We start from the raw sequence: 72089 nt of genomic DNA, 5'->3' as shown, positions 1-72089 counted from the left end.
CAGTATACGACAGAATGAGGTAATTCTTGTGTCCATTTGTTTGCTTTTTATTAAGTTTAATGTCATCGCAACAGTCACGTTTAAATAAACACAGATGTCAAGACAGACACAAAGAGTGGGAAGAAAGATAAAAAAAAATGATAAGGAAGGAGTTTCATCAATCTGGCTGACACAAGAAGATGACATTGATATAGTCAGGTGTTATCATTCTATCCCTCAGTGGTAGGAGAAGTGTTGCACTATATATAGAAGACATCAGATTAAATCGCTTTTTGTGTTACATTGGGAATGCCATCGATATCTTACCTGAGAGAAGGTGGATGACGTAAGAAATCAGCCATTATGTGATAACATAAGTCCTGCCGTGAGTATAAGTAAGGCTAAGATGGAGAAACTACGTTACTGCTGTGTAATTGAACACAAGTTATCATCAATCAAACATGCCTTATGCATAAATTTCTCAGCTATAACGAAGACATATTTCAGTCAGTGTGACTGTCAGATCGACTGACAAAAATTGATGCAATATTTCGAAATTCCCATTAATGATACTTCAGTATCCTCCTTATCGTCGTGATAAAAAACATCTTCCTCCTCCTCCTCCTCCTCCTCCTCCTCCTCCTCATCATCATCATCATTATCATCATCATCATCATCATCATCATCATCATCATCAATCATCAATGAACACGGTATAAATTATAATTGATACGGTTAACGGCTAATGAATGATGTTGAGTACAACGGGTAGACCTCCCATTTCTAATAAACATAATGTGTTTGAAAGAATTTTCGAATTTTGATTCATTCGGATATTAGCGCTCTTCAGGTTACCACATGTACTTGATTTTCTTTTAAAATTATCAGATATGACTAATTTTGTTTAATTGCGGGGCTAGTGCACTGCCCCAGCAAGAGATTGGCATTTCATTCAAACACTTTCGATATTTCTAAGTCGTCTCCTAAGCTTCCAGTTTTTAGCATATATCATTAACAAGTCCTAGAAGGACGCAACAACTGTACAGTTTTATCCATTGTGTGGTTCCACTGCTTCTAACTCGTCATACTTATTCACCTGTGTGTCATTTGTACAATATTTCACATCGCCACATCGATATTGATATCAATTACCTTCAGCACCATATCTAAATAAGGATGCGCCATACTATGTCGGAATGGCCTGATATTGACTTCTCGGAATTGTGCTAAAACAAATCACAGGGTTGTTGTTCACCTAAAAGGATATAAGAATGGAAGTATCGGCTTGAAATAGTGTTTCAGGAAATAATTATACTACAATTTAAAGATATTTTGTCAATATAGTTTTATCTTTACATGAAAGAAAATGCTATTTTTCCAGTCGTTAACTAGTGCTGTGTAGTTATGTATGTGCAGTCATGTGATTCAACAGTGATATTTTGTATATAGATTATCACAATAACAGACCGAATATTACTAAAAAGTATCTGAATGCATATTCTTTCAGAAAAGAAAGCGTGACAATGGTGGAAACAAATAACCTGTGAATTGGAATCGACGCTCAGGTAGCATCATGAACCACGCTGTTCATGAGCTAGTAATAAATAATTTGTAAACCAAGAAACGTTACGCCTCAGTGATGTTATACAATGATAAATAAATAAACATGTAACCATTAGGTTACTGCGGTCTTCTGTGCTCTTATGATATGTAGGGAAGATTCATTAGTGATAACAGAGTTAATTTCTCGAAACAATATGGTGCCCCTGTTTAGCCTAATCATATAATCCCATCCGTGTCCAAAATATACAAAATTCATACACATGAAGAGCACTTTTCAGTACAAATTTAGAATTAGATACGGTAAATGTAGATACTTAATGGAAATGCATCATAAAGCTGTTTTGTCCTTCATGACCTCGTCATTGATATTTAGGGCCTTAGTTTTGAAACCTACATGGCTATAGAGGGGAATCAAACTTGATCGTACTGCCAACCTATCTACGAAGTAGAAACGATCACATAGGATTTGAAAAATATGTAATTTTCATATATCCGGTAATTTCCAGAGAACGTCAAGTACATTTTTAACCGTGCTACTGTTCAAGTTCAACAAATTTTAGTATCAAACTGTGTATATTGACGGTAAATATGTTGCTGGTATATTTAGAAAACTTTTTGCTGGTAATATCGTTACGCTATAACTTATCAAATGCAATTGTGTTTTACCAGCTCATAAACTGCAACATGGCGCAGGTATGCTTTGTAGGTAATATTTAAACAAACGGAGGAGATGGGGGTTGAGGGTAATATGTTGTAAACATTGTACGGGCTACTGTCTCCACTGCATGGTGGTAAAAGGCGATAAAACTTGCTGCCGCTGCTGATGCTGATGCTGATGATAATGATGATGATGAAGGTTTCTCGTCTCCGTAACTCTGCCCGTCGCCGGGCATTGTCCAATCGACGTGTGTCGATTCTCTGGCGACGTAAGGGGTGCTCCCCTCATTGGTTGGAGTCGTCTTGGGGTTTACTGTTCTGTTATTTGGAGACGACTCCATGGTCTACAGGTAGATATTGTGGTGATGTGTTTGGACTTCCGGTGGATGAGGGGGTCCTTGTCTTCTTTTCCAATTTAGTATGAAACATGAATGGTTTGATTAACCACCAAAGGGCAGAGGCGTGAGGTTCAATGAGGGAAATAGATAGTGTGTGTGTTGTGTACAATTAATACGTTTTACCAAATACAAAAAAAATATGTGCCTTCCTTAGAAACCTCCTGAAGATTAGTTTTCAAATAAGATTATTCTTACCATACAATGTCGCCATTACGCACTGAACGGTTATGTTATGCGAGCTGCGATTGGTCAAAATGTCATGATGAAACCAGTAACCATCCAATGGCTGGCTTCCCATTTCTAAAGAAAACACTCCGTAAATATTGTAAACACCTGTTACTATATATAGTCAAGTAATTTTATTACAGAGTATGTGTGACAAAATGTAAGCACAGACCGATAACAGGTGTGTTGAGAATGCTTTCATTGGGATTGTATCTGGTCGGCATAGGCAGACACCAGATGTGTTAATTATTCGGTCCCGGTATATCGATTTACAAATATATTACACACCTAGTAACAAACAACACCCGGGATAACACATAGCGACACCTTGTGAGAAGGGCAGACAACTCAGTATTTGTATGTCATTATTGAGCATTTGAATAAAGATTGAAGTCTGTTTTTTCTGTCTCATTTCCTTTTTATGCTCAAAATATTGTTTTTGCCGGATGCCGGATTACCAAATGACCCCGCCCATTTTACAAGGTATCGTAAATATGTTTACCTGCTTCTCTGTGATATTCTTACATCCAAGTCATTCATGATTGACGAAACAAATCCGCATAATGTCCCCGTAATTACCCACTACTGCTGATAATGAGGATGCTTGGCGAATGAAACAGCTTACATTATCCTGGTACAGTTCCTAGTGTCGTTTTGTTTGTTAGAATGCTTTAAACACAACACTTCAAAGCAGAAAGAATAAAATTCTGAAATTGTTTAGAAGCTAAAACCTAAAATCAGTAATTGATACTGACTGATATTACAAGTTGTTGCTGTTATAACAAAAAGGATTATGTCACTAATATAGAAAACAGGATTGAAACAGCACATGTAATTCGATCAGAGCCGAGAAAACCAGGTATTAATATATCGATTGATGTTCGAGACATCTCTTGTATTTTCAAGTATTATTATGTATATTCAATTTTTATTTTTTGAAAATTTACCAAATTGGTATATGAAATATTGCACTTCCAAATAAAGATACGTTTTACTGTATAGATATTGGATATTTGTCAGAATTTGATTGATGCCAAGAAAATAAATTTTATGCTAATATATTGGGTATCTTTGATAAATACGACTAATCTTTCTTTTGGAGCAGATATATGTATTGTTGTACGCTTTTGAATATTTGGTCTGTGGAAGAGCTTTAAATGTTGTTTATTTCCATGCTTACCTAAAAATATCAACATGGTACCTTTCTTACTAGCAATGGAGATTCACCAGAATTTAGTTGTGATTTCAAGCAAATCATTTGTCACGATACGGAAAAAATATCCCTAATTTTTTGCTGTTTTCTTGGTAACAGACAATAAAGAGTAAACAAAATCAACTTAAAATATATTACTACACAAGGTCTTGATTTATGTTCATATTTTCGGGTTATCGACTCGAAGAATAATGGATTTGTCGTTCGAAGTTTGCGGTAGATAAGAAATTGGTCAAGTGAGGAAATCGGAAGATGTATTTATTGATTGATAAATTTGTCAAATTTGTTGTTTTATCCAATCACTCCAGTCGCTGCAGAATCATCTCTGAAATAAAAATAAGGTCAAAATCAAATTTTATATATAATTATATTGATACGGACCACGGACTATCGTACACCATCAAATTATATATATATAAATATATTGAATACGGATCACGGACTATCGTACATCAAATTATATATATATATATATATATATATATATATAAATGTGTGTGTGTGTGTGTGTGTGTGTGTGTGTGTGTGTGTGTGTGTGTGTGTGTGTGTGTGTGTGTATTGAATAAGGATCACGGACTATCGTACACAATCAAATTATATATATAAATATATTGATACGGATCACGGACTATCGTACACAATCAAATTATATAAATAGATATATTGAATACGGATCATGGAATGTCGTACACCATCAAAATATATATATAACCCAATGTATTGAATACGGATCACGGAATGTCGTACAACATCAAATTATATATATATTTATGTGTGTGTATTGAATACGGATCACGGACTATCGTACATCAAATTATATATATAAATATATTGAATACGGATCACGGACTATCGTACATCAAATTATATATATATAGATGTAATGAATATGGATAACAGAATGTCGTACAACATCAACTGTATATGTAAATATATTGAATACGGATCATGGAATGTCGTACAACATCAAATTCTATATATAAAGGTATTGAATACGGATCACGGAATGTCGTACAACATCAAATTCTATATATAAAGGTATTGAATATGGATCATGGAATGTCGTACAACATCAAATTATATATACAAATGTATTGAATACGGATCACGGACTATCGTACTTTTAAAATAACTTACACCCGTTGACATATGTAGAATTCTTTCCACTCGCATTCCCCATCTGCCCATTCTCCCATTTTGTACCAGTTATTAAGTAAGCAATCCTCGCCCTGGTTGCCGTTGTTCGGATCTGGCGCATGCCAGTTAGTATATAGCATTGGCTCGATGTTCGACATCCAGATCCAATGACCTTCATGCATGATGTCAGATCCACCCAACCAATACTTCCGCCCTGTTAAATATGAACATATTAAAATTTAATTGATTAAAGCAAAATATATTTCAGCTACTAATGGTATTGTGCAAAAGTACCGGGTTATATAGGGTGACCATGGTAACAAATGAAAAACATTACATGTTGAGTGCATTAGGTTTTTTAGAGGCCGCAATGAAAACAAAATCAAAAGAAATCCTTTTGTGTATATATTCTATTAACACTATCATACGGGTCTTTTTCTTAATAAATATTTTATCTTCATGTATTTTTTTTTCAAAACAACGTTATATAAATAACGAGAAATCACCTCGTTGAACAATAATCAGAGTTGTTTTCCCGCAAAAAATAACAAAACATCATACATACTGTTATGTACTGACTGGTTACCAATGAACATATCCAGTTCACGTGTTTGTGGTTCTGCTAATTTACTGTCGAAAAGTTGGCAGATATCCTAAAAGTAAACCAGGACAACAATAAGACAAATAATTATGACAGAAAAAAAAAATGTATAGTATATTTTTTATGTTACACTCAATCCTACCATATTGATGATGAGTTCAGATATACACAAAAGTAGATACAGTGTTTGTACTGATGTTACTTTTGGTAAATTAACCATTCCAGTAATCTACTTTAATTTTAGACAATTTCCCAGATACTTATTGTTCTTTTACAGTAACTATCTCTTTCAAAGAATTAACAATGTATATATGTGTATTTTACATCAGATATGTATATGTTACTATTAAATACCATCAACATATTGACATATTTTTTTTCAATCACTTCCTGTCAAAATGACATTTGGATTTACTTAGATGAGTTTGCAAAAGATATACAGTATATGAGTACCGTTAAAAACAAATCTAAAATTTGATACAGTTTAGCTATTTCATCCATCAAGGACTCGTTAGTCATGGTAGAACCGAAATTTTTGATACTGATGGTGGCTGACGAAGTTTGAAATATGCCGTTGCTCTTTGTTTTACACGCCCATGATGCTATAATACAGTGACACCAGGCCATGCACAAATTCTTCTGATTCTCAGCAACAAACTAAAATCCTTATCGCCAAAACCCGCCATGCAAATCTTGGTAAATCCAAGTAAGTATTGACACGTTTTAAAAAGAAAGAGTTGTAAATACCAGACAAACTAACTAGCACCTAACACGTTCAAATTAATGTTGCACAATCTTGGACCTGTGTTACTGGACATTTGGCATGACAAGATTAAAAACGGACAAGTCAACAGTAAATTGCAGATGCATCTAAAAACCATTTCGATCTTGAAACGATGACAGTAGACGGAATAACAAACATAATTGTATTTGTTTTTGCTTGACGCTTGTCGCCTAAATAATCCATAAAATCTCATATTATGGTAGCACGTCATGTAAACAATGGGTTTCTTCTTGATTTGACAGGATGCGACAGCAAAAAGACCGGATGCCACAAATATCATTACTTTTGACGACGCATTACACTGGGATTGACAAGATAACAGAGTGTCAAATCATCACACGTGACAAGGCGAAATACAGGAAAAATATTATACCGGGATTTGACTAACTTGGAAGATGTTAGATGTTGACGTTTGTTGAATTGCTATACACGTCTTTATCAACCTAGTGGTCTATCCTAAATATCTGAATATGGCACATCCTGCCAGATAAAGCCGTTTAACCATCTGAATTAGTTTGCATTACCATAGCTTCCGTCCAGGTAACCTGGTTATGACTAAACAGGAAACATTCATTGTCATGTGCTATCCATCCATCCAAGCAAGCATTTGTACAACCTGGAATGATTTATACACAATTACTGACATAATAGGAAATAGGAAAATAGGAAAGTTTCATGATGTGTAACACTTTCAACTTAAGACAATCATTTAAATTTGTTATTCAAAGTTTGACAACTGCAACAAAAATCAACGGTTTAAAAAGAAAACCTTGCGTCTTACATAACAAAATTGATACAGTGTTTTATCTGTTTAAATCGCTCAGTCCTGTCGTTGTTGTGTAGTTAAGCAAGACACCATAATTGCTTTGTATGGCATGGTACGAGCCTCTCGTATGTTGTACATTCGGGTAGTCACCCGCTAGTAAAAATTCGTCTAAAATAGCCATCGATATCTTATAGTGTCGGGCGTATGAATAAGAAACAAACATAAATTCGACGTTTAAACACAGTTTTTGATGGTCCTTTCTGAAATCTAAATGTCTATTCTTGGCTAGTTTCGAAATGTAAGATGTTAAGGAAGAAACTACAGATTTTCTGTCAAAGACATTTCTTTCGATGGGGGTTTACTTTCAATTATTCCAAATAAGGAAGTAGTTCTTATCCCAACACATAACAACCTTGAACTTTGAGTATGGCTAATCAAGCATACATTGTAACATATTACATAAGTAGCCCTGTTTGTCGAAACAGTCTATAAACCATCTTTCCATTTCTAAACAGGCGATGCTACATTTAAATACAATGTAGAAGTGATTTATGATAACATCTTTGGAATATTCATATCCTACGTTCCCAAACAACTATGGTAGTAATGGACGATTCCCGCATTGTGCATCATGGCGGTAGTCGTCGATGAACCGGAAGACGATTGCTTTTCCAGAACACCTGGTCTTATTCTCCTTGTACTTTCCCAGGAGTCTCCGTGTAAATCTTGCTTTTGTTCATATTCCCCCAGTTTTATTGAATTTGAGTTTGAATTATGATTGAGTTGCCATGATATTTTCTTGATGTTTTTTTCAGAAATACGTAATTAAAATGAAAACTTAAACATGTCGAGAAACAACTCCGAAAAATGAGATGTTATTGATTTTTCATTAATTCATTTCTTTAATGTTTTCAGTATAATTGTGTATTTATCCCAAAACATATAGAGGGTAATGGGAATGATATGTTCTATACGTCAGCGTTAATTGACACCGGGAGGGGGACAGTGCTTATAGACGGCAGACTGACACTGCTAAAGGCTTAGCCGGGGAGTTTGACCTCAGGTCAATGGGGCTGTTACGGCTTCAGGCTTATTTTTTAATGTTATGTGTGGTAGGGGATGTCTGGTCTGTGAAGAAATGGCGTGTATGTGACTGTCTCCGAATACATAGCTGAGGTCTGCTAGCTTAGCGTTTCTCAGATGTTGATCTGTGTAGATATAGTAAGTGTTGTATAAAGGTTAAATAAACATGTTGATAGAATTTTTGCTGTTGTGATTTATTTCGACTGATTCTGCTGATTTTTATCCACTTGGTCACGTGACAATATTCGATGGCAGATGAGGGATTAAACACGGACTATTGAATACATGGGCAGCGGTGAAAATGTCTTAGGGAGGTTTTGATTTGAATACTCTAAAAGTGGTAATGAGAGACAAAGCCCGGGTTATGGCTAAGGACTTATTACGGAGCACCAGTATAGGGACTCTCATCTCAACACAATTACCGTCTCTTAATGAGGAAATCAAGAAACTGACGGATGACTGTGAAAGTTTTAGGAAGGCCATTAGTCAATGAAATCTGATTTCAATCAAATCAAACCAAAACGAGGCAATTATTGAATTAATTGATAAAACCAGTTTATTTTGATGGCAACTTGCCTCGGAAGGACTATTTGGTTCGAATTAGTGGCGGATACAAACCAATGGCCTGATGATGAAACGGCATTGTTTATGACCTCTAGCTTATGACAAAGTGCCCAAGGTTTTTTTCTACCTGATGTGGAGCTTGAAAAACGAAAAACCTGAACAGACTTAACAGCAGCTTTACTTCAACAGTTTTGGGCAGAAAATCGAACGGAATTATTTCGAACAGAACTCTGGTACGAAAAGGAGACCAGTCTCTCCCGGAATTGTCTCAGAGGGGGAAACGCTTAGGCAGAAAGACTTATCCTAACATCCCATCAGATCCTATTGACACTTTATGTTGTGATCGCTTCGTTGATGCTTTGACAGAGTCTCTGATATGCGCATTCGGATTTAGTAGACTCGTTCTAATAAGTCAATGGATAAAAATACTAAACCAACTGTTGAACTGGAAGCCATCTCTGTGGCGGAGAGACAAAACGACCGTCGATTGGGGCGGCATATCATTTTTTGTTTTTATGAAAACTCTCTGCTGTACTGTGGATATAGGTAACAATACCTTTACAATGGATGATCAAAGTGAAAGGTGTGCTACGACAGCCCTGAGTGGCATAAGAAGTTGTATCGCGGTGAACCAAACCAGTGAGATATCACTTGGGGAAGAGAAACTCGTGACCGCAACTAAATTAGTCAAATCGAATGCCTCGCTCTGTGGCATGTTTATGCCAACAAGTCAACTTATTAAAAAAACGGATTACTTCTCACAAAACCAGTCGTGAATATAGCAGACGATAATATGCCATTTTTTGGCCTTAATGTGTCTGATTCACAAGAAAAGTTGTATAAGAACACTATCGCAGCAATTTGCGAGGTCGTAGCAGTGGAATATACCATTTCAGAATTGTTCAACGAAGACGATAAAATAGCTATTCGGCACAGATATAAACACCATCTTAGAACTTTACAGTCATTTGGATTAAAGCTCGGTCCAAATAAATACAAGTTATTACGTAAAAGTGTATCATACCTTGATCACATAAACACAGAGTATGGCATTAGCACGAATCTCTAAGAAAAGGGAATTTCGCAACTGGCTGCTTCTACGTCACTCAGCGAGGTGTGGGGCTTCTTCGGCCTCCGCTCGTACTACAGAAAATTCATCAAAGGTTTTGCCGAAATTGCTCTACCTTTAAATGCCTTGACAGAGAAGGATTACGTATTTGAATGGACTAACATGTTCTGATGCATTACCTACGTTGAAAACAAAACCGAGAACAAATCAAGTTTTAACCTATCCAGACCCCTCTGGATCCACTTTCATCCTTGACACAGATGTCAGTAATAACGCTTTCCTTTGGCAGAAATAAGGCGCCCATGGGAAAGTGATTGCATACTACAGTTGTACAGTGAACAGGGATAGTGTGTGGCGTGTAAGGAACTTTTAGTCGTAGTTAGTGCAGAGAAACACGTTCATTGTTGTACAGACGTCATTTCACTATATCGATCATGGCTCATTGTGATGATTGACAAATTTTAAGGGTATTGAAGGATTGCTTGATGGATTCTAGTGGCATAGGACCACATTATCAATCATAGGAATGGATCAGAGCATCAAACTGCTGACAGTTAGTCGCGTAGATCATGCATTAATAGTGCCTTTTGTGATAACGTCGATCACAAATATGGCTACGAGGTACCGATGTATCCACAGCCTAATGGAATGAGTGAACGTTTCAAGCAAACGATTGAAAGCATTTTGGAGAAATTCAAATAAAATAGCCTTACGGACTGGGATAAGATCACGGAGAAGGAGAGATTAGTGGAGAACTGAAGTGTGGGGCTGTCTCCTTATAATTAACTGATGTCAATTAGCCGGTGTTTCTCAGGTGTTGATCCGGACTTATATAGTATGTGTTGTATAAAGTGTAACTAAGCCTGTAAATAGAACTTTAGCTGTTGTGATGTATTTCCACTGACTATGTTGATATATATCCACCCGGTTACGTTACACTGTGTACTAGATATCTGTTCCCGACATTTTCAATCCGTTCGACCAATTATCAGCAGGTTAATATTTAAACTGAAAGTAAACGGGGTCATTTTCGTTGTATTTACCAATATATGATAAGTACATGGTTGTAACGACAGATAAGGTATTTACCGGACACAGAGTCCTATCATTTTCCCAAGGAAGAGACACCAAAGGGCCTTACTTCAGTATGATAGTATCTTAAGTTATGGTGTTGGTGAAGTTACAGACTTACTTATGAATAATTACCAAACTTCACACTTAACAAGAAAAATCTGTATAATCAAAGTTCGGATAATTGTTCAACATATATCTATTGACATTTCAATTAACAATTAAATTAGAGTAATGATCGAATAGTGTCAAGACGTGTTCCGTGGTTATTTGGAAAATTATTTTATTCAATCCGCTAAAACATTCTTTTCACACTTTCGGTCTCTTCACATGAACGCTTTTTGTTACATGATAGAACAAAATGTTATGGAAGCTTACCATTTTTACATGTAGAAATACTGGAAGGAATGACGTAATATCATTAATTGAAAAAAATCGTATTTCACAGATTTCAAACGTTGTAACTATACTTGATATATTAAACGAACAGACAGTAGTGGACTACTTAATAACACAGGGTATCTAAATAGACACGTGTTTGTGTGTTACTCCAATGTTTAGGCTCAAAATATTCCATTATTTTTCTGGTGTGAATCTTCACTGTGATATTTAGTGTGTTTAAATAAAAATGGCGAAATTAATCAATAAAATTTAATGAGACGATGCCCACTTTGTTGTAAAAACACAACAGAATGCAAAGAAACATAAGAAATTCTTGAAGTAAAACAAATGTAACACTGGAATGTGAGGCAAAGGGAAACTTTATACTGCAAGGGAAATTAAGGTATATGTGTTAAATTCGCCACGTGTATATATAGCTATCTCATCACCTAACATATGATATTCGGAACAAAAATGTAGATACAAGTATTATCCTTTGGTGGTTTCATCTGTCATTAGGTACGCTTTCCTATCAGCTGTATAATTATGTGGAATATATCGTCTAAAACACACATCAGAGGACTGGTTAAAGTAGCGTTCGTAAAATAGGATTACCGCCAGCGTGAACATAGGTGTCACATAAATACCGGATCTATTAACAACTTAACCATTTAACTGAAACACCTGAAACACAGATAATTGTACACACAAGGGAATCACTCCTCTTAATATATACTAGACAATAGTTACAAAATATCCCGATTACCCTAATTAATTACTTAAAGATAATATATTTATAATTATATTTGCTCTTAAATTAGAAACACTTTGACGTTCCGTTTGATATATCCCCATACCAAATATTCATATATGTCTCACCAATCAGAAGAGCAGCGATCACCTTTATAACGGACGCCATCTTTGCGTGACTTCTATAAAATTTGCATTTTATCTTGATACTTATCTGTAGTTAAGGTCAACGTGATCACATCACGTGATTTTGACAGACAGAGCATTCTGAATAAGAAATAGTGTATATACACTGGGCACAAAAGGTTAAGGATAATACATCTATGTGATTTGTTTTCTGTCATTAAGATAGATTAAGCTAGACACTACTTGACCACTTTCCATGTGCTGAAAGCAAGACAAATACTGTGACTGCTCTCTTCTATGTTTCACAGAGTGTCATTTCGCGATTATGGAATCGATTCCAGATGACCGGAAACGTCATCGAGAGACCTCGATCGGATAGACCACGATGTACGTCAGACCGTCATGACCATTACTTACTAGGCAAAATCGGGTCACAAGGTCAACAAACTTGATCTGATTCAAAATGAGTCAAAATCGTTTTCTAATTGTTTGACTTCTCTTTTGTATTTTAAATTCCATTTTTATGTCTACTGATACAAACAAAAGTGTCTTTAAAAAGTGGTCTCTACCTTTCTAAGCTCAGTACAGTTTAACATGTTTGGCAATTGAACGTATGGTTTTCACTGATAATGCAAAACAATCTAACGATACGTACAACTAAAATATTATACGTGTACATTTACTTCAATAAACTGAATGAAAGGTAACCAATATCTAAATACATATACACTTAGTTTAAACATTTTATTGACGTTAAGCAAAAGGATTGGGTACATTATTAAAGCCCCTTCCTTTAGTAGAAACAATTACATATATACATTTAAGAGGGCTCAAATAATTATATACATATCATTTTTTATTATAAGAGAGAGAGAGAGAGAGAGAGAGAGAGAGAGAGAGAGAGAGAGAGAGAGAGAGAGAGAGAGAGAGAGAGAGAGAGAGAGAGAGAGAGAGAGAGGGAGAGAGAGAGGGGGGGGGAGAGATTTACGTTCTTATAAATTATGCCATGAAAATTCGGATACAAAATTAAACTAATTGGAAAGAAATAATTACGATAGAGAGACACAAGAACGTCGAACGTGACCTATCTAAAACCGACGAGTTTACATACATAGTTCACTTCATGACACGAATTAAGGAGTTGCATATCTTACACAACTTTCGGTACATTCAGTTTATGATATATTTGTGAATCCTTCTTGTCCTGGACCCTTTTCTGAAATATTTGCTACGTGAGAAGGTCTTGCTTATTTCATCCGAATTCCGATATGTGATTGGAAAAAAATAGGATATGATAAAGGAAGACACCCCCTCCCTCCCCTACATATGTTGACTTTTCAAATGAACGCGATCAAAAAAAGATTTCAAGTCTAAACCACATGTTCTTTGGCAGGTAGAAACAGTTTCTTGTGTAAAGTGATATATTAACATATTACATAATGAAATAGATCAATATACCTCAGTTACCGAAGATTGACGTGTGAAGAAAACTCAAAATGCCTTCGATTGTTAACAGGAAATGCACCTAATTGAATATGTATAACTAAGTAACATAGGTGCTACTGAATATAGTCACTTAGATTTGTTTGCCAAAGTTCAGGAATATCATCAATACACCTTTTCATGCGAACCATTGGTCTTTGGCCAGCACATGAAATGAAATTGCTCTAAACGATAAAAAATGTACTCGGCTATATGCAGATGGAGGGCGTGCCTGTTCATGAAATTATTTGAAACATAAAGCTTGAACTTCCACAAGATATTATTGTAATTTAGAGTTGCCTGAACAGATATACATCCACTGTAGTAGTGTACAGACGTTGTGCATGTTCATTATTTAATAAAGTAAGGATACAAAATGTTTTAGAATAGATTAGAAAACTGAAAACGTCACGAGGAAAGGATAATGGTATTTTGGTCTGATTTTATCATTTCATTATGTTCTATATAGTTTTATATTTTATCTATGCAAATGCATTTTTAAATGATTGTCTTCAATTTAAATCTAACTGACCTAATAGTAATCCAGTATTTAAGTAAAAAGATATCAGACATACTGCTGCTTAAATAATACCTATATAGATAAGGATGTATAATTAAATGAAAAGACAGGAAATGCAATGAAGAAAGGATATGCTAGTTATCGATTAGGCAAGACTTGTGTGGAAACCAAAAAAAAAAAACCGTATTTCTGTAGTAGTAATGTCTGTGTATAGTGTACATTGTGAGTTGATATACTCTGGTAAAATCCCTAATTATGATCATCATTACTGTAGCACGTATATATCGTTACCATGGAGACTGGTATAACTGTCACAGAAGCTTGCTCCTAATAAGGGAAAAGGATGATTTACGTAAATGTTGTCGACAGCTGATAGGTAATCTTAGAGCTTGATGATGGTCAACTGGGCTGATATGTTGTGTTTATTCTTTTATTTAAAGGAAAACAATTATTGATTGGTCTCCGAGGCAGCTCAAAACATGACTCAAAATAAAAAAAAGGAAATAAAAACTTCTACGGACCTGTTTCGCTTGTCTTACATTCGGTAAAAATATTGTCATACAGAGTATGTAACGAAACGATCGACAGGTTAATATTTATTTATCCATTCAATTGTCTATTTATACAGAAATGATCGACGTATGGACAGAGTTGTATCTCAAACGCAAAATCGGTAAAACAATTGCAACCTATGAGAATGAAAAAAACTGCATAAATAAGACCAGGTGATCCGGAGGTGTAAATGTCTTTTAAAAATCGAAATTATATAGCTTGTTTAGAAACTTGGCTGTCGATCTCGTTGAGGGTACAATCTAGGTACGCAGATGATGTGTTTAGAAGCATTAATCACGACCTTGATTTCCAGTTCTGTTGGTAGGTGTATATATGACGAATATGGTCAATACGTTTCTTCTTACTGAATGCTAATGATCATTTATGTATATAAACTGAAAATGATGGTCAGGGTCTTTGTAGCTCGTTTAACAAAGCTCTTTGACAATTTAAGCCCCATACGGAGACAAAAAACAAGTCAAGAGTAGGAGATTTCAGAAAATCTCAACTCAATCCGATGTCGATTGTTTAATTGGACATGGCCGTTTCTATCACTACCAGAATGCTCTCTCGTTCTATGTATATATATAAACGAAAAACTCCTCTTTTTTATCAGATCTATTTACTGCTGCTTATAATTTGTGTTATCCAAATCTGATTTCAAAACTTAATTAGCATCCTATGTTTTATGAGTCGTCATTGAACTGAAATTTTATTACTTAGTCCAATCCGTCTGTCAATAAGCGTTAAATCGAGATAAAACAGTTAATGCTGTTTAATTCATTGTTTGGCACTGTTGTTTCTTACTTCAAATTCTTATTAAAATGTTCTATTCATTTGTGCGTCTTTTGTACAACATTGCTTATAGTAAACAATGCTGTTGAATTTTATCCTTCTAGTTTTGTCATGACCTGCATGCCACGTTTTAATTCATTCGTACAGTGGCATGGCTCAGAACAAACACATCTACTTGGCATAATTCAGAAAGTATCAGATGTATGAAAATAATATTTTGATAACACGGCTATTACACCTCTCTGTCTAGATTTTGACTCTTCTCTCAATCACTTTTGATTTTCCTCAGTCACCTCCTAGACTTCAAACTTTACACCCTTACCATCACTGACGGGATCCAGAAGGACAAAGCAGCTGTATAGTGCATTTTACTTCATTATTTGGTTGTACTCTATCTAACTCTAATTTTTTTTTGAAAAGGTGATATTCGCTTTTATGGAAGCCTAGAGTCCGGCGAAAACCTTTCTCCTCATTTAACAGGAATTTAACGTAGTAAAAATGACCCCCATTTCAAATTCTTGTTTATATGTCAGGTTTATTTAGCAAATAATATCGCCAGAAAAAGAACGTATTGATATCTGACAGACAAACTCACGGCATAGGGTTTCAAGCTATAAAGGATGATGAAGGTGATAGGAAAGCTTTACGGTCGTCAAAATGATCTTATCGAGAAATTTTCTATTTCATTGTTCGAAATGAAGTTTGATGTTCAGTGGTATCCTTGGTTGTTTCATGGTTAGCTTTTTCCTTTTTTGGAACGTGACACTTCTTAAATGGCTTGACCAAGATTTACATCACGAGTGCCATGGTCAATGCAAAAGACGCTTAGCCTTCCGGTACACTTGATCGTATCATACTTGTACTTTGCAAGAGCTTTTGCGCACTTTTAATCATATTTTTAAGGTTTAAATTTGACTCCGATTAGCGACACTAACTTAACTGAAAGACATTGATACACCAGCTTTCTACTCTAACAAAATATTGTGACTCAATGTTTGTTAATTTACTCGCTTAACGAATAGTGTTGCATCTATTTAACTTCCAGCATAAACTATTAAGTATTTTTGATTATTGTATCACAAACTTCAATCTGTTTATGAACAATTTTAAATAATGTACTTTTATTATCATTGGATAGAGATGTTTTCTTTATCATCTATAAATTCTATTAAAAAAATCAGATCAACACCTGCTCCAAAATAAAAAGGGTAAACTGAAAATTAGCCCCGCCTAGCGATAAGGAAATGGTTTATATATCCAGCGCTACTGGGCAGATATCACGCGTCTAATATGTCTGTTGTTTCAACAGGAATCAAAATACATTCAATTTGTCATATAAAGTAAGATATCAACGTGTAAGCTATATATATATATGCGCTGTCGTATTTCGATGACTTAGGAATAAGATTTTTAGAGCCGATTGGTATTTTAATCTAAATGAATCATGTGCGTGACATCGTGATGAAACAGCAAAGCTTAGTCAAGAGAGGCAGAGACAGAGTATACAGTATCCTTTTGTTCAATCTATACCTGTCATTGCAGCAGTATAGGTGCGACATTTATCACATGGGCATTGCATACGTATTGAACATATCTGTTGATTCTTGATATATCTATGTATATCCAGTCCATCAGAGAACAAAACGGTAACATTAAAACTCGGGAAAGCTCAGACATGATAGTGTAAACTGTGAAATAGTATCTCGATTATTCCACACGGAATACAAACCAAGAAACCAGATGTTCAGCAAATTTAGCGAAAGGACTTTTTTTTACTGAAAAACAAGAACTGTCTGTATCTACCTGTGAATGAGGTCAAATACTTGATTTTCGCTATGGAATTGTATGTATACAGTGGTTATATAACGTGTCATGTACGTGATCATTTAGACAGTCATTAGCATCACAAACTATGGAATGACCTTTATCACGGTGTTGCGTCATTTGGATAATAATGACAGCAATAACCAACAACAGATATTGCAATTGATTTTTCACTTACTTATGAATGACATTGGAGTATATACAATAAAAGTCGTTATAGACTTTATAATGTGTTAATATGTTACCTACCCTATTAGTTCAATGTCTTGTTCTACTGTTCCAGAAACCAGAACTTTCACATATCGTGTATGTTGTTGCTGTTGAGTTTCAAAGACAAAGGCATCCTCTCTTGGATTTTGTGACACAATGACAGTTAAACAAAATCGTGTTTTTAAATGTAAGAAACAATAATCATGTTCAGAAATACATCGACGGGAAACTACACTATTGAAGTACATCAGATTCATCTACCAAAGTATGCATACATTGTGATTGGAGTATTGATGATGATTGCATCTGTCATCGGTATAACACTCAATGGCCTGATTGTTTACGTCTTTTGCCGACAGCCATCACTTAAAACTCCCACAAACTACTTTGTCTTGGCTCTTTCTATTTTGGATCTATTAATGTCTCTATTCGGAATACCTATGGTCGTGGTTTCAAGTTTTAAACAACATTGGGCATTCGGCGACAAAGGCTGTGTCTATTATGGATTCATTATGACGTTTTTAGGTCTGTCCATCATAACCATACTGGCCATGATTTCTATTGACCGTTACATCGTCATAGTTAAGACGCATCTCAAACCGTTGATAAATGAACGTGTTGCTGTGAGCCTGATATTCGGCTGTGTACTGAATGGACTTGCCTGGGCAATAGCTCCTCTAGTTGGATGGAGCAAGTATGTATTAGAGGGTTTCGGCATATCCTGTTCCGTCAACTGGACTAGTAATTTAGCTGAGGACGCGTCCTTTAGTGTTGCATCACTTGTCCTTTTTCTAGTTGTTCCTTTAGGAGTATTCTGCTTCTGTTACGGAAACATCTTTTATAAGGTAAGAATGTCATTCAGATATAATTATCGTGGTGATGATCATTTTTGTGTGAAGGCGACATTAAGACATGCAAACTGTGAAATGTTGTAACTAATCAAATATCAAACTTGTGATTGAAGCTGTTTAACGATCTGATAATGATATATTAATATGTATCCTACTTAAGCAAGAAATTGACTACTATTCAAACAGTTCATTTTGGAATATGTCTTTTGAACTCCATTATCTGACTGCATTGAGGTAATTTTGTTCAGGTTGGTGGAAATTAGGAAGAAGTTTTAAGGTGATCAAAGTGATATAATTGAGAAATATGTTATTTCTTTTTACGATATGAAGCTGAAAGTGTTTGACGCTCGTTTATATTTCCTGCCAGTTCCGTTGTTCTCATTTGAGATCGTAAAATTACTCATTTCGACTTTTTCATGAGTCTCCGCGTAAACAATTCTTTTGTTAATTTTTGTTTTAATTTCAAAGGATTTGAGTTTGGATTATAATTGTTTTGACTTGTTGACATTTCAAATATGGCGTCCTAGGACATTTGCTGAACAAATGAAATGTCAGTATTCAACGGACATGATCGTAAAACAACAAGAGCATGTCAACATGACCACAGAAAAGGTACAAGGGATATAAGATCAGTAAGCAGTTTCTGCTTCATTTGTTTTGTAAATCGTGGTCAATCCAAGCAAGATTTATCACGTTCCGAAATGAGAACAAAGTAAACAATACGCAAACTAAAAACCCTCAAACACGATCCAGCTTCATATCATATGAAAAAGTATATCTGAATGAAATCACTATGACGACCATAAAACGTCTTGATATTTTTCATCAACCTGCTTCTCTCGAAATTTGTGAATTTGTCTATCTGTCGTCGACATCTAAGTCACCATAGGTCATTATATTAGAAAAAGGCTCTTAAAACTCGAATTAATTGCGACGTGTTAACACCATGGGATGAGGGGGTGTTGTTATTCAGAAGTGGAAAATTCACATTATCGGAATCGAAATAGTTACACTTATTATTTAGCTTGATGGAAATTGCCTATGTTTATTATAAAGTTTGATGGACATTGCCTTCGTTAGTTTCATTTTAAGGAAAGACCGCGATTAGTGGCTGATGTAGAGTTTGGCGCGTGTTTGATGACTAAATATTTGAATATAGATATGTCATCAATATACCTCCAAGAGAAATTAAAAGTCTTTGCAAGGTCTTTGTGCCTGATCCTATAAGCTTTCGATAAATTCCGTATGAAAACAACAAGTCTGCCAACAGATAGGCAAAGTTACTTTCCATTAGTATGGCAATAGCTTGTAAGAAGATTTTATAAATCAGATTCTTGGTCATTTTAAATGATTTCGTAAGCGGTACATTTCGACTTGATTTGGATTAATATTCCATGAGATACGCTTCAGTATAGTTAACAGCTATGTGTTTCAACCGGCATTCACCTTTTATAGAAAGATAACTCATAAGAAGAGAATGAATGCGATTCTTCAGTTTGGAATTGGGTGTGGTAGTGTACAGTGTTGAGAAAATCATATTATTATTGCTGAGTGCACTGCGGAAAGTCTTAATAATGTCATTTGTGACTTTTATGTGTCTCAATATAACCGGATTGCCATTGCGAACTGAGCGCATGCTGATCAAGTTTTGAAAAAAGTGGCCGATTATGAAAAAAATTAGCGTTAAAGTTTCTTTCAAATTATTTAGTTTCAATGTCTTATAAAGTACGGTGGAACTTACTTGGAAAGAAAGTGATTACGGTTGATAGTTAAAGAGTTCTACATCAAGGGGAACAATTCAAGTTGTCTTTGTTACAATTCTTCATGTTATATGTTTAGCGGTTATGACTTTGAGGATGACAGACTGTTAAAAACCACTAACCAAGTTACAGACAACAATGAAATGTGTATAATGTATTTTCGTTCTTGAAATGCATATTCGATATTCTTGTTGTATTCCATATAAAAAAACTCCGTTTTCATTTGGAAGTGATTATTCATACTTGTATGTATATTCAGTGATGTTCTAACACCCATTTAATTCCATGCAAGGACAAAATAATGCTTCGTGTCATCGTAAAGCGGACACTTCACATCAATGGTCTTTACTTTGTTCCATGTCCTCGCAATAACCAGGGGCGTGGGAGGAAGGATTTTAAGAGGATTACGTAGTCTTTAAGATACAAAACACGGAAAGAAATAGCACATTTATTGGTTATTGATTAACGTTTATTAACATATATATCAGTCTAAACACTCATTACATCGGATTTGTCATGAGCATACGTGTTATAGTCATTAATGTGTCTAACGTATACATTTTAGCGGTATAGCTGTAAGCATTCTTATTATCAATATTTATTGCTATAAAAATACTGCCGATCATCCAACTTTTCAACAAATCATCACCAGATCAAAAGTTAGAAATCCTTAATTCATAGCGTCATATGGATTTTGAAGTCAACTAAGAAAATGAAAAAAATAATCATGATCTTCATTTCTGATATCTGATTATAATGGACATTTTTGTTCGCAGAATTATCGGTAATCTATTATAGTATTCATCATGAAAAGCAGTATATTATAAAGAAAAAAAATCCATTAATGTTTTTATAAGGAAGTGAATACAGTTGATAGAAACATTTCAAATTGAAATTAAAATAGAGGTACACCTATCAATGAATAAATCAAATCAAACCGTTGTGATTTCGCACTATTTTTGAAGGTGATGCAATTGGCGACGAATTTGATATTTGAAAGCAATTTCCAGAAAATCTCATTAGACCAATCCTGTGTTTAATTTATTCTTTATTATCACTTTATTGTTCATATCTACAAGATGCCAGTAGAACGCCCTAAGCTCACGGCTCTAGGCGACGACAGAATATACATTGCAGCTTATGTGGTATTTCTTCCGTGTCTTAAATTGGATAGCAGGTGGTAGACTGCTTGTTGGCTCAAGTTTGATAGGTTTACTGTTACCTGCATGCCACGTATTGATTCATCCAAGTAGTGGCACGGCTCAGAATATACACAACATGTGCTTGACGTTCTTTTAATTATCACATATATGACAAATTCTAATTGTAACGGAGATCGTTACATCAATCCTCCAAACTATCCCTGCTGTCATAAAGCAACAGTTAAGCCTACTTATACTAGATCAAGATATCTGAATTATAGTGTACATACCGTAGACCATAGAAGCAGCCATGCGTGACACTGGACAAAATATATGTGATACATCTATAAAGTGATTATTAACACAAGAAATCCCCTGACACACACTATTAACAATACTAAAGTTTCAAAGATGAAACATTTTCGGCTGTTATGTTTGTTGTTCAATATAACCACTTCTATCAGACCACACCTATGTGTTAATTTAAGAACGGTACATATTTAAATTTCAAATCTTGCGGTGGTCATCTTGGATTTAACTTAAATTATCAAACAAATATTTACGTCGTCATCAATATTTACATCAAGTTTCATTTCAATCTGACATGAGATTTTTGAGTGATAATCTGTTACATTTACACCAGTCTGGCCACCATATTTATGTTCAATTGTAAACTGTGGTGGGTAAAGCTCGGAGAAAAAGTGAAAATCAAAATAATAATGTTTAAATAAGTATGAATATGATAATTATATGTTAATGTTCATGAATATAACAACTATACAACAGCTGATCTGAGTACATATTGACTAAATAAATAATATGATCTGCCACACGCAAATATTATACAATGTTTGCCTGACCAAATATTGGCTATTACACTCTAGTGTCCACTGGCCGTAAAGACCACCATTTAGTTTAAAAATGCTACATTATGCATTAATACCAGGTCATCAACTGTACCAAATTTTTTTTTCACAGCGAACGGACCAGAAGAAAAACAAACGAGGTTAAAACAATAAATCCCCAACTTCATTTTTTGTGATTTAGTAAATGCGACATTTATTGAGTTATGGAACAAGTGCCCCTCTCTATCTAGATTTAACTTTTCATTTAGTCATTTTGGATGTATGATGTAGTATCACTGACGGGTCCTAGAAGGACGGAACAGCTGTATGATGCAGTTTAATTCATTGTTTGGCTCTACTATATCTAACTGTAATGTTGTACTAAACGTTGCTAATCACTTGTGTGTCTTTTTGTACGATCTTTTTTTTTTTTTTTTTTTTTTTTTTTTTTTATTTAGTTTTGTTAGAAGAAGATGTCAGTTTGTATAACCTGATATGATTTTAAGTACATGTCAGTGTTTTGCAGTCTTATACATATTTTGTTCTTTTGAAGTCTTTTCATTTATGACGTTTTTGTCTATAGTTTATTGACCTAAACTCTCTTTATGGGGCGACCGAATATAAAAGATATTTGTATTATTTTTTATAACTTTTACGTTTTTTTTCTTTTATCTATAACTGGTGATATCAATCGCATTTGTAGGTTAGAAAAAGTGGAAACTTACAGATGTTTACTGAAGCTGATCGCGGGTCATCCAAAATGGACAGAGATGTGGCGAAAACGATCCTATGGATGATATGTAAGTTTCCACACTTTGACTTGGTCAGCCGAAACGGATACTATCTCAGTAATTGTATAAATAAAGCTCTCTGATATTATCCGTCTTTCGGAAATATTGCTGTTTGATAAGATAGCCTGACTCCGTAAACACATCACATTTAATTTTTAAAAAATAACATGGTAAACATATGGCATTCGATTTTGTCTAAATCCAGAAATTGTATATTCTCTAGAGATGCTATTACACGCAACAACATTTTTTTTCCTGCTATGGAAATATATTATCCAAACAACTAGACTCTGGAACCATTAAGGATCTCTTTGAGATTATGAACGACATAAATGAGAAATATCCTTCAAATATTGAGTATAAACATGTACTTGACGTTGTTCTTAAATTATCAGATATCAGATAATACTGACTGTATTGAAACAAGTGAACACTGTAGCTGTAGACAAATTTATGATTACTTTCACTGCTTGTTTAAGTTTACATCATCTTTTGATTTCCGAATACGTAAGCAATAACATGTTTTCTGTGTATTGAATTATTAATAACTACCGACATCAAATATTACGATTATTTTCTGTTTTAATTAGAACTTTTTATAACAATATATGTTCACCTTAACATTTATTTTCAACTAGAATGAACAGGCATTCACTTTATTTTCCTAGCTAAAGACATCGCATAATTGTTGTCCATAATTTGCTTTGTATATCGTTTTCTGAGTAAAAATATTTTCCTGATGAATTAAAGTTAACAATACAATGAACTGGTTAATAAATTAATTATTCTTGTTTGTCTACGAGATAACAAAACCTATTTAACAGAATATATCCTTAAATGGGATAACTGGAGTTGATTATCTGTATCTTCATTTCTGTCGTTTTGAAATCATGGTCGACTACAGTAGAAGGTGGTATACTTTGACACAATGCATTTTGTGAAGTGATGATTTGTAGAACTAGCTATTATGTATTTATAAACGAAATGTATGGTTTGTATATTCATTGACGACTGGATAGGATCTGTAAAATATGATTATAATTATACTGCCTTTTATTCATTAATAACGTAATTTTATCAATACACTACTGAAAGGAAGCAATGTTTGGTAAAAACACACAGGTTTGCTTTGTTGTGTTTCCAAAGAAGTATACAGTCAACTTTACAGTCTACGGATTGTTTTATTTGATTCCTTCAAGGATAAAAAATACATATTAATTGGTTGTATTATTGATTTAACCTACTTTTTTTCAGTGGCGTTCATGATGTCATGGTTTCCCTACGCCACTTTAACGTTGATTACTGTTATCGGTGGATCATCTTCTATATCCCCTGAAATGACTGTCTGCCCTACAATACTGGCTAAAATCAGTGTAATTTGGAACCCTTTGATATACACATATAGGAACAGAGAAATCCGTAAGTCCATGGTAGAACTGTTACCATTCCTTTCGTTCCTGTTCAATTTACCTTGTGTAAGATGCCAGAATCACACCCAAATAAGGCCAGATATTTATAGAAACAACGCAGAAGGTCAGATAGCAGTTTTACCACATACGTCAACGTCAACAGAGAGTACCCAGACGAGGAACAACCGCCTGCAACGGCAAGACAGACAATTGGACGTTACTGATAACGAATGCACAGCATCTGCCAAGATAGCTTTAAAATCATACCCTCAATCACGTCAAACGACAAACACAGATATGTTTACTGTTCATAACGTAGACAGCACTACTGTATAGCAGAGCCATTCAGTAATCATACAGATATTGTGTGTAGTTTGCTGTAAAGCTGTTCTTGTACATATTTTTGTTGCATAAATAATACAATCTGTTACAAGAATTTCAGATTTGTTTTCTCTTGCAAGAATAGCATATTGCGTTCTTAAGTTCCATTTAAAGATTAGCACCGACAGATACATCAAATTTCTTTTGTTAGATACCAATAAAACCCAAAAATATACAATGCATAAACTATAAGTGATTATTTTATGTTTTGCTCAAAATGGTAATCGACAGAAACCCTTGAAGATTAAAATAATACAATATATTCCAAGATATTATATATTTTAAGTATTCCCAATTCCATATCTCTGTTTTCAATTATCAATTGCTTTTTATTGTAGTTCTCTATTACTGTCTTTAAGGTGTTCACATTTCAATTATTAATACTTCATGAATATATTTTACCTTCTATGAATCAAGCATTTTCATTCGTCACTTTTGTATGTTATAACCCCTCAACATTGAAAAAATAACATAATTTTGCAATGTCAGTTTCAACTGGGCCAATGCGGCGGTGTATGAAAGCGTCCATTATAGATGTAAAAATACTGCTTTGTGTGTATACATGGTTATTAAGAGAGGTTTTAATTTTCTATGTTATAGCTCCGTAACACAAAACAAATTATTTTGATTTATGTTGTACTTCATAACATTGTATTTTCAATAGCATTGTTGATTGATGTTCAATTTGATGAATAAAATGAAATAAATCATGCCAAATATTGAAATTTAAATTGAATTCATTAATACATGTCTTTCATCAGATAATGTCGAAATACTCTATTTGTTTTCCTGTAGTTGTTGATTGTTGTCAATTTTAAATGATATTAATCGGACTGGTAAAATATATATGGTTTTATTTTAAGTGTTATTTTGTTTTTATTTTAGGGGAGGTTGGGTTATAGATAACAATAAAATACAGTAACTTGCTGTGTTTACGTTTCTATGTTAACTACAAGTTTCTTGATCGAAGCATTCTCTAACGCGTAATAAATAAAAATATATTTTGTCATGATAAGCATCTGTTTAACGCTTTCCCGTTTTATGAAATCGCGTTGAGCTGAACCAAAATTTGAGATCGATTGTTTTTCAAATTACGTCAAGTAAATCCCAAATTACGCTCGCTTAGTTTCTTCAAAATGCGCATGATTTCCAAAGTGGTCGTTTGCGACGGGTCCTTTTGTGAAGTGACATCGCTTCATTCGATTTGCAGACCGGTGTACATGTATATTAAACCTTCAAACATGTAACCGCGAAGAACAAGATATTGTTGGTAAACCAAAAGAACCACAGTAAGCCATACTCTGATGTCATTCCATGACCATAAAATTACACCACCTCTATTACTTGAAAACAATATATATTCCCGTGGTGCATCTGGTATTAATTTGCATTTACATGCAAATAATTTAATAAGAAAATATCTACATTGTAAGTATATGTACACTTGGGCATAAGTTAGGGACTTTCATTTTCAATATGGAAAACATCTAATCAAAGCTGAGTTTTCATTTTGTAAAAATAAATCTTGCACTCCGTGCCTCCTTTCGTATTTGATGCTGTATACCACCAAGCTGTCAGTGTTTGAATGTGTTTGATCAGTAAAGCAAACACATATTCGCACTGTGTTTTAAAATAACACGCCCATAAATGACAACTGCTGAAAGATATCAAGCTTCCAGAATGGTTCATTGTGGTATCACATACATTTAGAGGCAACAACCTAAACGTTTCAATACGTTTAAGTCAAACCGTTTCCAACCCTTTGGGAATGTCTTTTTAAGTACATGTTTTTTTAAATGATACATAACTTCCGGTTTTGTAAATTTCGCTTCTTCTGAATGTCAACTTTCGTTAGATGCCGAAAAAACCCATATATCTTGTGGTGTTGTCATTTTTCTTCTTAAATAACGCTAATAAAATCAAGCCCAATTTAAGATATGGCTGGTCCCAAACTTATGGCCAAGGGTATGTTATAAATATCGGTCTCAACAAGTTGATCTAATATATTGAACTCAGAGTATAACATCCAGGTGCCCACCTTTCTTCAATTTTGATTTTTGAATTAATTGTCAATGTGTGTCGAAAATGTGAATTCCTACGCTCAATTTGAAAAAGTTGGTAATATTTAATGGAAAAAGAAGAGGTAATGATTAAACAAAGAAACCTGGGTATACAAGACATATCTGGGCGAGTTTTGTGATAGAGATAAGGATTTATCATTATATGTAATTTCAAACCAGTTTCATAAAATCCTATTTGAAGTGAATCAAAAGTCAAGAAAATACCAACATGACAACATAATCATAATAATGAAAATAACTTTAAGGTACGTTTTATCACAAAACTTACAAAATTTGTATTTTATCATGTTTATATTCAGCCATCGAAAAGTAAAATCAAATAGAGATTGATGACAGACACTATAATGTCATTGTCCTTATTATGGTGTCACAATTAGTTTTTGACTCGCGCAGCCAATGAAAAACAATTAAGGATATATCACTGTAGTGACGTACAAATATATTACATGGTGATATGAAATGAACTTTTAACATCCCTTTTTTGTAGTTATTCACATCCAGAATACATAGAGACAGTCGCCTCAATATGAAACATGTATGACTGTATCAAAAAGGCACTAGGCGACAGAGGTTCTTGTCACGGGCTGTCTTCTGAGAAGTTCAGCAAAACTATTTACAGCCTGACCTCACCGCAAGTGCTAGCAAGAAGGAGCTGTATGCAAGATATGATGGACACAGAGACTATTTAATTCCAGGCTCCGGACAGGAGCGACTGTAAAACTTACAAAAATTATAGCGGTATCTCTCTACTTAGCATCGTCGGCAAAGTATTTGCAAAGTCCATCCATAACTACCTGCTGAAGCTAGCTGAACGTTTTTACCCAGACAACAGCGTGCTTTCCCTTCTTGAATTCTAGGAGAAGAGCATACAACACTGGGTGTCCATGTGCGTCGATATCATTGACTGCTCCAATGGATTTCGTTTTGTCAGAAGATCCTGTTCAGGATCCTACCAGGAAAACGACTGTCCGCCAATACGTATCGTAATAACATCTTTCCACTCCAACAATAAGGTAAAAAGTGCAGTTTGCCAGCATCCTCTTCGGGTCTTTCCTCAGCAGTAGCGTCGTCAAATAAAACTAAGTCCTTGCCCCCATGCTCTTCAGGATATTCTTCGTCACGTCAAAAATGTCTCATCAGCGACAAGGTGTTCGTTGACACAGCGGCATTGGTAACTAACACTAAGTATGTGCTACAGTTACTGATGGACCTTTTCCCCGGGCTTACAAGGACTTCGGTCTCCCCATCAGTATGAAATCGACAAACATCTTAGGTTGTGACGCAACGGAGTAGCCAGCCATCTCCATCGCCGAACATGACCTAAGCATTAACTCCCGCTGGACAGCGAGATGGACAAGAGAATCAGAAAGGCAGCTAGAGTCTTTCCTCGCGTAATTCCAGGAGTATGAACCAACCCCAACCTGACGGAGAAGACGAAGATGACGGTTTACATTGCTTGCGTCACCATCACATTGCTATAAAACAGAGAGACATGTGTACCAAAGAAATCAAGATTTATTCCTTTCGCACGCAAAGTATCCGCCACTTCCTTGGCATATCTTAGCAACACAATATGTCAAAAACCGAGGTCCTGTCCCAGTCAAGACACTTCAGCATATCCAAAATGCGAAGGCAGCGCAGACTGCATTGGTTTGGCACCGTCCGCCTAATGACAGGGATTCTGTAAAAAAGACATAAATGTGCTTGACATCATCATCGAGTCCTGGGAATGAAATTGTAATTATATAAAACAACTGAGAATCATGTAGCACAAATGTTGTAACCGTCGCCAGAAACGTAACGACTCGGCGCACGCAAGACGGAACTGTTACTTTTACAGAATTGTATAGTTGTCAAGAAGTGGTAGAATGTTTCAATTAAGTTATTTCTCGGTAATGTGTATTAGATTTCCCTTTGAACTAGTGTTGCCTGCATGTAATGACTTAACTTCCGATGATGCTGGGAGCCTTTTCTAGCATCGTAGTTGATATCTGAATAACATTATATCGTAATTATTCTAGATATTGGACAAAAATTATGAAAAATGTGATATTATAGTTAAGGCTTAAAAAGTCCGACGTTAGGCCAATCTTGAATTTATCTTTGGAAGACTGTTAATGCAGTAATTGTTTAGAGCTTGAAATTGGATAAGCCCCATAAGTAGGAGGAGACACAAGAAAAAATGGTTTTACACAGGTTCTGAGATAAATATCGTTGTAAAATAAAACTTGAATCGTTTAGTCGCTTTTACAGGAAAATAACTTATCGTTTATCTTTACTATTACATAAACTATTCTTAGCCTTGGTTGATAGCCATATTTATAAGATAGTTTCTTATAGTATAGAACGATTTGACCCATGCGTGGCTGACAAATATTACGTAAACTCTCCATTGAATTCTAAATTGTTATCGGTTCAAACTCTATCCAATGTAATTATTATAATATCATTATCCTCTCACAGTAATTCTTTATTTACTCGAGTAGTTCGTTCATCTATGGTACTCGATTTTTCCCTCGCAATCTTGATTTCCCCCCCTTTTTTTCCTTTTTCGTGAGTCTATTTCAAAATGAATAAATCAATTTCTTTACGATTTGGTAACTTCGTGCTAGCGGCTGTCAAGTGTGAATTTCCCCTTGTTGGTTTACTGTATTGTCAAGATTGTCTCATAAACCGAATCTGCAATAACATTGTTAAAAAAGAAAAAAAACAATGTGAACGAACCAAATATGTATTAAAACCATATCGGGGTTCTAAAAGTAGATTGATTTTTTTTTCATGAAAAAGCTGCACCGACATCGTTGTTGTTTGAAAGCAGCACTAAGAACTGCAGTCTGCATGTCCGCTGTGCTGAAATCAGAAAAAAAGAAAGTGAAACTCGGTTGTTTGGAATAAAAAAAAATATCAAGTGGTACTGATATCACAACGGTTGGGATGCCTCCCGTCAAAAGGGAAAGGTTCAGATTTCAAAGAATTTTCAAACAGTATGTATCTATTTCATGTAATAAGATCAAGCATTATTTTGAAATTATTCTTTTTAAATATTTTTGATCCTGGTTTTGTCCGACTCCGTGGCCGACATTCCAATAAAAACCCTATCAAAAGGTTTGTGATGTATGTGATTGTATTTAAATTATAAAATAATGGTTATATAAAGCGTTTTCTATTGAATAAGTTTCATAATCTAATCCCCGATATACACATGAATTCGGACTCTTACCCAAAAATGGTGGTCATCACTCCGGTTGAGGCAAATGTTCGACATCGACACAGGAGACATTTGATATAACGACATGCTAACATGTGAAATGAGTACGATAATGGTAATCTTTGTGATCTTTGGATTAGCTTTTTTCTGCTTTACAAGTGAGTGAATCAGTTTCAGTCAATAATATCATGACTAGATGAATTCATATCACATAATATTGTCCCCTGACTTTACTAGATAATTCTGTAGAAAAAGATACATTAATCCCAATAGGTATTTGACAGAAACGCTCTAACAACTTCGATTGAATCTCCCGTCATGATCTCTTGTCGATGCCTCTCCACAATGTCTGGTGTTTTATCGATCTACTTTAGTGCATAAATACCTTTACCAGTCTGAGATAGACATGGTTAATTATCTGTATATACACTAGAAATCAGTATAAACAACAATTTAGACAAATAATCCACGCAGAGAAACATTATAGGTCTTCTCAAATGCCTCGATCTACGTCCTGACCCGAATCTTTCAACAACTTTCTACTGGAAAGTGTGTAGAGATTCTACGTCATCAATGTTTGAAAGGGGTCTTTTGATTGGCTACGAACATGTAAGGCACTGTTTAGAATGAAATTGGGCAGTTTTTTTTTTTTTTTTTTTTGAATTCGATCATGACTGTTGTCGTTTGAACACTCGACTTTGTCTTGTGACAAAACCAAAATTTATGATCTAATCTCGACTAGTACCTGTGTAACAGCAAACATACTAGATCCTATTGCTTTCCCATGTCTATAATTATAGATAAATATTAAATGCTGGTTGTTCATCATGTGTGATAATGCATGAGTTTGTGATTCCATGAAGATCTCTTAGAGTTACTTCCCTTAGCTTCACTCTCTCAGTAATTTTGCTTATTGTGAATTGTCCTTTTCTAGAAACGTATATCCCTCCTTTTAACTCTCACAGTTTGTTCGGTATTAAGGGTCCGTCTCTAATATCACTATTTCTATAATATCATAATTCTCTTCACAAAGGAGGATGTACAGAGAACACGCTAACACAAAATTCAACAAATACACTTCTATAGAGATGACAAATTATAAGTCCTTTTTTTAAATTGTTTTAAACTTACGCAGATTTCGTAACGTTTTGATATATGAATTGGATATGAAAACTTAATAATATTGGGACGGATGTCATAATATTTTCCTAAAAAAAAACTTTCTGTTGTTTGTCAAGAACGGGCATACTAGCAAATAGTGGAATTCGTCACCTGTTTCTTGTGTATCACAATGTGGATATATTCTATTGTGATGCCCCACATCATTCTAACTGCTAATTCCCAACATAGATTTATGAGTATTTATTTTGAACCTTTCATTACCATTTTATTTTTCTATATATCATATTTTTATAAATACTATAACACTAAAATTGTACAGAATTGAAAACATCACTATTCCATTTTTGTAAAAACCATCTATTTGACAATTAATTAGCTAATTGTGAGTTCAGAGTTTTATCTGTGAAGGGGCACTCCCAATGTGCTTCAGTCCACATTCATTTAAAATTTAGATAGGAATTTATTTTCTTTTATAAAAACTTGAGGTAGGAAAATATACATTGCAAACTTGAGTGGATTTTTTCTGCTCAGTTGCATTCGTTACCAGTATTTTATCATTCTAACAAGTATATCAATTAAAAGTGGACTAGTACCCAGTTTCCTCGGAACCACGTAACCTGATGTTTTCTTAAGACCAAGAAATAACTTTCAAAATTTTAGGTAAAAACTTTCAATATTCTAGATATTCGTGAAACCGCAGATGTTTCGACCAAATATCAAAATAGAATTTACAAGTTATGTAAAAAGATAAAATATACATTTAACAGACAACTTCGGTTCTCTAACAGAAAAAAACACACAAAATGTACTTAGCCGTTTGCGTCATTAAAGGAACATATTTGTGAGAAAACTGTACCTAAACACGGAAACCCCTTCTTTTACACGGTCTATTTCTGCATTTTCGTAAGTAAAAATATTTCTATTGATAAACCTTCTTTTGCAAAATACTACACATTCTGTGTATAAACAATGCCATTTCCTTTTTTTTTTCATATTTATTTCCCTTAATTAGAAGTAAGATAAAACAAACTATTATCTAACGGCTAATGTATTTATTCAAAAATATCATCACCAGCGCATGCTTTATTTGCTTTTAACAACTTAATAGCCCTTTCAACTTTCTTTTTACTTATATCATTCCATCGTTATAACCATCTACATTTATGATAATCTACATCATATTTATCCGTCGCATTTCAAAATTTTAAATAATCAAAATCCAAAATTTATCATATTCTACTACACTTGCGTTTTTACAAGTAAACTTTATCATATGAAAATGCACAATATGGGTAGTCATTTTGTATTCCTCCATGCATCTTTACATCTCAATATTGCTATATTGTACATATCAAAATAGCTGGCATTAAAATTTTCTTGTAGGATATAATTTGTCAACATTTCCAATTTCATCTATTTCACATATCACTGACTGTCCTGACAATAAGATCTTGCCTCAGTTTATTAATTTAGAGCTGGAATTGACTTGGTATTATTTTCTTTGTTACAGATCATCTCGTTCTTCGGGCAGTTTACCGTATTATGATTAATATCATAAGGTCACGGGGTTAAAATTCATATTATGAATTATCAACATGATATGCTTGCAATATCAGCCGGACATATTCCATCATCTTCTGGAATAGTCATTAATTTGATGAAATGTGTAGAAATTTCCTAACATTTTTATCATAAAACGCTTTGATAGTGTTTTGATTATCGATGTTTAATATATCATTCAGTCTTTAAGAGTTATCAAAATGCAACAACTAAGAAATTCAAACTAACGCCACATAGTCTTTCAGTTGGTCATATGTGCGTGTGTGATGGGAGTTATCGCCCCTAATACGTGTACATGGTATTTAAAATAGTCCGCTTGTGGAAGTCTCTCCTACTTAACTCAATAAAAATATAGCAATTAACGGGCGCTATAGAAGAAGTCACGATCTAGTTTTTATGGAATTCACTTGTTTGTTCTTGTGACCGATTTTTAAATTTCTAGCTGATATAGAACAGTTCTTCTAAATTAAAACATGCCTTTTAGTATTTTTTCCGAAATGTCTGTTTTCAAGTTTGGCTTAAATTCAAAATCACATTTTTTTATTACTTTTACAAAATCACTGAATGATTTCAATGTTTTAAAATCTTTAAATAATATCGTTCCTCATTGACTTGCAGTGCTAATGTAACTGTTTGTGGTTTGATATAGCGTAGCAGGTTTCTGGGAACTCTCACAAAAGAAAAAATAACGGGCATCTATATAACCTTATCAAGAACAACCATATGGGAATACAGTGGACACAAAAGTTGTTCCAATATTAAATATGTCATGTCATATTTTGTGTACTTTTCCACGCGCGGACCTGTGAAAGGCATTCATAGATTAATAAATGTATTTACGGAGACTTGGGACTAGTTCAAATGTTATCATGTCTATAGATACTGCTTTCTAATGATATTAAGAATCCGGCACTTCTGTGAAACCAGTTTCTCATAGCAATTCTAATATATGTATTGTGTCACTTTTACACGGTCAAACATCCTTTAGCTAAAGCATCCGTGTAAACATTATGTGTGAAATTTCTACAGTATTGTTAAGTTTGGGTTCTGAGGTTACACAGACATTTTACAGAAACAGACAATACCATTGAAGGAGGTTCTCTGCCTTTTTATAAGTTGTAGATTTCATTTTTTAAACACTTCGTTATTTCATCATGGTTATTGTGAGAAAACGATAAATTATTGATTAAATATACTGTGTTCCGTAAAATGTGTAAGAATTTATCAATCTTTTGAGAGAATATTACGTCAATTTGTCTGGTACCATATTCTTGATTGAGTTATGAATCATTTTCGTCATAAAAAACCCATTCACTAATGACATGTATGTGACATAAAACCAAGCGACCAATTTTCTATCTATCCCACACCACTTAATATTGATTGACTCATTCAAATAAGGTTTTAAATGACATGGAAAATGTCAGGAATTGAAAAAAAGTTATGATTGATTCTTGATATTTGATATTTGATATGACCACTGTGCCTTAGTCATTCACGATGTCTAGAGCCCTGCCAGGTATTAATATCAAAGGCCATAATCTGTGGACAGCTATAACTATATTGCAACTTTTGCAATAAAACGAATTTATGTAAACATAAGTTAGATAAAGACGCATTTATGTCAATATCAATTACTTCCAAATAAGCAGTAGCATAGCTTTAAAAAACTAAAAAACAACACAAAATCAGCGATTGCAAATGACACAAAGATAACATTTTATTAAGAACATTTTGAAAAGCGATGACAGAACTGGTAAATAGGAAATATTAGTATAAAAATTCTTCTCCATAGTAGTACATATGTACCAACAGTGTAAAATGTTTAACTAAATGCCTTTAAAACTATTAAATACATACTGTTTCATGTAAACAATTTTAAACGCATCAACAAGATCAAAGTAAATTTATCAAGTTTCAGTTTTGATTCCGTACATTGTTCTTTATTGTGATACATAAATGTTTGAACTGCAAGTGATACCAATTCCATCAAGTTCATTCAATTTAGATTTAATTACAAATCATGAGAAATACTTTTAGTACGTCATTTCCGGTCTGATGGTGACGTGATTTCCACACGTGGAATGTTTTCAGCACTGACAGGACGTTTTAAGACCGGCGGTGAACCACTGTGTGTTACCACGCCAGGAAGTATGGGAGTCGATACACATCGGGCAATAATGGCGAAAGGATTTTCATTTTTTGTGTTTTCTGTAAAGTGCATTGTAGGAGAATTTGAATGTGCACTGTGTCCATGAATCATCTTTTTCAATTTCTTGCGGAGGGATTTTGATTTTTTTCGCTGTCGACCCATATACTCTTTGTCTGCTGTACACGTATTCGTTAAGTCCGGTTCACTGTTGGAACGTTCGTGGACTTTCTTGTTACGAGAGTTTGATAAAAACCTTTTTGTATTGATAAACTTGGCTATTTCATCCGCACACTCCTGCCTCCCGGTGAATCTTGCCCATTCCTCGGCGCAAAGCTTTCGGCCATGATCTCGCAATTTAGGGTTTGCACCTGAAATTACAAAATGGTGTTTGATTCAGGAAATTTATATCAAACATAATTCTAGACACCAATTTACTGCTAGGTTGTAATAACGCCATAGTTCCGCACATGTTCATTTAAAACAGACAATATCTGACTTTAACAAACACGGCTCATCAATATGGATGAGAAAATATTCCTTTATTTGTACAACAGCTTCCTATCAACAACAAAACAAAACAAAACGATGTAATACCAAACAGTGAACTGAAACGCAAGTCCAGTTATAGCTGCAATATAAGTCATCTGTTTCATTCTCCAATAATTCTGCAGCTACGGCAGTGCATAACGATTTAGCAGGGGGAATTTGAACACGTTATCGAAAAGCTTAAATAAATTATTGATAAATTGTAACACGCACAACATGTTTCAAAGAAAGATATACAAAAGCTATTATACCTTAACGCCGTATTTCAAGCAAATAACGAATGAATCTGTTTACAACTGTTTTGTCTTTCTAGGGCTCGTCAGTGATTATATGGGTCAAAATTTAGATGCCTAGGAGGCGATTGGGAAAAAGTGATCGAAAGAAAAGACAAAATCTAGGTGAGGATTAATACTAGCCCCATAATTCAATACCCTTCTTATTTTCATATATCTGATAATTTCTGAATAATGAATTAACACGTGGCATGCAGCTGGTGACGACAAACCTCGGAGACTACAAGTCCGCCACTAGTGTCCACCGCATGTTATCTCAAAGATTGTAGGTTGTAAGCATCACTAACGTGTCCTAAAAGCACGAACCAGCTGTATGATGCATTTTAATTCCTCCTTTTTTTGGCTCTGCTGTTTCTAACTCTAAGCATGTGTCTTTTGTACAATCTTTGTACATAAACCGGTTGATATCTTTAAACGGACAATGTTGTACAATTTATTGTTTTAATCTCTTTGTATGGTCAATCTTTAGCAAGACGACATGAACACTATACTTTCCCGACTTAGCTTGACGATATCTATTTTAATTCATTACATTTAGGATTTTCATTGCATTTTAGTTCAGATTGCGATACTCTTGACATATTGGTATTTTCATGCTGCTGTATGCCTTACATTTTCTGTGGTATACTAAACATGTATTTTCTCATCGATAGTATGTTACATATTTGATGAAGAATAAATATGTGAAGAAATTAAAGAGTAGATAATATCTGTATTCGTAAAACACACCCGTTACATTTATATTTTAAACGAAATACAAACATAACATCACAAGGTTAGGGGGCGGCGTAAGCTATCTTATTGACTGACCTGCGTAAAGCAGCAGTTTGGCACACGACGTTCTGCCTTGAATGGCCGCCTTCATCAGTGCGGTGAAGCCAAGCTTGTTCCGTTGATCCACGTGGATTTTGCGGAAATCGTTCAACAAAAATTTCACAATTTCACGATAACCTGCAAATATAAGATAATATGTAAATTCAGTGAAGATGTGTTATGTAAACTGCCTGACTATTTAAGAAAATATTGCATCATTTTAACACCAAACATTCGTGAAGAATATTAAGCATAAAATAGGGTTATATCTCCCACCTGTTCTGAAGAGTATAGAGAGATGACTGTTGAAAGGAATTATTCTGGTAACTATCATATTTATCGCAAATGATATAAACTTATTCGGAGTATATTGCAAATAACATAAAGCATATATGTTTATCTTTTTTATTCAGGCATTGTTCGGAAATGTCAACATATTTCACCTGTATAACTTTCCCATTAAGTACAAATGTGATAGAGCTTCATTACGGCATGCTATAAGCATTGACTCTCGGTTATTGTGAAAGCATTAAGGAGAGTGAAAATGACAATCGAAATACGATGGACGGACGACGACGCCACACTACGGCATAAGCTCGTTTGCTCTTCGGGCAGGTGATCTAAAATGGTCAGTTATCGATCTTATTGACAATGAACTAGCTTTACAACATAACGGTAATGAAGTGGTAAAATTGCTAAATGTAATTAACAACGACAGATTTACATATAAATTGCAGTGGAACGAAACAGGTTTAGAAAATAAGAAATGCCAAAGGATTTTATCATGAAGAAAAGAATAGGAAAATTACCTTAACTCGTGTACTTTATGACAGTACATGATAACATTCCTTAATTATTGAAAACCATGTTGTACATTTTGTTTGTGAATATGTATATATGAACATATAACGAAAATTGTATAAAGAGAAGTGAACGAAAACGGCAAGCTGATGTTAATTACTCAGGTAATTAGAGAAATGATTAACATGTGAGATGTCTATCATATGATAGTAGATTTGTTGCTGTTTGTTAAAACTTTATTTTCATAATGTTTCCTTCTGGTCTAATCTATTCTTGATCAAATTTTGATTACGTTTCTCATTCACTAATTCCATACGTCTATTGTCACACGATGTTAGTCAGAATTGAAAAGTCACAAAGTTTGTCATGACGTGTACTTTAAATGTCATACTGTGTATTTCTGGCTTTGCCTACATAATTTGAACCTGTTCGTCCGAGTGATGAAGGTTACATCTGGTGTCTTATTATATTCATTTGTACGACAGCGAAGTAGAATGTCATTGGCAACTGTTCGGAAGAAAGGTTGTTTTTAAGTTTCAATGAACACACGTCAACAGCTTTTTACATCACAAACAATGAAGTCACGATGCTAATTTAATTCTGATCAACATCATGATCTATATAGTAATGTTGTAAAAATGTCCAATATGTATAAGGTGTGTTTGTTTAGTTAGAATCTAATATGTAATTTTAACTTGATCAGATCCTTTTAAAACGCGTAGCATTTGCTTTTTTAATATTCTATTATATTTTTTTGGTTTTTTTGTTTTGTTTGCAGTATTCGTCTTAACTGTGAATCAGTAGAATTGACTGATAAGCTTGTACGCTGTTTGTTGTTTTGCTATTTTACAACCTGTATCTTATAACTACAAATAACAGACCATTTACATTACAGTGTGTGTATTGCATTCTGACTTAGACACACCTAATTTGAAGTGCAGTTCTATAAATCCAGCATCACTATATACATTGTACATTGATTTACATGATACGTTCGTGATCACAACCATTAAAATGAATAGCTGCATGTCTTTTTTTCTGAGATATATAACATTATTGGAACCTTTATCGCTTTTCCACATGACAAACCATTAGATCCCATTACTATTGATCCGAACACTCTCATGATCCACATTATCTGTATTTACAACGAAACACCATCCGTTCTCCATATCCTGATTGCTGATGAGCTGAATGACAAGATTACAGAAAAAAATGTAAAAACGTTGAGGGTTTTGAAATTGATGGCAATGCCAGTAGTAAACTCAATAAATGGTTTGCAGTGGTAGTTGTTAAACAGAATATTGCAATTTATACGTCTGATAACGCTTGTATAATCCATTCATTACAAATGAGAACTACTTTTAGAATCATAGTTACTTATGTCTAAACTGATAAGCTTGCTTCTGATGAGTAGTTATATACATACTGATAGCTGATTTCAAACATATTCGAGACATTTATTATGACGAACAGGACGTAATTTGATGCTATCTTTGAATCCATATTTTATTAATTATACGGAATAGGAAAATACTCCAGATGCTACAGAGGACCACTCTCATTCACCTCTTGTGATCATGATTCTCAACAGACGAGATCGGTGAGACCACTCCGACATACAAGGGGAAAATCACAATAATTAAATCTTACACCATCCAGTGTAAGACAACAGGCACATTCTTTCACCGCTTCAGCACCGACTCATTGACCAAGTACATTGACATATAATTCAAAAGGATATTTGTTTGACTCTCCATCATCTCTTACGTAGCTTAGAAATTAATGTTCTAATGTGTTTTATAAATAAAGCTGTGTGACTCCAGTTTAGTTCAAGAATAAGATAGAACGTTCAAATGGCAAAAGTTATAGTATTGTCAGTCCATATTACAGGCGAGTATCGTTGATGAAGCCGAAGACGCTTACTCATCTCGAACACCTGATCTTATTATCTTTTACACTTTTTGAAAGTCTCCAGGTAAATATTGTTCATATGTTGCCCTCGGTTTATGGAATTCGAGCTTGAATTATGCTTACGTTGACATATTGGTATTTGTTTTACTTCTACACAGTTCAGTTAACTGTTTTTTAATCAAGCAACAACGAACTATCTATCTGTTATTGACAACGAATAACACGTATGTTAATTGCTTTGGCCTAGCTCTGGTTACTATTGAGTGCTGACAAGTAAGGATATCTCGGACTAGCAATTACCGAAGCTCTGAAATGAACACCACTATCCCTCATCAATATAGTACCGGCAGCCATTCTGTTTCTCTTACATAAAAATCTAGCTGTGACAGAGCTACAAAAGCCGTGAAGACCCCGGACTGCTTTGATCGCGAGTTTGTCTGAGCGATAGATATTTGACTGAAGCTAATAGTATATAGAACGAATCTATCTCTGGACGACTTCTTAGAATCCTCGTCGTAATTGATATGTTGTCACTTGTCTGTCCTTCGAATAAGATGTGGAAATACCGATACATCATGCACACTGACGCTATCGTAAGAAGATTTCCCTATCTATAGACTTTTGTGTGTGAAGTCCAGAACAGCATAAACATGAACAGTTAATATCGCATGCCTTTGTATAGAGGTCATACACAGGAATACTAATGTCTTCAAATTCGCGGGTCTTCATGTTCTAATGGATAATCATTTTCATGTTGCCTTCTCTCTCGTGATAAAACGAGAATATACATGAATACCAGTGGAGCATTCTATGATGTGAAAAAAGCGTCCCTTGTACATCAATGTTGTAAGTTTTCTTGGTCGTAGAATGTGAACATTTCAGCTATCAAAGCAATTCTGTTTGGAAGCTATTTCATCAATGATTCCCTCGTAATCAGTTCACGCAATCCTTGATATAGTCCTAATTCTGGTACATAGCCTTGCCTCTTCCTTCGAGGTATATTTGTATATGCCTCAATCACTCAGACTTTATTAGTTATCCCGTGTGCATCTTAACCCTAGGTAGACTTACCGTTAATGCCGATTCTGTATGCCTCTTTCTTCTAAGTAGATTTACCATTACCAATAATGTATATTCTGTATGCCTCTTCCCTCTTGGTAGACATACGATTAATGTCCATTCTGTATACCTCTTACCTTCTATTGGACTTACCAATAATGTTCATTCTGTATGCCTCTACCTTCTAGGTAGAAATCTTACAATAGTAATTCGATATTAATTTCTTCTTGGTAGATATACCATTAACGTCAATTCTGTATGCTTCTTCCTTCTAGGAAGACATACTTGTAAAGATTATTCTGTATGAAGTCCTACGTCCTTCTAGGCGACCACACTGTTAATGCTAATTCTTCACGCCTCTTTCTTTAGCTAGACATATCATAAATTGTTATCTTGAATGCCTCTTCGTTCTAAGTTAACATGGCAATAAAGTAAATTCTGTATATGTTTTGCCTTCTAGGCAGACATACCAATAATGCCAATTTTGTAAGTTTCTTTGCTCTAGGTTGATACACCATTAATGTCAAATTTGTACGTTCCTTCCTGGTATGCAGACCTACAAGTACGCTCCTGATATCCATTGGTTATCATTTCTCCTCGCACTTTTAGACAGACACCGAGGATGGTATTCGAGCAGTCGTCGTCTAGATAAATATACAACTGATGTTTTTTTAATATTACTTTCACTTTAATTTTGAATCACACAATTTTCCTCTACTAAAACGACCTTTTTTCTGTGGCCCTAAATTTCTATTATAGTCATTTTCTATAAACGACATACCCTTAGGATGTCTCCGAACTTTCTTTTCATATGCAAATCAGGTGAACGTTGATTAAATAATTTTCTTTTATCAATTTGTTTCCGGGAAATTTAAGGTTTTCTCAAACTTTGTATTTGGAGACAGCTATGCTAGCGATTGCTAGCATATATCGACATAAAGTTTTGAGGCAAAAAGAAATCTTGATTGTTTCCTTTTAATATCATATATAATTCACTTGTATGACAGCGAATATTGATATTTCTCATATGCAGATATTGTTTCATAATCGTGAAATATGTACGATATTAAACGGAAAACGATTTAATAACTTCTATCGTATATTCCACGTAATATCTTGTTGCAGTAAAGGAGTCATGTGAATCTGAAATACGATTTAGAAGCAGCAGACGTTTTTCATTATATGCTTTGTTAGGTGTGACACAGACGCATCTCGGCAAAAGGATATTACTGCAAGATATTGACAATTGCAGTGAAACGCTCGTCTAGCCGCGCGACAGGAATTGGCGAGGTTCGTACCAATATTTTTTTCCATGCTGTCATAAAAATAATCGTTCAGCCTACTTCATTTTATGATATTGTTCGTGGCCAATAACAATTTGGAGAAGTTAAAAATGTCAACATATTTACAATATTATATAATAATAGATGATAAAGGTTACACAGGTATATACATACATTGCAACATCAAAATTAGTGGTCTGATAAGCATTGTGAAATTTAATGCAAAATTGGTCTAAGGGACTATTTATAGCGATGCGTTCATACATTTGAAAGGGTCGTAAAGAGGGATTTAAAGTTCTAAGATTATGTTTATTTGCAACCTTAACACGAAGATGTTGCTCGTAACCCAGTATCCGTAAATTACCCCCGACCGATTCATATTCGATCTTCGTGCGTTAAAAATGTTATAGATTACCCCACAATGATGCTTTCAGCAAAATCAAATATGGAACATTGATTTTATTTACTGGCGCAAAATTCAACAAATGACAAATGATCGGACAGACATATTCAACCCATGTGGCCATCTTATTGCGTGAGATTAGTCCAGACTGTCACTCATGGCTTTTATCAGATTACGGTCGGGTCATTGACTTAAGTTTCATGCGACATCGGGACAGAACAGCAGTTAACGGGTTCCGTTTCCGGTATGCAAGAACGGATGACTGACATCCAATGATGACAAACGTGCACTTTATATCTGTAATCTAACAATCAATGAGATGCATTATGGAGCGACATTATCCAATCGAGATGTCTATTTTTGCAGCATTTTAACAGCGGAACAGCAAATCCAATTAGCAAAAGAAATCTAAAAATCGATTATGATCAAATCGTGAGATCAAAACAAATATTTGTTTTGATGTATTACAGAAGGAGTTAGCAATAAGATGAATCTTTGAAAGGGGTCAAGTTCGAGAGGAAGTGGAAAGAGGATTGCAAAGATTTCTCAAGAACAACCGCACTTGCGACATTGAGCAATTTAGTGGGTTTTTTTCTGAAAAGTTCGTTCGTCGGTTATATTTGTCGCTTTATTTACGTGGATTACAGGTATTATTGATGAAAGATGTAAGGTGTTTTACAGATTATATTTCATCTGACCTTTTCTTAACTGTTCGGACGAATCTATGTTATAATGCACTATATAATGCATGTGTCTGTAATCGACAACACTCCAGACTTCTGAACCATGTTCCATGTATCTCTGACAGTATGAAATAAATTCAACTTTGGTGCAGCTTTAGAGGCGTTGTTTGAGAAGAAGTCGGCATGGAAACCATTCATGTAGATCTCATAAAGCATTGTTTTCATTTGCACTTTTCAGTGACGTATAGTTTAAATATGTTTCCAATATCTATAAGGAAAGATATTTTATTTTTTCTTATCTTTTTTTTTTTTTTTTTCATTTTCCATTGTTTGTGGTAAACAGTTGCTTGGCGTTCTCTACTATGTTTACAGAGACGTTTCAAGTGATAACAATATCTATGGAAGTCATGGAGTATATTTGTAATTAAACAACATCAAAGTCACTTACTTAAAAAGCGTATACTTGAAGATGAAATGCTAGGTCATATGTAACATAACATCCCGGTGACAGGTCAACAAATCTTTTAATGCAATGAAAATGTCACTCTCCTGTACTTTCAGAAACAATGACATTGACAATCATTTTAACTTAGACATTACTAAATGAACATTGTATATGAAATCAGAACCTCAAAAGACACAGATCAGCAATAAATACGTTGTCGATGGAAACGCATAATAAAGCAATGCACTTATCCGAGATTTGAGGTAATGCACAACAAATGCTGCATTCTATCAGAGCATATTTGATGTCGATCTGATAATAGCACAAAGTCTATGGCAAGGAGTAATAAGGTCTAGATAATTATACAAATAGAAACCGTATCATGAGTGCAAAATCAAGCTAGATGTGTATATACGACACTTTAGATTGGTGATACATGATAGAAATACAAGATTGTTTGCTTAAAGTTTAGTTTTTGTCGAGTTTAGTTTCTCCATATATCAAAGAATTTTGTTGCTAGTTTTTGGATCAATTTTTAATTGCCGTTTCATGATACTTACACAAGAAAAAAACAACATGTCAATATAATCATAATACAAGCTCAAAATTAACAAGGCTAAGGACAAAATATGAACTAAAGAAAAATTTACATGGAGACTTCTGAAAACGTACAAGGATAACGAGATCAAGTGTAAGGGTTTTATTTATATACTTTATAGCGTACAAACGTAGAGAATTTTCAAACGATGATTAGATAATTCATTGGTCCATTTGCAACTGATGACATTTTTTCAGGTGTCCGTTGGACGTCAATGGAAGGGGCAACACAAAACCAGTTTTGGGGAAAAGGTACAAAGTGTTCCGAAAGAACACCTAACTGTTAACAAAAACTGTATGCAGACGAAAAATTAACAAAAAAACAAAAAACAAAAAAACCAACGGTAGCCTTATATAAATATATATATATATAATAAATTGAAACATTCCGTTTTTCATAAAAATAAGTCCTCGAAGTGCCACTGCATATAAAACAGTAATTAGATATTTTAGATATTTCTTTGGAATATTCATATATATTGAGATTGGAAAAATTCAGTCTAATTACTACATTACTAGTAGACATTATTATTGAATATGCCAAGAGATGTGGGATATACATGTACCTAGAGTCTCGCAAGTCTTTAAAAAAAAGAACAATAACAAAGTATTGTTGTTAAAAGGTTGACATAAAGGATAATATAAAACACATTCCCAGTAGCAACAGATACATGAAGTTCTCAATCATTGCTTCTCACTCTTGACAGTTTTGTTTTCGTTTAATCTTAAACCTATAATGCATATATGTAAGGTCTGCTGTCATTCATGGTCTTTTTTCCAATATGGTTAAGTAGTAGATAAGAACATACACAACCGTATTCTGCTTTGTTGTGTTTTTTTCTGACGCCATTGCACGGCATTACACACTTTATATTGATCATAAAGTGAACCAACATCACCGACTTATCCGATGTGATGTAACGACTCCCACACGTCCACCATTATGTCCAGCCAACTGAACACATAGACCTAATGTACCGAGGTTTTACGACATATGTTATCCAAGTAATTTATTACCCTATAATTTGTGGTCACAAGAGAGCTGGTTTTCAACTCTTCTGTCATTATGGGCCGGTGCATAGAGTGTAACGCGTATGCTTTTGTTACATGTATCAGCAGGTCTGTGGCAAGTGCGGGGAACAAGCTTGAAAACCATTTTGAGAATAAAATTCAGGGAACAATCTTTCGTTTTCGATAGGGAAAATCACCACTCTAAAGTCTTCTAAAAAAAAGGTCTGTCAACGAGAACGTCGTTCTTGTTAGAGCATAGCGAAACAACGAATGCAGACTGCATCATACGTTTTAAAGGACCCAGTTGCTCTGCTATATCACTGTTAACTACGTAAATGCTGTGTTGGGTTATGGGTATATGAATCGAAACGATAATCAATATGTACATGACGTCAATGTTAACGACAAATCACGCTTACAACACGTTAAGAAGATATGTTATCAAAGAATACGAACTGCAATCGTTAAATATGATATCATCATACTATGTCATGTTTTGCACGAATGACATTTGAAAATTTAATGAGTCAGTCAATAGATATGTACTATTTCATACAGGCGCTGTCCGTAATCAGGAACAAAGCATGGTCACCTGAATGTCATACGTCGCTTCAATATCGTTTAATCTGGTACTGCCAAGGTTCCTAATTGAAATGCAACAACTGAACAAAGGCTTGTTTTCATATTTGTGACATCAACGACTTACGATATAACATAGCTCTGATTTCTAGTTCTTTGTAGTACAAGGATATGAAGCTGGACGTTGATGATGCAAGCAAATATGCCAACAACAGTTCCAGTGTGTATCCTGTTATCGTCTGGGAACGCTATATTACTAAACTGACTCGGAATTATATTGTGATGATAATCGATGAAGCAGAAGACGATTATCCTTCCTTAACACCTGGTCTTATTCTTTTGTGGTTTCAGTAGTCGGTGTGCAAATCAGTTTATTGTTTTCATTATTCCATAACTGTCGATGAGATTGTATGAGTTTATAGTTCTGAAGCTTGGTAAATGGTTTGTACATATATATTCGATTGAAAGCTGTTTATGTGCAAGATGTTGGGGCCATCCGCGGTTTTGTCTCTATTGACATTCGTTTGGGTGTATGAGAACTGAATGGTAATTGGTTGGTGTGTAGGTAATGTGTAGGTGATATGTTATGAGAGTTTTCATTGGTTGTGCGTTTGCCAGGAAGAAAGTGGGCACTAAATACCATTCGTGGCGTCAACTAACCTTTTTACGACTGTCCAAGTCGGAGCCACGTGGTATCTTAAGGCATGTTTTATAATGATAGAACATTGTACATAGGTTACTTAGCGAGTAGGCCGGAAATCCTCATTTAGTTGTACAAAGTTTTGTGTCCACAATATATCTGCAGGATGAAAGGGCGTGAAAGCAGTGAATTTTCATTGTTATTTCTGTTAATCTAATTTATCCACTGTTATAAAATATATAGTATTGTTTTCAAGTTGTCGATACACAAAGCTTCATCCAAATTCTAAGCCTAAATAATTGGTGTCGCATTCACCCGCTACACATTTTTATCGAATTTGTGTGTTGAAGTTATACTTTGTTCAAATGTATCGGCTGATCAACCCTGATGACCCACCATCTAGAGTGGTTCCGGGTTAAAGGTTGAAACCCACGATGCTATTTCCTCTGGTGATAAAAAAATTTCAGTATAAAAGAAGCATATACAGCACAACAGAATGAATTAAACTGCACCATATAAACGTTTCTTCATTCTGGATTTCGGCAGTGACACTCATTGCCTAAGGAAGATCAAAATAGGTTACAAGGAAAAATATCAGCATTTAGCTGTGAATGTGCATTATCTCAATAATCTAACTAGTATGCTAATTTACAAGTATCGAATATATTTCCCAAACAATGTATATATTCCAAATCATGCCACCATGCAACTTTAATAAAATTTTCACTTAAGAAATCTTGTGAAGCCTATTTTGTCATAAAACTCTATATTTACCGAGCAACGGCAGAGAAACAGATATGATACAGTGCAGAACTGAGTTAGAACCTTGAAATGTTATGCCAGGAATAGTTATACTGACATTGCCTTAAAACATGAGAGTTTCAATTTTCACATGATTCGCGCCAAAAATCCTGACCAGTTGGTTGTGAAAAAATACTAATGCTAAAGCTCACACCTGTAACCCGGTTTACAAATAATCATTTTCTTAGTTCCGCAGACATTTTCCAGTGATTTCAATACTTAAACAAGCTAGCTGCTGTTTGCCTTAACAAGCATCAGTCCTACATAGCCAAAAACATATTTACGTTCCAATTAGGTATAAACACCGCGATGTGTTTGATGACATACATGTTTGTACTGATGTAACCACAGACGGTAGAATTTTTCGTTTTCTCATTAATGCAGGATTCTAGATCAAATGTGTTCTCATTGTAAAGTCACGAATCACAGGTCTGATAGTATATGCCTTGGATTGCCCAGACAATTTTCAAATTCAGTATACAATTGCGCTCCACGAATACCGTGTTTAATTTCAATTCAACTGTCAAAAGCGGCCGTGAAATGGTGATGAATTACCCTTCTTAATTCTAGTGTAAGAAAATGCGTTTCCTGGTAGTCGGGAAGCACAGAACATCGCGTGCAGTTGCTAAGTCTACAATGCCGGATACATAACATTAATACCAATGGAGAAATATTCTAAAGACAAACTAAGAACATTGTCTGACTCAGGAGGTATCTGAATTTCAGAACAGTAAACAATGAAAATAAAAAGTCAGTTCTTGGTTGTTGGTAAATCATATGGCACAATTCATTGTGCTCCATGGCAATCTTAAATTCATATTATTTATTGACACACGAGATAGTACTCATACAAATTCATTAGATCAGCCCAATACATTAAGCTTGGTCCTTATAAACAATTTCATTGCATTTTCAGTTGATAATAAAAAGACGTACTTATTGATTTGTAAAACAAGACATAGAACTTTTTGCAATTTGTACCTGTGAAAATCAAATTTTTTAAAAGTTAAGCGAAAAAAAATTGAACAACATTAAGAAGCTTGTTAATCCTTATAAACCTCGTTTGTGAATTTAGGGGCCTAAGAAGAAGTGAAGTCATTGTAAAACAACGCAGATTGAAATGTGCATGAACACAATTATTTAATAGATTCTAAAATGTGTTTAACGGGATAATTCCAAAATTAATGTACATTTGTATATTATCAACTATCCCATTATTCAAAGGAGTTAACAGTTGACATGGGGGTTACAGTACCAGAGAACTAAGGTCAACAAGCAGCGTGATATGGCAAAATAAAATTCGACACAAAATCAGTGAATTATTGGAAGGGTACTGTACTGTAACATTAACAAAACGAATCCGGACAACATATTAAAATTACTGGTATATTGTATTCCTTGAAGGATCGTTTAAGTAGCCTTGACCCCAGGCCATGCATCATGTGCGGCAATGCCGGTCTGGAAATGGACTAAGGACGGCAATTAGCATTGGTAGAAATTAGCAGTAATCAGCCAAATACAATTACACGTGGCAGCGAGCCCAGATAGGTGACTTGAGAATACAAATGAATGCATGCACAATATTTCTAATGCTTAGTCAGCTTAAAGAAAATCAAACGGAATTATTTTCTCTGTCACATTTTGTATGTTCTTGTGGGACGCCATGTATAACTATACAAAAAGCGATTAAACTTGCACGTGATGTTTGTTTTTCTTTCCCTTTTTTCTCTCTTAAATTCATTTTCTTCCAAACGTCTTGACCCCAACATATTTGTGCCTCCAAGTAGAGTGCTCAACTAGATAAGATAGACTATGGCTTCTATTTTCATGCCATGATATATTAAAATGATTTAAATGGCACTTGGGCTTCCGGTGTGTCGCTCTGTATTGAACGGAAAGCATAAGGATGGGTTAGCCAGTTGTCGGAATAACGTTTGTGACTGAGTAGAGATCATGCTATTGTGTATAATTTTGTTTTCTTGTTTGTTTGTTTGTTTGTTTGTTTGTTTGTTTGGAGAGATATGTTCCCACAGCAGCCCGGACCTGACTTTCCTATTAACGTAGCTGTTGTGAGGACATCAAGTCTCTAATTAACAAACCGTCTTCCTGCAGTAAACAATGTTGTTTATTCACTCATTGTCTCAAATAATGTCAGCAAATGCCAGATGACGAGATATTAGAACTATATCAATACCAGGACCTTATTAATTCTTCAAGGTCAGCAAAATGCGGTTAAAAAGCGCAATTACCAGGGTGGTTGTAAAGCATACTTCACATTTTAAGACTCATCAACCATCCAGTTTGTCAACTTTCCGGTCGGTCATTACACAAATAAACGAGTTTATTTTCAACCTCTGTCACAAGATATTCATCAAAACGCTCATCAATGGTTGATCAAAGGAAGCCTTGTCGCGGAAAACGGCAGCTCCAAATCAACATAAAGCAACTTCAGTTTACTGATACTATCAGGATTATGTCTGCAACTTTGTAGAAATTATTAAATAGATCGAGATACTTTCTCCAGAAAGATAATGATGCTTGTACCAACGTGTTTACGCCGTTAGCGTTATCATCCACGTATCTGTGTGACGTCATGTATCAGTGGGTACAGAGCTAGAAAATATCTCCATCAGAGGACAGGAAACTGATATCTTATATACCAATAAATCTATCTACATTCGAAAACAGAACATGATAAAGCTGTTCAGAAACACAAAAATAGAAATTATCATTCTTAATGGAACATAGACTTGTGGTCAAAATAGCCAGTTCAAAAATAGTTCAAAAACACACACCAATGAAAAGCACCCTTTTATAATTAAGAGTTAGATACAGTTGAGCCAAACAATGAATTTAAATGCATGATACAGCTGTTTCGTCCTTCTAAGACTCGTCGGTGACGCTAAGTGCCTAAAGTTTGAAGCCCAGGAGGCGACTTAGGAAAATCCTAAGAATATTATAGTTGTTTATATATATATTGTGCACATATATTTTAGGTATGTGATATTCTGTGTTGATGTTTGATAAGACCGACTGATGTGATGGAAAAAGGTAATATATTATGAAAATATCTTATTGATCGCTGAGTTTTATTACAACCAATCAATAATTGTCCTAGAGAGGTATACTTACCGGCTTGAGCAGCAAAAATAAGAGGTGTGGTCCCATCTTTGTCCCCGATGTTAGGATCTACCCCTGGGGTCTCCGACAACAGCTCCACCACCGGGGTCAGTCCTAACACGCATGCGTGACTAAGAGCAGTCTAAAAAATTAAAAACTCCAAGATGGTAGAAATGTATATAGAAATTATTGCAAACATTCAAAATAAATTTTCTGATTGTCTGATTGTGAATGGATAAACGTAACACCTCGTATTATTGATATAGGTACATTGTTTGTAATATTAAACAACATTTGAAATCTATTGACTCTGTACTACACGCATAAAATCACGGACGTATAATGATACAACGTACTCAAAACATCACCTAAAATTTGTTCACAAATCTCGTAAGATTTGTTCACAAATCTTATCAGAAGTGAAATCTCTTGAGACCCTTAAATCAGTTTAATGTTTAAACTATGTAATCCTTCTCCTGAAAGTGCTGATCCATTACTATTTGAATATTTTAATGTAGGATAACTCGATGACTACATAAGCTCACCCTTACCTATGTTTGGAATATCCGAGCTAAAATGTAAAGAGTATACATGCATTGAATTTATACTTTTAATGGTACATTGTTCTGTTTTATTGTATATTCAGTTTTTACCTACAATCATACTACAGGAAAGCTGGTAAGTTTATTCCGAGCCACCATTAATTCTCACAACAATCAAATCTAGTCACATAATACCGATATTTGGGTTATTAGTCTAACTGCGTCCTGTTCAATGTTGAACGACAAGTAGGCAGCACGAGGGTCGTTTATATTGTTTCAGTATGTTACACTACAGTAGCAGTATCAATACCTTGCTGTTTTTACCTTTAGCGAAACGTTTCACTAAGTTGTCTAATTAGCGTAACGATTTTTAATTTTCCTGTCGTGATGTTTTATTCAAAGACGGATATAACCCCGCTTCCCAAAATGTATGGTGTTTACACGCAACGATCGATTTAATACCTAAAGACTCGTTAGAAATAGTATGACTTGAAAATAAACTTGATTTATTTTATAACAATTGCAAAACAAGTTATGTCAGCTTATACTTATCACCCTTGTTGGCCCGGATGTAAGCGCGCGAGGGGTCTTATTGTAAGAGGAAACCTGAATACCCGGGGAAAACTTACGTGGTCGGGCAGGTGACCCTTAACTTTTCACGTCCATTATGAGAATCGAACCCCGGACGGCTAGGTGAAAGGCAAGCGCGTTGCCATTACGCAACCCGACCACCCAGTATTATATGACTTATGAATAGTCGTCAGCTAGATGAACAACGTATCACATAGGTTTATAGAGAATGGGAAAATTTTATTTTATTTACAGTTGGCTTGTTTTTTTTTTTTTTTTGTTGTTTTTGTTTTTTTGGGGGGGGGGGGGGGGGGGGGGGGGGGGGGGGGGGGGGGGTGGGGTGGGGGGGGTGGGGGGTTCGAGTTCATAATGGTTGGTAACCCGTTAGTAGAACTGTTATGTACCATATATCACTTTCGGAGCATGACGTTACATCGATTTGCATAGATTTGCAATGTAGGTGTCGCTAATGAAATAGAAGGCGCTTACCCTTCTATATCACCTGGTCTCATTCCTCATGTACTCTTATAAGTATCTCAGTGTAAAACTTTTTTAGCGCATGTTTTATCTTTTGTACGTTTGCAGGTCAGATCTTTTTCCTCATGTACTTTTTCATGTGTCCTAGTTAATAACTTTAGTTTGTTCACATTTTCCCACCTATTTAGTTTTATTTATGGTGTATGGTATACCCTAGTACTCACATAATGTTCATCTTATTAACAAAACGAAATTAAGCCTTTCTATAGAGGTACAATCAATATCATTGATAATGACATACTTATCTCTGTGAATATAACTGTTACATGTTTAAGGTTAATACAGCCTAGCTGAAACGGTGATAACGATTCGTATAGAGCTAATGAAGCAGGATACAGTTAAAAGTACACACGCAGGCAACTGCGGAAACGGCATGAAAAATAAGGGTAGTTCATCTTTATTTATAGAACAGCAAATTATCATAATTACATTTAGCAAACCGGGGGTTTAGGATGATAAATAATTCCGAAAAATATACTCCTGTAAGAAAACGCATTAACGTATTTAAACAAGATTCTAAGACTGATGAAAGACGCGTCAGTGTTATTGATTGTGGGTGGGTTGGGGGCGGGGGGGGGGGGGGGGGGGGGGGGGGGACAACCATTGTAACTATATATTACCATTTACATTAACGAAAGATATATTACACAGGATTGCAAAAGTATTTGTTCTGAATCCTGTATTATACAGACTCATATTGGAAAACGATTATAGAATTCAAGGTACTCTAACACCATTATAATGTATTTAGTTCTTGGTTCATTTTAACACATAATACACTTCAATGGCTGTCTGAACAGTATATTTTCTAAGTTCTTTGTTACGATTGCAAATTAACGTCAAAAAATGATTTTTTTCAGTTTTTATTTAAATCTTTAATTTCGAAACGCCTGTTTATCACACAGCTTATGGTGTTAGATATTGCTACGGTAAAGGTTAGCTATCTAAGCAGGTTTTGTTAGTCCGATTCTGTCGAATTCGAGTTGTAATATGTCCTTGTGTGATATGACGGAACGTATCTTCTGTTTCTCCTTTTGTGATATCTTTCGTCAGTTTAACTCTGATTAGACGAATACAAAATACACACATATCGTCTTCGAAAAACTGATTCTATAGATTACATAGTACTTACATCCTACAATACGTCATATTGATAGACACAATTATCCTTGTAACAGTACGTGTTGATATGTATTAAACCTAGACTGGATCTTCAACATTTACTTTTTGTCTAGCTATTGGTATATACGTTGACAAAACCCTCCGAATTCCGAATTTTTCCAAAGCGTTAAACAGATGAGTGAGATATTAAGTAATCTCTATCTAAATATATAATTTCACACAAATTATATATGCTGTTTGAAAATTTCTGTGATAGCAATGCTTCAAGCAGACTTTGTTTCCATCACTAACTGCTGAATTTGGTCCCATTCTGGTAGCAATTTTACCAGCACCACAAGGGACTGAAAACAATGATGATGTCGAACGCGTTTTGAAATCAATTACAAGAGTCTGCGCTCAACACTTAATAAAACCACTTGCTATAAAAAGGTTATAGTAATCTCATATAATTCGTAATTTGTAGTCGGAAGCAAATGTTAATCTCCGTTTAGTCGTTGGCATTTGGTTCTAGATGAAGATGGAATCCTTGCCGTTCATTAACTCATGTATTACTTTGTTTCTTTGCTACTCCGTTCTAACCTCGCTAGACGTTCATCTTCATTTTAACAATGACGCAGTTCAGAACATACACAATAGGGCCAGCATAGCTTAGTTGCTGAGAGCGTTAGACTACGTAACTTCCGGTGAAAATCCGAGGTGCGTGGTTGTTTGTTTTCCCTTTTCTCTGAAAGCTGGGAAACCGATCTGTCGGTGCCCAAATGGTTGTGTCCTTGGCCTTGACATGCTATCTTAATAACTCTGGATGTCGACCGTCCTCCCGTATGTTGTTCAATGAGGTATCATCTAGCTATGACAAGTATACCCTGTATCAAAATGACAAGTTTTATACGGAAAACCTATCCAGTGAGAGCAAAGTAAAAAGGATATGTATTTAAGTATAATGTAAATGCATATGAAATATCACGGCTGAGCCTCGAACTCCTGAGTCGTAACTGGTCACCACTGATTGTTGCCGATTCGCTTGTTTTATATAATCACCAACCTCTCAGCGCCGCCAACTTGTTTCCGGTAGCCACATCTCAGACGATGATTTCAGGACTTAAACTTTATTTCCAAAAATTGTGTTTTTGTATCAAATAGAAATTTATTTGATGACGATTTTTCATGTATCAGATAAAGTGATAGAGCAAAAAAGAGAAGTCAACAATCAACATATTGGATTAGAAAGTTCATCTTTTGAGTATGATCGTTTAGAAGCTTAGCAATACTGACTCATTCAAACGTTTTAACGATTTGGATACGGAAGAAAAACCGACACATGAATATTGGGCGATGAGTATATTTCGGCAATTTAACTTTGACAAATGTCCCCGTATGCTCAGATCATCTAATTTGATCACGATGTAATCAGATCAAATGTCGTTTAATTATATAAATAGTATTTGAATTATTTTCATTCTACTGCAATAAGATTCATTTTAACAATATAATGAGAGAATACGAAAATATCTAAAATCGACCTATGTTTTCGAATCAGTTTAAAAACCGAAATCAACGAAAACAAAAGGCAATAAAATCTACTGAAATAATCTTAACAATCAGAAGGTTTACAGCAGATACTACACGAGCTAATGTCGCTTGTCAATACAAATTTAGAATTATCTGCAAAGCAAATGGCTAAATAAGATGGCAAAATGACCCATAAAGATTCTACATACTTCTGTGTAAATATAGCATAGTTTGTGTGTTGATATGACGTGTAGAACTATTTTTGCATAAACAATAGTATTATATCATGTTTACAAGAGAGAAAACAGAATTATAAACAATTTTATATTTTGACGACCGGAATTGTTCCGTAAATTATATTGACAATGCACATTAATAATCCCTATTGCAACGTGTTATATGCCAGTAGTACGTCATCCGTCTCGTGGGTCCTGACCGCGCTGAACTTACAAATCGATTTAGTCCAACCTGCACGTCATGGTTTTCACAAACAAAGGAATTATCGGATGTGAATTATACATCATATCAAGCTATTTCCGTGTGTAACCTTGCGCTTAACACAATTCAACTCATACCGAGCTACCAATCAAGGAGTCTGCGTACTGGTCATATTGTTTCATACACTCACAAATGAAATATGAAGGCCAGCTTTAAGTTTGATCACTGTTGTGGCTGATTTGTGCCATTTCCTCATCTTTGTTCAGAAAATTGTCCACTTTTGTGGATGTTCACGCAGTATTCAAACGGTTTTCACGTGGAAGATGAGTATAGGAGAACCCTGTACTCAAACTCTGCATGAACAAATAGTTTGTTTAATTACTGTATTACATGTAGTGTAAACAAATCCTAATTCTAACAACATGACCCGTGTTTCTGGTGTTAGTTTGTTTTGCCACAGCTTTCATTTTCATCACTGGGATATCGATGTAGCCTATCAGAAGGCCCTGCCGGACTGGTTATCGTCATTCATTTACAGGTATATGTACTTCGCTATATAGTTATAAGTAACAGAAGCGATCCGCTCACTAACTGCGATTTTTGAAATACAATTACCGGTAAGCAGATACATTTATTGTATTATGACGGTAAGAGAACAAAACCAAATTATAGTGGAGGGGGAGTGGGGAGGCGAATACAGCGGGAAAAAAATTACAAGACGAAGAGCAGACAGGAAGAGGAGAAAAACCTGTTTTATACGAATCATAACCTACCGATATGAAGTAAATGCTCTACACACCTACACATGTAGAACCGACACACAAATGACGAAACAGTGTAATGTAGAACCTGACACATATAACGGTACAGTGTAATGTGGGAACCGACACACACATAACGGTACAGTGTAATGTGGGAACCGACACACACATAACGAAACAGTGTAATGTGGGAACCGACACACACATAACGAAACAGTGTAATGTGGGAACCGACACACACATAACGGTACAGTGTGATGTGGGAACCGACACACATATAACGAAACAGTGTAATGTGGGAACCGACACACACATAACGAAACAGTGTAATGTGGGAACCGACACACAAATAACACAGACACACAAATAACGAAACAGTGTAATGTGGGAACAGACACACACATAACGAAACAGTGTAATGTGGGAACCGACACACATATAACGAAACAGTGCAATGTGGGAACCGACACACACATAACGAAACAGTGCAATGTGGGAACCGACACACACATAACGAAACAGTGTAATGTGGGAACCGACACACACATAACGAAACAGTGTAATGTGGGAACCGACACACACATAACGGTACAGTGTAATGTGGGAGCGGACACACAAATAACGAAACAGTGTAATGTGGGAACCGACACACACATAACGAAACAGTGTAATGTGGGAACCGACACACAAATAACGAAACAGTGTAATGTGGAAACCGACACACAAATAACGAAACAGTGTAATGTGGGAACAGACACACACATAACGAAACAGTGTAATGTGGGAACCGACACACACATAACGAAACAGTGTGATGTGGGAACCGACACACATATAACGAAACAGTGTAATGTGGGAACAGACACACACATAACGAAACAGTGTAATGTGGGAACAGACACACAAATGACGAAACAATGTAATGTGGGAACCGACACACACATAACGAAACAGTGTAATGTGGGAACCGACACACACATAACGAAACAGTGTAATGTGGGAACAGACACACAAATGACGAAACAATGTAATGTGGGAACCGACACACAAATAACGAAACAGTGTAATGTGGGAACCGATACACACATAACGAAACAGTGTAATGTGGGAACGGGCACACAAATAACGGTACAGTGTAGCATACTGTTTTGTTTTGGGTTTTTTGCCCCAATGACATTTAAATGCACTTCGTACAGATAATCGTGAGAAATCAAATTATTCTTCAGGTACTAATTTACTTTCCTGTAAGGTATATCAGAACGAACGTCTGACATACAGCAATAAAAGGAATGAACGACACCATGTTGACTCAATTGGGATAAAGACGTCAATCATATTTGCTCTCCCAAACTTCAGTCTACAGACGAGGCAATCTGTGATTAGTCTGCAATGCTACATGTAAAGAGGGTAATATATTCAACCTCAAGTCGGTATGTTTGCGCGTGAATTTGGGATCCCGGTTGTTTAACATTGTGTGAAGTTTTAAGACTTAGGTGTAAATACCGAATACTAGTATAGTTAGCTGTGTAATGTGGGGATTTCTGTGTATACATGTAATGTAAAATATATATTGTAATTAATTTTCGTGGGAGATTCATTTTCCTTATAATTCGTGGGTACTCTAAATCCAGGAAAATATATGTCCACGAACTGGTAAACAGATATATGTTGACATAGATTATAGTATTACCGCACATGGTCTGCCGGATTTATAAATAGAATCAGGTCCCAACGAAAATACGTATTTTTGGACAACATCGAAATTTAAGTCATACGAAAATATATGTGCATACAGTATGTTTCGTGTCATAAATCAGTGGCAAACTTTAACACGTTAATATCTAAAAACTGATCCACTGGATGGATGGGATGGATGGATAAAGTTATGATGTAAAGGTAGCAGTACACAGTTTCTCGGTGTGGCCATCGGTGATTTTTTTGTTCATTAGATTACCCCATCATAAAGGTTTTAATTAAAATTGAAAAAATAAATCCTTGCTAAAATTGGTCTTGCCATGTTAAAGTGGACAATGAGGAGCATTTTTTTCAGAATAATATTTTAGCTTTGTGTTGGATATTACTATTTGGGCAGTCTCGAATCTGTGTCTACGCTCCAGAAACTAGCTTTACAGGAAGTGAAAATTTCATAGTGTTTACATGTGGTCATGTTATGAAGGATTTCCGAGTTGGAATTTGCTGAAATGTAAACACTTTGTTACCACGACAGTGTTGTTGATTTAAAGATAGGTGTTTAGAATTAAATTTCCTCTAGAAAGTTGTAGTGTTGGGTTGGAATTAGCAGTATTTTTGCAGTTTTTGCATTCTTTCAGTTGGTAACCATGGCAATCACATGTCAGAAAGCTGATGAAATTTTTGATTTACACAAATTTCATCTCTCTACTGTTAATGTAATTGTTATGTAGTTTATAAATATATATACATGTAAGGATGTATTTTACATAACCAATCTGCTGTACCTGTATATCTAAAAAAAAATGACCAATAATTTCAGGGAAAATGCAAATTAACTGTTTCCTGCTACCAAAACAATAGGGGCCTCGCTAGATCTAATTGGTTGTTCAATACAATGGAAATTATAAAACGAATGGGAAGAAAAAAAATCAAGAGAAGCAGGTTATAATCCATGTGAGATTACTAGAAGAGTAACACAGCGGACAACGCCCAACACCCCAGGGGTATAGTATTAGGTAGACTTGACGATCAGACGATGCGATTCTAATACAAAGTAATAGGGTGAGGAAGATTGTTTTTCCTCTTAAGACATACAACGGGCACAGCAGGTAATTGGTTTTTGCTGTTTCCGAACTGCCAAAGGACAAATCAGATATCTTATATAAAATGCTGGTACATTAAGTAAAATGCATTCTGTCTCATGAAAATAATACCCTTTTCATTTTCTAACTGTAAGATGTGTAAAAAGACTCCAAACGATGAATTAAACATAAACCTATGTTACAGGGTAAACACTTACAAGATATTTCAAATCTCAAATAAAGAGTATTCGCTAGATTAATCATTATATATCCCGCAGGCTTATGACAATTTCAATATTTATCATGAGCTCACAATTTAGACCTAAAAACCATGGGACTAGATTTTGCTGTCCTGGTCTCGCTTAAGACCGCGTGTTTACAAATGACTGTCGTCGATCACACAGAAGCAGCTGGTCTTACTCGTCTAGTTTGGATTACGGTTTAATTAACCTTTCACGTGGTTATTGAAATCCATGACTTCATATGTTGGCGTAATGATAATATACAGATAAAAGCGAAAATGGATTACAGCACTTACGGTATCATGAGCAAAAGTAACGCTGAAATTGAGTATCAACGAAAAGGAATATTAAAAAACAAGAAACAAACAAAAATCAAGCAAAAACAAACAAACCGCCCCCCCCCCCCCTCCTCCAACCCCGAAAAAAATATTAAACCAACATTTTTTTATAGCCCCACGAAGATACATGTATATGATCTTAAAGTATATTGCTGCTTGTTGCAGGTAAAGTGTATGTTAATCTCTATCATTACAACTAATGTCTCTTGGTCCTTATTTTGCTTTGGTCTACACCGTACTCATTAACATCCATGTGTGTCGTCCTACTTGAACCACGAGATACATTAAGAATTAGATTGGCGATCGACAGTTTTGGAATTTGATTATCGTTGATAATTTCACTTCAAGTCAGCGTCTTAAGCACACATCATATACTGTATAGATTATTTTAAATGGGATGCGGCATCACAATCAAATTAATGAAGATCGCCTTTAGCGTTATTCGGTTTCATTCTCTAGGCTGTTACTTAGCTGGATGAATGTACCGAGTAAAGGAGAAACATGTAACATGCGAATGTTATAGCAGTAAGTCAATGCTATTTGGTGTGACTACTTTGTGACGTAACAGGTTTTCAATTATTTTTCTATTCAAGAAGATGTCATATTTCTCATCGATTTTTAAATTTAAATTCAGAAATGAAATATGTGTTTGTCTTTTTAATTTTTTTTTGTTAAGCGGAACTTTTTCTTCTTGTATGCCTGGCGGTTCTGTTGTTGTTTATTTGTTCCCATTCATGAACGCGATATTAGTCATTTTGAATTGAAAGAAAGATTTGAATTAGACATATGTGATGCTCGTTAGTTTGCATGTTGGTTCCGTTCTTGATGTCCCTTCATATGCGACAGTGGAATGGTGGTTGTCGGAATTTAAACGTGCTAAGCAGAGCCTTGGGGATGACGCCCGTCATGGAAGGCCAGTTACTGTTGCAACTCTAGAAATGGTTAATATATTCCATGATATTGTTATGGCTGACAGGTGAGTTACTGAGAAATATACAGCCTTTACAGTTGGGATTTAACAGGAACCGTTGGATACCAAGACTGTTGACAGTTGATCAGAAGTACACAAGTGGACTTTGTTGTGTGCTACCCTGAACCTTTTTGTGGCAGATCCTACTAACTTTCTGAAAATGTTTTGTGACCATGGATGAAACGCGGGTCCATCATTTCACCAGAGGTCAAACAAAAGTGTAATGAACGGAAGCGCCGTGAACCAACCCCGCCAGAGAAGGCAAATACTGTTCCATCAGTTGGAAAGTTTATGACCTCTGTTTTCTAGGATGTGGATTTAATTGCATTTTGATGGTAGATGGTAGATTATCTGCAAAAGGGGCAAACAATCAATGACATCACTTCTTAGGCAGTTAAGAGAAAACATTAAACTCAGGCGCCGTAGAAACCTCAGTAAAGGTGTGTTGTTCCACCAGGATAATGCCCCTGTTCACAAGTCTCTCATTACCATGGCTGCAATTAACGATTTTGGCTTTGTTTTGAGCATCCAACTTAATCGCCTGCCCTCGCTCCATCAGACTTTCATCTATTTTCAAATTTGAAAAAGGCCATATCCGGCACCCACTTTCGGTCAGATGCTAACGTTATACATGCGGTGGAAGACTTTCGGAACCGTCAAGAAAAGGCCTTCATTAAAAGTGACATAGAGACATGCTGACATTGGCAAAAGTGTATAAATACGGAAGGGAATGATGTTGATAAATGTTGTAATTTTTCTGCAAAAAGTCAAATTTGAGGTTTATAACTTATCAATCAGCCCTCATACTTTGTTCTCATTTGAGATCGCGAATATACTTACTTGGATTGACAAAGATTTACCTGGCAGATATCGTCGATGAATCAGAAGACGCTTATTCTTCCGGAATGCCTTGTCTTATTGTCCTTGTACTTTTTAAGGTGTCTCCAAATAAATCGTCCGTTGGTCAATATTTTGTCCTTGCTTTGTTAAATTTGAGTTTGAATTATGATTACAGTTTGCATGTAACATTTTGATTTTTGCATTTTTTTTATCGAATTTGAGCTTGAATTCTGTTGACATGTCGATACTTTTGGGTCACAAGGAATATACCATGGTCACCATTTGTGACGTCCGGCGTCTTGGTATTTAAATACTGACTAGTAAAGTCAGTGTTTGTACATAATAATGAATTTTCTATTCAAGTTTAATCTTAGGTGATAACTGTCAGACAAACATATTTGAATGATCCCCACTTAGACAAATAATTTGAAAAAAAAACATATTGAAGTACATCCCTGCCGTTAAACAAAGGAATGTCCTTTAAACCTTTTTCTTGTTAACGCGATAACTTCCACGCTATACAACCTTATATTTATACGATCTCGGATAAATTTGACAATAAAACCGATTATACCGTAATTCACTGAGTTATGGCCCTTTGCAGTTTTATTATCAAGGCTATGTGGACACCATAACTTAAGTAAATATGTGACCTTTGATGAATCTTTTTCTTTGACCTTATTTAAATAAGATTTCAAGTGATGAGTTCTAAAATGGGACCGACATGATTAAATTTGAGAGAGTTATTTACTTTTCGTAGTTTAATCACCATGGGCATTGTGAACAGAATAACTTTAGTAAATACGAAAAGTGTGCATGAAACTTTCTATCAATAGCATCACAGCTCGGCAATAGGATAGATTCAGCCTAACTTACATGTTTATGGTTCTTTGCATTCTGTATTACTATTGACCTTTTTGCACACGATAATTCATAAAATCTGAATAGATCTTGATGAAACTTGGTATGCAGCCTAACTTCATTAAGACATAGGATGGTTTCAACAATGAATATTTGCATTTTGTAACGTTGGACTTTGTGAGCAAGATAATTGGAGTAAATATGAGCGGAATAAAATGGAAATTTTGTAGGCAGTCATTATTATCAATAAAATCTAAGATGAGTTTAACAAAACTTCCGGCTGTGGTCAATCATGTGACCGTATAGGCCCATGGATCTCTTATTTTTGTTTTCTTAGAACTAGGTCTTGAAAAATTGATTCATTCTTTACCTGAAACCTTTTCGTCATGATTTATCATACCAAAAGATTACATGTAAATCCATATGTTGCAAGTTACGAGAAATATTTGCTCATAATCATCCATCTAATAAATTAAGGTATGTCTTTAAACACCGCCATTTTTCGCTGTTTTCGTTGCTAAATTTAAAGGTCACAACACATGGCTAGATATCTATGACGAATTTCATTTTATTAATGTACAAGACATGCTCACCTTTCCAGTCCTGTCAGATTCGTTGATTTCTTCGTCAGTGGGAGTGTCTTCGAGAATATTCTGTACGCTCTCTATATCGCCTTCCTGGCAGGCCTCCAATAACGTCAGGTCGTCATAGAGACAAGCAGCATCGAAACTTCCGGTGTCGTCATCCTCTGAGGACGTACTCATTATGGCGTCTGTGTGCCGTACATATGACTGTAAATATAATAACATGACTTGTTCAGTAAATATATAAATACATGTGCTAATCTTTGAGTATTTCACGCATCAGAAATTATACTATACGCCTGCACGACGGATATTTAATGACCCACAGGACATATGTATAGCAAGAAACGGCCTCAAACTGACAGAAACTGGCGCAACACCTTACATTTAACCAACACTATGTAGATAAAGAACTCTCTTTTAAGACAACGGTGCAGAGAATGTGTCGGTTTTTTAATATTGCTGTTTTCGGCTGTGTTACCTTTGATCTACTTATTTGGTTGGGAATAGTTTCGTCCTAATAACTGGTAACGCAGTATCTGTGTTTCTGTAAATATGTCTTCTCTCCTTTGATTTGATGTAACCCGGACGAGTACGGGAAGTGTTTGTTGCCGACATATGCAGCAAACTTTGTTCCTCGGGCACATTGATGTTATTCACATCGTCCATACAAACGTAGAACAGCAAATGTTATTAAAATGAATTTAGTCTGCCGCAAATGTCACGTTGAAACTCTAATAAGAAAAGGTCTGTACGCCGTTTTAGGGAAAATAAATTCAAGCGGACTCTTGCATGTATGGTGCATCTCCTTAACAATTAACAGATAATTAAATCAACATTGCAGCAATCAACCTGTGATACCGTGGAAAATTGTAACAACAAAACTGTCAAAACCCCAATTAAATATTGACGAAAGCAATTAGTTTCTCATTACTAGTCAGGTTTTGCTTCAATAAGAAAGGAATGTGGAGAATGTTGATTGTTTTCGGAAGCAATGAACACATGTACTACACAAGTCAGTTATACTAGAACGTGTTACATTACCAAATCGAGGGCTTAATGCGCTAAGACACATTTCTTCCTGACCAGTATATACAGCGGGCTTTTTTTTTTTTTTTTTACATCTCTTTCCAACAAAACAAAATTCATGGTCTGTGAATGATTAAGGATATATATTCCATCCTTGATCTAGAAACACCATAAGATAATTCGCCAACTTAGTTAGACCATATGAGAGTACATCAACCAACACGTAAATATCATCCTAAGATCAATCACAGTTAAAATACACAAATACTAGTCCTAAAATAATGGTCATGTAAAGCATTTTTTAATTGGATAAGTTTCATGATCTAATCCACGATATACTCATGAATTCTGACGCTAGTGCAAAGATGGCGGCCATCTTTCCGGTGAGGCAGATGGTCGACATCGACACGGGAGAAATTCATTATAACGACGTGCTAAAATGTGTCATCACTATGTGGAGTTACGATAATGATAACATGTGACTTTTCCGATTCACTTTTTTTCTCTACTGCAAGCGAATTTGTCAGTAATATGATTCGACTTCGTCTCGAGTTAAAACCGAATTTCATTACATAATCTTCAGTTTGCAACAAGCATTCAATCTCCCTTATATCACACGGTGAGTTAGCGATAGTAATACGAAACCCGAATTCCGCTAAAAAAGAGATAGTGTTTCTGAATCCAAACAACTGACGGGAAAAGACATCCTCCAGAGATATTCGTCAACAATAAAAAAAATCTGATAATTGACGCTGTCAGCAAATATATAGACAAAAAAATCAAAACATAATGTGCGAGAAAACGTCTGAATAAAAAGCAATATGCTTGACATCATTGTTTAGCAATATTCTATGGAATATTTCATACGACTTCATCAAGCTCCCATCAAAAACATTCTCGAGTGTAATCAGACCTCAGCGTTGATCAAACTAGAACACTTGAAAGGATTTCTCAAGTAAGAATTTAATGCAGAAAGCACTGTTTATTTGTTTGTCATGTTAACATGTTAAAACCGACATTTCTATGTTGACATTTACTTAGGAAGCAACCATTCTAAATTTTTTTGTGTTAAGACCATTATAAAAAAATTGATGTTGTCACAGATAAGGAAATCAACTGAAGAGGTTACGAACGAACGACATCCATTTGCTACTAATAGCCTGCGTAAATTCGAGTTTCAATTGGTTTAAAATGCTCTATCGGATGTCACCGTCTCCAATGACAACAGGACATGGAGGACAAAGCGTCTGACTATCTGTTTGTGTCTGTATATGAAGACACCTAGTGAACATCACCTTTGTGTACTGAATGAGGAAATCTTATCGGGGTTTGTTTGGAGTGTTGTTATTCTACGTCACGTCCTCCTTCTTCTAGGCCCAAGGAGACCTCAACGGACCTGCTGCATGTGAAACATTTGAGCGTTCAAGGCTGCTCTGGAGTCGACAGTTCTCCTTTGATTAAAAAATATTGTTTTTCTATCTCTTTCGTCTCGTGTTTTCATTAACCATAATTGTATTCTGAACTGTTTGTCCGCGGCTGACACAACAGATACTCGAACAAAAAAAAAAAAAAAAAACACGATGTGTTTTAGAAAAAGAAGTTATAACTGACTTTCGATGTGTACATAAAATCTGGATTAAATGCGTGCTGAGAGCAATTAGGTCTCGACTGAATAAAGATATGAAATTTAACAAGCTTTAATTTGACAAATAAGCTATTTTAATATATAATGACGACATCGTCGTTATTGTCAGTCGACCAATAACAGAAGACATTGGATTCCATCGGCCAACTCAAGCAGAAAGGTTAAGTTATACAATATTTTGATGTCGTATATAACTTCTAGAAAATCTCCGCGGTTCCGAATCTCTCGGTTTACAGCACCATCCATTTGCATTTGACTGGGCGCATTCATTTAAATGGTTCTGTGCGGGAAGCGATAACACAGCGCAACTCTCAGGCTGGTAATTTGAACATTCTTTAAACATTATCGGCTTTTCGAAGTCCAACCAATTACCATACTGAACACATTAGGGAACGACACGGAGTATTCTTATAGTATATTAGACGCATTTGGACAGAGTATTGGGACAAGAGAGGATGGTTTACCATAACAACATAACGACACAAATTTGAATGTGTAAGCCAGTATTCGGTTTAGTAAACTCTGTTTTGAATTATGGCTTAATAACATAAAAATAATCAAATTTAATCATTTAAGTATTTATAATTCTCAATGACCGTAGGTCAAATTTTATTTCAATGAAGAAATTAATAGATTATGTAACTTACAAGTCATCAACGGTTTTAGTAAAATGATACAAAAATAGATATACATGTATTGTGAAAAAAGCATTACAAAACAAAAACGAAAAAAAATAATTTGAGGACTTTTGGTGAACACAATACTTATAGATACCGATTGAGCAAAATATAATCGGCCACTCATTCTTCTGAGACATTACTTGTGTCGACAACGGTATAAGGTTATGTATTAGACGATCTATCTGTAGCCAATAATCGATTAATGGGTTGACAGGTGAGTCGGAATAGCAGTATTACCATATAGAAAGGTGGGTGTTGGAAGTGCTAAATGATACAGAAAAGCCGTTTACATACATACAACACACAGGGAATCACACTATCATTGGTGATCGAGTTTCATACCGTTCATAATTAATAGTAAACATTATGTGTCGATGTCGTGAAATATGCCAGTCTGTTGGTCTACGGATTCTAAGTGGGCGTACATTGGTGACTACAAAGCCGACGAAATGGGAAAAGATGGTTTCCCTCCCGCGTGTATATATGTTATAGACAGATTACCTGTGAAATAAACATCTACATTTCTTTAAGGAAATAACAGCTAACCTGTGCCTATGTATTTCAGTACTGACACCTTTGATCTAACTCGTGAAACAGATCATCTAATCAGTGATACAATATATTACATATGTAAATGTCAGTTTCCGCTTACCGTTATATAAGTACGTAATATGATTTGTACATTTAATTCGTGGAAACAATACAGAACACAGCAGGCCTCCTTCTGTACCACTCTTTCCGTCTGATTTTCCTATCCACAGAACACGCTCAAGTAAAATTCTATTATTCTCCCTTCAACTGTTCACACTTTCTTCCGACTTGACTGCCCGAGGCGTTTCAATATATGGAATATGTTCGATCATAACGTGCTGTCAATATGAGATAATCTATACTATCACTCTAAACTCTCTTCTCGGCTCACTGAGAGTTTCCGATAGCCACTGTCCATCTTGGTCACTCTAATGGTTGACGCTAGGTGGCGTGCCTACGACACCCAAAGGAGTGACGCCACCATGTAGGATCGTGTGAACAGTTATTTTCAAGAACATCTCTCAATTTCTGTATTTACCTGTTTAGATTCAACATATTGTTGTAATGTCATGACAAAGTACTTCCTCATGGTATTTCTTTTCGTGAATCTAATTTCGCACTATTTCAGTCATTACTCACGAAAATTATTTATCTATGAAAACTCATGACCACGCTTATCAATGCTGTAATCTGTTCCAACAAGGTCAATTCAAATACTTTTAAGACCTCATTTAAGTAGAATACTGTGTTTTCACACTGCAACATCTCCTCGAAATTGGAAACAACTTGGAAACAATTGAGAAAACCTGGACAGAGTGTACGTTAATCAATAACCAGAGGCAAAAAGGGACATGATCTGAGTCATTTTATGGCATCGTGTTGACATTTGATCAAGAACGAGATCAGCAAAACAAACTACTCATCCGTCTACTCATCGAGTTCAAAAGAGTGCATCTGCGACGTAGCGTCTCACACAGTTTGGACGTCTTGGCAGGGAAACATGAATTGTTCCTGACAAGTAGCCACATGTATCTCTGTTCAACGATTGTACTGTACAAAACAGAATAACACCTTTCAGTATCTCTCTTTTTTACAAGGGCCAGTACGAGTATTTAATATAAACAGACAGGTGCACAAAGTTACATTATTTTCTCAGTGCAAACGTCTTTTAAAATTATATCGTATGAAGTTTTCCTGGACGAAATGGTCCATTCCATGATTCCTGTTCTTCAAAGCGTCATCCCAATGAATTGACGTAACCTGGTCATCCATCCAGGCCTATTATACTTACATCCATAGTTGTAAGCTTATTATCGGCTCGAGACCAACGCAATTATAATTAATCCATACCGCAATGCATCTATTTTGGACTCGTTTAGAAAACTGGATTTGTTTGTAATGCTCATAGGGCATTGTGAAATAAACATTAAAGTATAGATTACAAACGCGAAAGATCATATGTCCAAATCTGATGACAAAACAAATCACATTTTATAATACTAATATTGATCCTATTACGAATCTGGGTATATATAACTTGTGAAATCCTTGTCATATCGTAGTGTCAACCTTAATAATGGTTTTTATTTCATGATTTTTATTCAATTAATTTGTTATTTTTACCAAACATATTAGTTTTTGTCATTAATCAAATATTACGGTGTATTTCACATTGAATCCTGGACATTCCCTACATAAACTCTCCCTTATAAGCATGCTTTCATTGTTATTACACAAACAGCTCACTATATGTATATATCATGTTAGTATATATATTCGAAATCAAAGAAAATGTCAAAAAACATATAATATACCAGAACTGTAATAGGATATTCGTGAGTAGACAATACACAATTATATCATAGAATATACCCTTAAATGTACAACTTATCCTCATCTGGACACTTAAATTGGAGGCGTTTTCTTATGGAATCCTGATGTTCTTCGGAATTATGACAATCGAGCCATTTAACGTCCACATGAGAGACAAAAATGACGTACACTTGGTTTATTGGTATAAATGTACTATATGCTGAGGAGCTTAATTTGTTGGCTTATGACGTTTTAGATATACATGTATGTATGCGATAGAACAGCAGTTGTTATTTCCTTAACGCCTGTTCTCTCTCTCTCTCTCTCTCTCTCTCTCTCTCTCTCTCTCTCTCTCTCTCTCCCCTCTCTCTCCCTCCCTCTCTCTCTCCCCTCTCTCTCCCTCCCTCTCCCCCTCTCTCTCTCTTTATATATATTCAAATATAAAAGTTAATTCTCAGTGTCCGGTGAAATATAATAGAATGACGTAAAGCAACACGTCGAATTAAGCATTAGCGCTTTCATTCCTGTTATCCACCTTTGTTATTACGTCACAGACATCGTATCTAGGCAATTTATTAAGCCTTGTGAAGATTTAGTTATTCTAATATATATATGTATAGATTAGTAAGCTCGGATATCAATAATAACACTGTTTTACCAATAAGAACTATTCATTACAAGCAAACAAACAAACAAACAATGTTGTTTTCGAGCCATATTTGGATATTTCATTGCCGTTTCTGTCGATGTATCGCTTATCTAATCTAAAAACCAGAAGCGTTAATAGCCCATTGAGTTACTTTATTTGCACGTGCTGGTAATTACGCTGTCTACAAAGATATTGTTATTCGATAAGATGAGAATGATTTCGGGCGAAACGACAGATCTTGATTGTGTCAAGGACTCTGGTACAAGAGGCTCAAGTGTCAATAACAGACACTATTATAAAACTGGCCTGGTGTATGGATGTTAGAATCGTATCTGTTGTCCTCATTGCATGATCGAAGAAGGCGACTAAAATCAGGATATCAATCTTCTGAAATACATTTCACTTCTAACGCCTAACCTGACAAGTTGGTAACATCACACCTTTGACATTTTTGTCGATCAACATTTTAAGTGGGGAAGGTATTGCCGTACATTTGAAAGAGTTAGCGATAAGGATTGATGTGCATGTATCCGTATGTAATCTGGTGGATGGAATACTACCGATTCCACTAACACTTCAGTCTGATCGCAATATATGAATAAACCCATCATCAGTGGACAATACCTTCATATGGCCATCTGACCGTAACTGTTACGAGCATGTTAATCAACCGCAAACGCAATGTCAGGATCAAGTATACCGAATGATACAAGGTCACCCGACACACCCGCCTGTCTAAGACAACGGACTCTGTCTGAGACAAACAGACTCTGTCTAAGACAAACGGACTCTGTCTCAGACAAACGGTCTCTGTCTGAGACATACTCTGACTGAGACAAACAGACTCTGTCTAAGACAAACGGTCTCTGTCTGAGACAGACTCTGACTGAGACAAACGGACTCTGTCTGAGACAAACAGTTTCTGTCTGAGACATACTCTGACTGAGACAAACGGTCTCTGTCTGAGACATACTCTGACTGAGACAAACAGACTCTGTCTGAGACAAACGGTCTCTGTCTGAGACAAACGGAACAAACGGTCTCTGTCTGGGACAAACAGAACAGCGAACAAATCTGCAAGGAAGTTGTTGGTAATAAGGTAAAAAGTATCAACGGTAACAAGGTGAAGTTGGATGCAGCAAGGTCAAGGATTTTAATTGAAACAAACCCAAGATCAGCAAGGTCAAGGATGTCAATAGTAGCTGAGTCATGATTGACACCTGTAACTAGGACATAGATGTAACCTGTGCACGGTCAAGGATGTCAACAGTATAGGGATTAACGACACAATATGTAACAATGTCAAGGACGCCAACTTTTACAAGGTCAAGGCATTACATATAGCTATTGTAAGATTAAAGGTGTCACTTTATCAAGGTCAATAGTGTCACCTGTAACGACAAGGTCAATCACACTATATGTAACAATGCCAAGGATGCCAACTTTTACAAGGTCAAGGCATTGCATTAAGCTATTGAAAGATTAAGGATGTCACTTAAGTAAGGTCAAGAGTGTCACCTGTAACAACACAGCCAAACATATCAAATGTAACAAAGGTTATGATGCCAAATCTAACAACACTAAACCACTCATAGGAAACCAACCAAGTTCAAGGAGAGCAACTATATCAATGTATACTTGCTTAACCAAAAACTTTTATATAAATTCTACACCGTAATTTCATTATTAAGAATTCTCAACCAAATTCATAATTTTGTATAAAAATTGTATTAAATTTGAGTAGTATGAAATTATACTTATGAGAAATGATATTTTATATCATACTCATTCAAAAATTTTATGAACAGCACATTGTTGACATGGTCCCTCTCATTTGCCTAAGTCGTTAATGAAGAATCACAATCTGAGTTACTAAGGCACTTTAATGTATCTTAAGATAGATCAAAGAATTTCAGACATAAATGCTATATACGATGCGTCAGTATGTATTTAAGTGTTGTATATGAGGTTACTGTACGCTCCTGATGGTATCAGACCTAGAGGCTGACAAATAACTATAAATCACGTGCAACACATTGTTTATGTGTGGGTGAGCAATGCTAATGACAGATCTGTTATAATAATTGTTTTGAACAACTGCCATCGTTTAGCATGCAGTGTCTCTACACAACATTACACTAATATATTCACAATAATTAGTCATCGCGTCCACTCCTTTGGTAATATTGTATCATTCAACAATGTGCAAATACACCAAAGAAAAATAAATATATGATACACAAACAAAAACAAAAGTAAAGCCCACATGTTTGTGATGCATGGGGAAGGGCCGGGTGGGGTCGGTGGGTGGGTAGGGTAGGGGATAAGGAAGGATTACAGGAGGTTATAGTGTTAAGTTGGGGTGGTGTTAAACACAAATATTGTGTCATCTACCTTTCTTTGACTATAGTAGGATACGCACTGTTGACGCAATGGATATTCGCAGAAAAGACAAAAACTATCTTCCATTTTGTTTTTGTTTTTTTGTATGTAGAAGCATATTTCAGTCGGAAATGGTTTAAACTATCAGTGAGTTTTTTATTTCCATTTCAACACGAAATCACGGATCTACACTTTTGAAAATCAATCTTAACAATGATAAATATGCTTGAAGAAAGCTTGTCAATTATCTTAGGTTATGTATCCTTATTAATGAAATATTTATTTTTGATTGGAATCAGGAGACAAGCTTCAAAGGATCACTGATATAAATTGAAACACTTTAATTTGGTATATACGGTGAAAGGCACGTGGATCACGTGATGAAATAATTTGTAACAACACATACATTGTAATACTGCATAACGACACGTGAATGGCAACACCGCAATATACGTATTGTAATGATTTAAACAAATATGATATATATATTGCAATACTTAATTCCAACACATACATTGTAATACTTAATTCCAACACATACATTGTAATACTGCATAACGACACGTGAATGGTAATACCGAAATATACGTATTGTAATGATTTAAACAAATATGATACATATATTGTAATACTTAATTCCAACACATGCATTGTAATACTACACCTGTACTTACAGAAATGTATATCGTAATAATTCATACCTACGCAACACATACATTGCTAATCTTTGTACAGAAACATCCATTGTACTACGATATATATATATTTATATATATCATCATACTTTTAGCGGCACGGAATAAACATTTATATTCTTTATTACGATATAAACACTGTAATAATTTATATTGATATACATTGTATTATATTACTTATACAGATACATTCTATTACTTCGTGTCGACACAGTCTTAATTGAAATATATTCTCGCACTTACTTGACTTGGTTGATCCAACGCGTGGTTTTTCATAACCATATAAATAAACACCAAACGAAACAAGACTTCATGATAGGCAAAACATATCTCCTGAACAATCGGACATGCTTTGTCCCGGAACTAGCAACAAGTAGAAATCAGCGGTACGTTTAAAGAAATGATTCAGCTGGTTAGAATCACTGTTAATCTACTGACAGTTCCACTACAGAACAAGAGGAGTGGCGTGGTCAACACTGTTTACACTGTGATGGTGAGCAAATAATAAATCGAGAAATTCAGCCTTGTTATATATTAT

At 35.2% G+C, this 72089-nt stretch overlaps 3 protein-coding genes across 3 annotated transcripts; 1 reads left to right on the top strand and 2 right to left on the bottom strand.

The window, feature by feature from the left end:
• Nucleotides 1-4326: 4326 nt before the first annotated feature.
• LOC132552052 (perlucin-like protein) lies at nt 4327-12410 on the bottom strand. The gene is made up of 5 exons (XM_060216191.1): nt 12371-12410; nt 7082-7173; nt 5738-5825; nt 5173-5386; nt 4327-4360 (listed from the first exon to the last, which is right to left on the bottom strand). Exons 1-5 carry the CDS (start codon nt 12408-12410, stop codon nt 4327-4329), a joined length of 468 nt encoding a protein of 155 aa, XP_060072174.1.
• Nucleotides 12411-17953: 5543 nt separating this feature from the next.
• On the top strand, nt 17954-24884 carry LOC132552043 (visual pigment-like receptor peropsin). The gene is made up of 3 exons (XM_060216183.1): nt 17954-18595; nt 23052-23148; nt 24394-24884. The coding sequence occupies exons 1-3, from the start codon at nt 17954-17956 to the stop codon at nt 24882-24884; spliced, it is 1230 nt and encodes a 409-aa protein (XP_060072166.1).
• Nucleotides 24885-34944: 10060 nt separating this feature from the next.
• LOC132552054 (ankyrin repeat domain-containing protein 33B-like) lies at nt 34945-71827 on the bottom strand. Its single transcript, XM_060216194.1, has 5 exons — nt 71795-71827; nt 62138-62335; nt 50053-50182; nt 36702-36842; nt 34945-35420 (listed from the first exon to the last, which is right to left on the bottom strand). The coding sequence occupies exons 1-5, from the start codon at nt 71825-71827 to the stop codon at nt 34945-34947; spliced, it is 978 nt and encodes a 325-aa protein (XP_060072177.1).
• Between the last annotated feature and the right edge of the window lie 262 nt (nt 71828-72089).

Source organism: Ylistrum balloti, unplaced genomic scaffold (assembly GCF_031769215.1).
Source record: "Ylistrum balloti isolate Yb309-2 unplaced genomic scaffold, AGI_CSIRO_Ybal_v1 Utg370232, whole genome shotgun sequence".
NCBI lineage: Eukaryota > Metazoa > Mollusca > Bivalvia > Pectinida > Pectinidae > Ylistrum > Ylistrum balloti.
Note: the sequence above shows the minus strand (reverse complement) of the source record. Positions and strands in the feature narration are given on the sequence as shown.

Coding starts and splice junctions, on each gene's coding strand:
- LOC132552043 (XM_060216183.1), top strand. CDS start 17,954: ATGTTCAGAAATACATCGACGGGAAACTACACTATTGAAGTACATCAG. Junction 18,596..23,051: donor ACGGAAACATCTTTTATAAG/GTAAGAATGTCA, acceptor TCGCATTTGTAG/GTTAGAAAAAGTGGAAACTT. Junction 23,149..24,393: donor AACGATCCTATGGATGATAT/GTAAGTTTCCAC, acceptor ACTTTTTTTCAG/TGGCGTTCATGATGTCATGG.
- LOC132552054 (XM_060216194.1), bottom strand. CDS start 71,827: ATGAAAAACCACGCGTTGGATCAACCAAGTCAA. Junction 62,336..71,794: donor CGTTGGATCAACCAAGTCAA/GTAAGTGCGAGA, acceptor TTATATTTACAG/TCATATGTACGGCACACAGA. Junction 35,421..36,701: donor CAAACTGCTGCTTTACGCAG/GTCAGTCAATAA, acceptor TTGTAATTTCAG/GTGCAAACCCTAAATTGCGA.
- LOC132552052 (XM_060216191.1), bottom strand. CDS start 12,410: ATGGCGTCCGTTATAAAGGTGATCGCTGCTCTTCTGATTG. Junction 5,387..5,737: donor TAACCAGTCAGTACATAACA/GTATGTATGATG, acceptor CATATTTAACAG/GGCGGAAGTATTGGTTGGGT. Junction 4,361..5,172: donor TTCTACATATGTCAACGGGT/GTAAGTTATTTT, acceptor TTTTTATTTCAG/AGATGATTCTGCAGCGACTG.